We start from the raw sequence: 59,432 nt of genomic DNA on the forward strand, positions 1-59,432 counted from the left end.
AAATATAAATAGGCAAAACTGGCATTGCCCATGGTCCTTCCATTTGTTTGGGTCTCCCATGGTTGAATTAGCTGTCCTTAAAGGGACCACCTTTCATCACTCCAACAATGGGCCCCAAAACATGGTGAAAGTTATATTTTAATGGAAAAAGTATGAGCGGTTAATCTGACGGCACACGAATATTACAGCAGCTGTCCTTACAGACTTGTCACCCCCCCCCCACTACACCTTCAACCACCCTCCAGCTGACCATAACCAACTCCACCATTGTCCTCACTCGACCCAAAATATTTACTCTGATTTCTCTCCACATATGCTACCTGACCTGCTGAGCTTTTCCAGCATATTTTGTATTTTTTTCTTCGATTCTTTTGGTTTCCACGCTTGTCCTTCTTTCTCCTCAGAGCTTCCCAGAATTCCTAAAGTCCCAGGGTGGAAAGTTGCATTGGCTTTGCCAGGATTGTACACACAGCTCAAAACTGATTCAAAACAGCATAAGAAATGGGAACTGGAATTGACCACATGACACCTAACTCTTGCTTGATCTCATTGCTCTCTCTCCACATCCTGTCCCTATATTCTTCAATTTCCTCAGTCTCCAAAAATCTAGCACTCTGTCTTAAATGTACTAATTCAAGTCAAAAAGAAACTACAGATACTGGAATGCACGGTAGACAAGGAGGAGGCTGGAAGAAAACAGCAAACCAGGCAGCATCAGGAGGTGGAGAAGTCAACGTTTCAGATGTAACTCTTCTTCAGGACTGGGGGATGGGTGTAAGGGGAGCTGCAGATAAAGGGGGGGGCTACCTCACCACCCTACCCACCCCCGCACACCCCCCTTTATCTGCAGCTCCCCTTACACCCACCCCCAGTTCCTGAAGAATAGGTATATCTGAAATGTCGACTTCTCCACCTCCTGATGTTACCTGGCTTAAACGTACTAATTAGCAGAGTATACAACCCTTTAGGGTACAGAATTTCAACTATTCACACCTTAAATCAAGAAACTTCTTCATTTTTCTTTAAGAATCTACATAGTGCAGAAACGGGCCATTTGCCCCAACAAGTTCACACCAATCCTCCAAAGAGCATCCCACCCAGACAGATCCTCTACCCCTTTAATCCTGCATTTCCCATGGCTAACGCACCTAACCTACACATCCCTGAACACAATGGATAATTTAGCATGGCCAATCCACCGAACTTGCATATTTTTGGACTGTCAGAGGAAACCGGAGCTCCCAGAGGAAATTCACACAGACACGGGGAGAATGTGCAAACTCCATACAGACAGTTGCCTGAGACTGGAATTGAACCCAGAACCAAACCCAGTTCTTTGGCGCTGTGAGGCAGCATTGCTAACCACTGTGCCAATGATCTCAAGTTTAGATGGCCAAGCTTTTACATTAAGAACCAACTCCTTCATTCTAGACACACCAGCCTGAGGAAATAGTGTCTACTCTGTCTTTAAATGAGAATCATAGAATCCCTATAGTGTGGGAGCAGACCCACCCCATGCCTGTGACTCTGCATTTCCTATGGTTAATCCATCTAGTCTGCACTTCCCTGGACACTTTGGGTAATTTAGCATGGACAATCCACCAAACTTGAGCATCTTTGGACTGCAGGAGGATATTGGAACACCCAGAATAAACCCATACAGACACGGGGAGAATGTGAAAATTCGCCTGACGGTGGAATTAAACCGAGGTCCCTTGTATTGTGAGGTAGCAGTGCTAATTACTGAGCCAATGTGCCAACCCAATGGACCAAGCCCACAAATAGCTGTACAGTCATTGGTCCTGAATTGCATGCCATGCTGGCCAGCTACCCAAAAGAAGAAATCTAATTAATGCACTTTGCTAGCTAAATAAATCAGGAACAAAGAAACACTAGTTTTACCCTCTTTAACCAATGTCACTGACACCAGATGGAACACTTACAAATTGATGCTGAAACTGGGAAGAGACTGTTCTCTAAGGCTTCAGGCCTACATCATGCTACAGCTGCCCACAGGTCATTTTTCAGCATGTTACTTCTTGTAAAATGAACTCCACATGAAGCACCAAAATGTAACGCATACTCAATCTCTTTTTCTCAAACTAAATGCAATATAATTTGTTTTAGGGTGGGTGCTGATCCATTCTGCACTCTCTGAAACCAGTCATTCTGCAGATAAAATGGTTAAGCCACATTCCAGAGTTGGAAAAGTTAGTTCCCAGTTTAAATTGTTCCTCTTGAAGGGAGCTTGGAAAATGGAGATGCTAAACCTTTGACAAGGGTGTTGTCAGGTAAAGAGGAAGGTGACAATGGTGGGGTATTTTTCTGGAAGTAACAGTAAGCAATCCTGGTCATAGTCATGATGAATGTTTGAGCAGAGATTATGAATGAACAGTCGGGTAGGTTTTAGAGTCCTTGAAATTGATGTTCTGCAGCCTTTGTCTTCATATATTAAATTGTAGAGCACTTAAAAACACAACTTAATTCTAATAGCATACAAAATGTAACGCTATGACATGAACTGTGTAGTATTTGGCACACACGCCGTCTTCATCTGGCATGTCTGAATGGAAACATTGTTGAGGAAGTGACAAATAGTGCACTTGGCTCATTTGAATTGTTAGAACTCACCCACAAAAAGAAGAAATATAATCTAATCATTTAAGTTCAAAACGTTGACAAAATATAAAGCTGCTGGATTAGAGACAGTGATTCACCAGTTGAACATCTTCAAAGGCTTCTCTTCCGTTCATAACCATGATGTCTCCCAAGATACTATGCTTGGTAACCTGCGATATTCTTATTTACATATTGATCCTCAGCAACGTCATACCAAAAAAAGTATTGGTTTCCATAAGAATGTTGATGACACCCAGCTTTACTATCACTCTCTCAACACCACCATCACCAATCTCTCTACTATTGTCACACTACTTGCCTGACGTCCAGTACTGTTCAATTTTCACCCCCAACTAAATATTTGAAAAGCTGAATTGTGTAATTATCTCCAGCATTAACCTACTCACATACCACTGATGTCATTCCTCACCCCCATACCTGCCTGAGGCTGGAGCAGAACATTTGAAAACTTGGTTTGACCCTGAGATAAGATCATATGTCTGTACTATCTTTAGAACATAGAACAATACAGCACAGAACAGGCCCTTTGGCCCACGATGTTGTGCCGAACATTTGTCCTAGCTTAAGCACCCATCCATGTACCTATCCAATTGCCGCTTAAAGGTCACCAATGATTCTGACTCTACCACTCCCACAGGCAGAGCATTCCATGCCCCCACCACTCTCTGGGTAAAGAACCCACCCCTGACATCTCCCCTATACCTTCCACCCTTCACCTTAAATTTAATGTCCCCTTGTAACACTCTGTTGTACCCGGGGAAAAAGTTTCTGACGGTCTACTCTATCTATTCCTCTGATCATCTTATAAACCTCTATCAAGTCACCCCTCATCCTTCGCCGTTCAAACAAGAAAAGGCCTAGCACTCTCAACCTATCCTCGTACGACCTATTCTCCATTCCAGGCAACATCCTGGTAAATCTTCTCTGCACCCTCTCCAAAGCTTCCACATCTTTCCTAAAGTGAGGCGACCAGAACTGCACACAGTACTCCAAATGTGGCCTAACCAAAGTCCTGTACAGCTGCAACATCACTTCACGACTCTTGAATTCAATCCCTATGCTAATGAACGCTAATACACCATAGGCCTTCTTACAAGCTCTATCCACCTGAGTGGCAACTTTCAAAGATCTATGAACATAGACCCCAAGATCCCTCTGTTCTTCCACCTTACTAAGAACCCTACCATTAACCCTGTATTCCGCATTCTTATTTGTCTTTCCAAAATGGACAACCTCACACTTGGCAGGGTTGAACTCCATCTGCCACTCCTCAGCCCAGCTCTGCATCATATCTAAAGACAGCATATTTCCATCTCTTTACACTGTGTCAGCTGATCTGCTGCTCAAACTCTCATCCACGACTTTGTTATCTTCTGATTTGAATATTCTAGCTAGCTGGCCTCCTGACTTCCACTGCTCTTTCTTCCTAAACTTCATCAAGATCTCAGCTATCTGTAAGAATAATAGGGTAGTTATGGTCAGGGATTTTAACTTTCCAAACATTGACTGGGACTGCCATATTGTTAAAGGTTTAGATGGAGAGGAATTTCTTAAGTGTGTACAAGAAAATTTTCTGATTCAGTATGTGGATGTACCTACTAGAGAAGGTGCAAAACTTGACCTACTCTTGGGAAATAAGGCAGGGCACGTGACTGAGGTGTCAGTGGGGGAGTACTTTGGGGCCAGCGACCATTATTCTATTCGTTTTAAAATAGTGATGGAAAAGGATAGACCAGATCTAAAAGTTGAAGTTCTAAATTGGAGAAAGGCCAATTTTGACGGTATTAGGCAAAAACTTTTGAAAGCTGATTGGAGGCGGATGTTCACAGGTAAAGGGACAGCTGGAAAATGGGAGGCCTTCAGAAATGAGATAACAAGAATCCAACAAAGTATATTCCTGTCAGGGTGAAAGGGAAGGCTGGTAGATATAGGGAATGCTGGATGACTAAAGAAATTGAGGGTTTGGATAAGAGAAAGAAGGAAGCATATGTCAGGTACAGACAGGATAGATCGAGTGAATCCTTAGAAGAGTATAAAGAAAGTAGGAGTATACTTAAGAGGGAAATCAGGAAGGCAAAACGGGGACATGAGATAGTTTTGGCAAATAGAATTAAGGAGAATCGAAAGGGTTTTTACAAATATATTAAGGACAAAAGAGTAACTAGGGAGAGAATAGGGCCCCTCAAAGATCAGCAAGGCGGCCTTTGTGTGGAGCCACAGAAAATGGGGGAGATACTAAATGAATATTTTGCATCAGTATTTACTGTGGAAAAGGATATGGAAGATATAGACTGTCGGGAAATAGATGGTGACATCTTGCAAAATGTCCAGATTACAAAGGAGGAAGTGCTGGATGTCTTGAAATGGTAAAAGGAGGATAAATCCCCAGGACCTGATCAGGTGTACCCGAGAACTCTGTGGGAAGCTAGAGAAGTGATTGCTGGGCCTCTTACTGAGATATTTGTATCATCGATAGTCACAGGTGAGGTGCCGGAAGACTGGAGGTTGGCAAATGTGGTGCCACTGTTTAAGAAGGGCGGTAAAGACAAGCCTGGGAACTATGAGCCTGAGTTCGGTGATGGGCAAGTTATTGGAGGGAATCCTAAGGGACAGAATGTACATGTATTTGGAAAGGCAAGGACTGATTTGGGATAGTCAACATGGCTTTGTGCTTGGGAAATCATGTCTCACAAACTTGATTGAGTTTTTGAAGAAGTAACAAAGAGAATTGATGAGGGCAGAGCAGTAGATGTGATCTATATGGACTTCAGTAAGGCATTCGACAAGGTTCCCCATGGGAGACTGATTAGCAAGGTTAGATCTCATGGAATAAAGGGAGAACTAGCCATTTGGATACAGAACTGGCTCAAAGGTAGAAGACAGTGGGTAGTGGTGGAGGGTTGTTTTTCAGGCTGGAGGCCTGTGACCAGTGGAGTGCCACAAGGATCGGTGCTGGGTCCTCTACTTTTTGTCATTTACATAAATGATTTGGATGCGAGCATAAGAGGTACAGTTAGTAAGTTTGCAGATGACACCAAAATTGGAGGTGTAGTCGACAGCGAAGAGGGTTACCTCAGATTACAACAGGATCTTGACTAGATGAGTCAATGGGCTGGGAAGTGGCAGATTGAGTTTAATTCAGATAAATGTGAGGTGCTGCATTTTGGGAAAGCAAATCTTAGCAGGACTTATACACTTAATGGTAAGGTCCTAGGAAGTGTTGCTGAACAAAGAGACCTTGGAGTGCAGGTTCATAGCTCCTTGAAAGTGGAGTCGCAGGTAGATAGAATAGTGAAGAAGGCATTTGGTATGCTTTCCTTTATTGGTCAGAGTATTGAGTACAGGAGTTGGGAGGTCATGTTGCGGCTGTACAGGACATTGGTTAGGCAACTGTTGGAATATTGCGTGCAATTCTGGTCTCCTTCCCATTGGAAAGATGTTGTGAAACTTGAAAGGGTTCAGAAAAGATTGACATGGATGTTGCCAGGGTTGGAGGATCTGAGCGACAGGGAGAGGCTGAACAGGCTGGGGCTGTTTTCCCTGGAGCGTTGGAGGCTGAGGGATGACCTTATAGAGATTTACAAAATTATGAGGGGCATGGATAGGATAAATAGACAAAGTCTTTTCCCTGGGGTCGAGGAGTCCAGAACTAGAGGGCATAGTTTTAGGGTGAGAGGGGAAAGATATAAAAGAGACCTAAGGGGCAACATTTTCACGCAGAGGGTGGTACGTGTATGGAATGAGCTGCCAGAGGATGTGGTGGAGGCTGGTACAATTGCAACATTTAAGAGGCATTTGGATGGGTATATGAATAGGAAGGGTTTGGAGGGATATGGGCTAGGTGCTGGCAGGTGGGACTAGATTGGGTTGGGATATATGGTCGGCATGGACAGGTTGGACCGAAGGGTCTGTTTCCATGCTGTACATCTCTATGACTCTATGACTCTATGACCTCTCTTTTGTCCTCTGTCCAAACACTTTTTCAGTGCCCGAGATCATAGTGTGACTCTGTATTGAATTATGTTTCAGGATACTCCTGTGAAGGGCCTTAACATGTCTCACTGCATAAGGGATGCTGTTTGAATGTAGAGTTTTGTCTCTGTTATTGAAATAAATGACATATTCAGATAAGGCCTGTGTTCACTCCAGGCACAGCTTGTTTACAATGACCAACTGACTCAGTGGCAGCAAACCTCAGGTGCATCCTCGTGTTGAGCACATGAGGGAAAAGGACATTGATCATGGTCATGCAAACGACAGGGTTCTGAAACAGCCTCAGAGGACAGAATGGGATATGCAGTACACTAGAGGCTAGAATGTTTTCTTTTGCTTTGTATAACCAGAGAGCCTTTCCATGCTCCTCTGAAGCTGCTGACCTGCTGTAGCCCAATAGAAGTGGATTTGCAATTTCCTCACTTAGACCCTCATTAAAGTTCATGGGTATCCGATTGATTCCTGAACCATTTTGCTCTTAAAGAAGCACCTGCCATTTTATTTAGGAACTTGGATATGTTTACTTCACTGAAATAATTAATACCATCTTTTGACTATTTTAACATTTTGAGCTGAAGCTTGGAAGACATCAACAGGCAGAAAACTTCAAGAAACTTTGTCACTTGTTAACCACTCATTTTCAAAAACAAACTGATAAGGATGAAACAAATTGTCCAATAAACTCTAATAAATGAGCAAAATACAGTTAAAAAATACTGCCTCGAGGTGTCAACACCTCATAAAGATAGGGCTTACATGTTCAATTGTAAAGAGGAGATATTTTTTTTTTAGATTACTTACAGTGTGGAAACAGGCCCTTCAGCCCAACAAGTCCACACCAACCCACCCCCCTGTTTCTAACACTACAGGCAATTTAGCACTGCCAATTCACCTAACCTGCACATTTTTGGACTGTGGGAGGAAACCTGGGGAGAATGCGTAAACTCCACACAGTTAGTCACCTGAGGTGGGAACTAACCCAGGTCTCTGGCACTGTAAGGCAGCAATGCTAACCACTGTGCCACCGTGCCACTCATACATCAGAGGAGCTGAATGCAAATTGACAGCTGATGTAGTCAATAACTCTTCATGAGCTATCTAACTAAAACTGGGTCTAGTGATTAAACAAAATGGAATTCTTCACTAAATTTTAGATATTCAGATGTGTTATAACACAGGTTAGAAACATCCTTGTTTCAGTTAGACATTTTGTAATCTTTTAGATGGAAGATTGAGTTCAATGACATCAGACCATAGCCACTAATAGCTGCAAACAGAAAGGTCCTGCTGTTAACAGTTACAGCTCCTCGAGATCCAATTCTTCTTTCTTTGCTTGTCCCATTCCCTTTTGCTCTGTACCATCAGCCCTTTTGTCAGTTAATCAGCTTTACCGTCCACCTTGTCACAGGCTCTCCCTTTGTTATTTTCTACCTTCCTGCAGCTTACTCTGTCCCTGCCTGTGCACTGGCTTAAAAACTGTGACATCACCAAACTTCATCCAGTTTTGATGAAAGGTCATTGGCCTGACCTGGAATTTCACTCCCAGAATGGGAGCACAGATTCGGGATATTTCCCAGCTCCACAAATCCAACCTCGGAAAATGTGTCACAGAATGTTCCCTGGAGTGATCTCTCAATACACTGCATAGTAAGCTTCCACTGGCATTACGTTAAAAGTTTATTTTAAAGTAAGAACCAAGCTGGAAACATTCTTATAGCCCTCATGTCTTATCTCCCCACATGTCCATGCACAGCCCATACCATCACATGCCACTTCATGCTCCTTACACCGGCCCATCATGCCACCCCCAAACCCTTTGCTCCCCAACAATCCCAACAACCCCTCATTCCCTCTCTTTTTTTTGAGCAGTTCTTACATTTGCTGCTTTCCACCATTTTACTTTTGCATCTACTCAGTTTGCTGATTGCACATTTAGTGCTCAGACCCATTCATTTTCAGATTTCTTTCAGCCTCACTCACAAGTAATTTAATATCACTTCTCGAACTGAGGTAGGCCTCACTGAACTTGATTTTCTGACCATTCGTTCGATGATCAAATAATCAAATCTCTGAAATCCCATGAGGAACCTCACCTGGAGCCCAAATTGCCCTCTTCAGTGTTGAACAAAGAACAAAGAAAATTTACAGCCCAGGAACAGGCCCTTCAGCCCTCCAAGCCTGAGTCGATCCAAATCCACTGTCTAAACCTATCGCCCAATTCCTAAGCATCTGTATCCCTCTGTTCCCCATCTACTCATGCATCTGTCCAGATGCACATTAAATGAATCTACCGTGCCTGCCTCTACTACCTCTGCTGGCAATGCGTTCCAGGCACCTACCACCCTCTGTGTAAAGTACTTTCTGCATGAAACCCCTTTAAACTTTTCACCTCTCACCCTGAACGTGTGACTCTCATTACTGAATCTCGTTATTGTTGCCTGGGAAAAAGTTTTAAAAGAAATTTTTAAATTGATATCTCAACACAAGAGGGCACCAAGAACAAACTGTGTGGTACCTTACAGGAAACATTGTATTTCATACAAAATTTACATAAAATTCCCAGCACATTGGGCCCAACAGCTTTGTGTTAGCATTTATGTTTCGTGTGAGCTATCTTCGATCTAACTTTTCATAACCTTGACAGAGAGAAGTAACGTGTCTTTTTTCAAGAATCTAAAAAGCTAGGGAATTTATCAAAAGAATAAACTTACAAAGTCAGAAGTCTCATGACACCAAGTTATAGTTCAACAGATTTATTTGAAATCACAAGCTTTTGGAACACTGTCCCGTTATCAGGTGAAGTGATTTTGTCTACTCCAGTCCAACACTGGCACCTCCACATCAGAACTTACAAGAGTTTGAGACTTAAGTCAAGGGTTTTATCACACAAAAATCAAAGGGCATGAGTTTTTTTTATTCATTTGTGGGATTTGGGCCTCACTGGCTGTGCCAGCATTTATTGCCTGCTCCTTGTTGCCCTTGTGAAGGTAGTGGTGAGCTGCCTTCTTAAACCGCTGAAGTCCATCTGCTGTGTATTGACCCACAATGCCCTTAGGGAGGGAATTTGACCAGGATTTTGACCCAACAGTGAAGGAATGGCTGTGTATTTCCAAGGAGAAAGTGAAGACTGCAGATGCTGAAGATCAGAGTCAAGAGTGTGTTGCTGGAAAAGCACAGCAAGTCAGGTACCATCCAAGGAGCAGGAGAATCAATGTTTCCAGCAAATGCCCTTCATCAGGTATATTTCCAAGTCAAGATGGTGAGTGGCTTGGAGGAGAATTTGAACGTGATGGTTTCCCAATGTATCTGCTGCCTTGTCCTTCTAGTTGGAAGTGATTGTGGCATTGGAAGGTGCTGTTTGAGGATCTTTGGTGAATTTCTATAGTGCATCTTGCAGACTGCTGCTACTGAGCATCGGTGGCAGAGAGAGTGGATGCTTGTGGATGTAGTCCCAATCAAGTGGGCTGCTTTGTCCTTGATGGTGTCAAGCTTCTTGAGTTGGCAGGGCTACACTCATCCAGGCAAGTGGGGAATACTCCTGACTTGAGCCTTGCAGATGATGGACAGGCTTTGGGGAGTCAGGAGGTGAGTTGCAGTATTCCTAGACTCTGACCTGTTCTTGTAGCAACTGTGTTTAGTTGAGTTTCTGACTTCACTAGTTTCCAAATCTGTCCTCCTCCCACCTCATCCCAGTTCCAACTTCCAACTCGGCACTGCCCTCTCGACCTGTCCCACCTGTCCATCTTCCTACCCACCTATCTGCTCCACCTTCCCCACCGACCTATCCCATTATCCACCCCCACCCTCATCTACCTATCACCTTCCTAGCTACCTTGCCCCCCACTACCCCACTCCACCTCCACCCTCCTATTTATCTCTCAGTCCCCTTCCCCCCGCACCCCCGTCACATTTCTGATGAAGGGCTTATGCCCAAAACATGGATTTTCCTGATCCTCGGATGCTCCCTGACCTGCTGTGCTTTCCCAGCATTAGACTTTTTGATTCTGAATCTCCAGCATCTGCAGTCCTCACTTCCTCATGAAATGTTGCAAGTGTTGGAATATTTATTTCCAAATCTTGGTCTCTGTGGTGGCAATTCAATCTAAACCATTTATCTCTAAAACTTGTTCCGATAAAGTGAGTACAATTTTGTGCCTTTGCTACTATTCCCTAGATGGACCATAATCCCTAGTGCATTATCACATTCTGGTTACTATTACTATTGCTTTGTCTTTTCTCTTTAACTTCTCAAGCAAATGAAGCCCTCACCCACCCCAAACCACCACCACCATTGCGAGGACTGTGACACCTCCAATGCTAGCTTCTGGAGCCCCATGCCTCACTCACAGTCACATCCTTACGCCCCTAACTTTGGACCAGATCAGAAGTACCTAGCCTGAGGAATGTGACTGACTCCTGGACAAAGCTTCCAGGAACCTCCTATCATCCTGAGTCATCATAGTGTCTGAAGCGCAGAGTTTATGAACCTTGAAAAACATACCTGGCTGCTATACATCACAAAGGAAACCACTATAGTCAATACACACGCACAGACACAAAATCTCTGTAAGCTAATGCATTATTTAATAATGCTTGTACTAATCACTAAATCATGTGACTGCTTATACTTCTTTCTTATTGATAAATGTAAGCCAGTAATGGCAAAGTTCTTTGTGCTAAATTTGTCTCATGGTGCAACTCATGGACGGGCATCAAAGAAGAAATTGGTATCATGCATCATGGATATGAGAACTGGAAAGCAGGATGAGAAAGTATATATATTGCTAAAAGTCTGTAAAGTAAGAAATACTGTTTTGGAGAACTGCATCCCATTGTTTCTGTGATCATTAAACATAAGCCAGTTGGAGATAACACCCTACACAGCCTGTCTTCATTCAAACATAACCCTGAAGAGAAGCCAGAGAGAATGCATCTGGGAATTGCTTTGAATAGGATAGTAATCTAAATGAAAACCAATTCAATGAGCCGAAAGCAGATATTACCCTATAAGGCAATAACAAAACAAGGACATTGTAAATAACTTGCCTAAAATAAAACCCAACAAATCCAGTAGCATCTGTGAAGAGATTAACTAAATAAAAGTTTCAAGACTGGAATGACTCTTCTTCAGAACAATCTTAAAAATCACCCATCTATTTCATTCCGGCTCACCTAATGAATGCTCTTGAGCATACACCAGTTACTGGAGACTGAAACACGTATAAAAAGAAGCTCATCTTTCCCAATTAGCACTCATTTCTTGTCCTTTGGGTTACTTTTGAGTGCAGAATTCTGGTGAGGTTGTTTATTTCCGATAGCAATTTTTATCTTATTATAGTTGGTAGGTGCATTTTCCTCTGCAAATAAATGCAAACTAAATGTAGGTGGTTGTTCTGTCCCAGGACCCTTTAAATAATAAATCCTGTTTCAGGAATATTAAGTGAAATAAAACATCCGTAAAAAATGTGTTCTTAAGGAGAGTTACTATAAATTAGTATGTACAAAACCGTTTGGGTAACAGTTTTACTTAATTACTGGTTGGAGGTAAACTCTCTGTTTCTTCTCTCCTGCAGAAAGATACATGGGTTACTTTTGCTACCGTTATTAAATTTAAGTATCTCTAAACTTATAGGAAATTGTGTGTAAGATAACCCACGTCTGAGATTTTTGGCTGCTATGAGAAATGTATAGATATTTGTTAACTCAAATGTTTGTTAGTTGATTATGTTTTATTGCGTTGAACTTCAACACAGCTCATGCTTGTCAAACTTTGCCCTAATAACTAGGAAGCTCAAGTGACAATGGTAGAATTCGAATCTATGCTGCTTTTGAGATGGGAACCTGAACCTAGCACCTTAAATGTCTCGACCACGCCACCCAACGCTGTTTGTTATTTGATGATCATAAGGTCAACTCAATGAAAATACTTCAGAGCCAATTAAAGGCTGTTAAGTACAATTACCTGATTATACTTCCCTGAGTTCCACATTAAGAATATGAATATGAATGATTTTATTATCACATGCATTTTACAGTGTGAGTAACAGTAAAATACAGTAAAAAGCCTTTTCGCTGACACCCTGTTCTGGCGCCATTTTGATCAGTTTAAGAATAAGAAAAAAAAGTGGAAAAGTAGTAAATGCAAAAACACCACAATTCCCATAGGGCCCTGCAAAAATCATACTGTGCAAAACAAGTACTGCATAGAAATAGTCTTCACATGGAAAATGTAGATTGTTTTGGAAGCATCAGCGTGGACTTGCTAAGTGAAATTCCTGTCTAACTCCCTTGTTGGAGTTTTTATGAAGAGATAATTGAGAGAATTGATGTGGGAAGACTTTTGATGTGGTGTACATGACTTCTAAAAGGAGTTTGATATGACTCAATAGATGTCAGGAAAGGAATTGTCATAGTGTAAAAGGGATAGTAGCACTGTGAATACAAAGTTGGCTGGTTATTGGGAATCATCGATTAATAGTAAATAAGTATTTTTTCAGAATGAAAACAGATTTGTAGGGGAGTTTCCATCATGACACAACTGGGGGGGTCAGGACTGGGACCCTTGCTTTTCCTGATACAAAGGAGATTTGATATTAGTTTTCCAAATTTTGAGGGGTCCAGAATGGAAAGATTGGGGAGGGAAAAATCATTCCCACTTGTAAATGGATCAAGAACCAGAAGATACAGATTTAGAGTATTTTTGCAAAAGAAGCAAATATGAGTTGATAAAAATATTTTTCACAGTGAGTAGTTGAGCTCCGGAACCTGTAAGTGTGGTAGAGACAGGTTCAATTGAGGAGAAAGTGAGAGCTGCAGATGCCGGAGATCAGAGCCGAAACGTGCTGCTGGAAAAGCGCAGCAGGCCAGGCAGCATTGGATGCCGCCTGGCCTGCTGCGCTTTTCCAGCAGCACGTTTTCGGCACAGGTTCAATTGAGGCATTCAATTATTTAAGCAGAAACAATGTTTAGGGTTACTGAGAAAAAGCAGGAGATTGAAATCAAGTTAAGATATGCAGGGCACCCAGTATAGACATAATGGGCCAAATAGCCTCCTTCTGCACTGAAATAATTGTGACCTTCCAACAAAACTGTTGTTTCTTGGTTACATCCTCCCTAAACAGATATGTGATTCTGCAAATTCAAAGATTCGGTTTCAGGTCCCTCCCACAGAACCCAGAACCTCAACACTGACTTAATTACATTTTTAAAAGGTTTACAATAACATTGATGCAGTCTCTGCAAGAAATACAACCCAAACCTGAAGTGACCTGAAGAGGCCTTTCCCACAAGGTGATTGTCAGTGAACAGAAAGTGTCAGTGTCAGGGTTGAGCTTCAATAGCAGAAATCAACTTTGATTTAAAATAAAACCTCTCAATCCTTCCAAAAAATTAGTTTGAAAGCTGCAAATGCTCAATATCAGTGGAGAAACAATCAAGACTTTTCGTCAGTGTAGAAACATGGCTGTGTTTTTGACAGTGATTTGGATGGTTGGGGAAGATTATATCAGACCCACAGGAGAGGGCAGGATGTTAAGCGGAACTTTTACGCTGGGTCCGGCTCCGGCTCCGGCTCCGGAAGGGGAAAGAAGGAGATTTGGAAAGTCCCAGCGTTCTTCGCGGCTGGCCTTTCTCTTCCGGTGGCGGTTGGTGGTGCTGGTGGAATCTGAGACGGTAAGGATTTGGAATCCAGAGCCATCCGTCTCAGGCAGTCACTGTACGGTGCAGAGGCGGCCGCTTCGGGCTGGCGGCAGTGAGAGGAGGGGGGGCAAAGAGTTATATTTACACCGAAAGGGGCATTGGATTGTGTTTAATCGCCGAGTTAGGGAGAGTCACCCTGGTGCTGGGGGGGGGAATGGGGGTAAGGCTCAAGGCTCAACTTCCTTTAGTGTCTGTTAGGTTATACAGCCTTCAATCCAGTGTGTTAGAGATTGCTGTAGATTGATGCTGCAAACCAGCAGTGTACCTCTGATGGCAGGATGGGGGAGATAGTGGTTGTAGTGTCTGTGAGAGCAGGAATGGGATATGGGGGAAGGGAGTAAATGTCAATGTCTGTGAGGGCAGGGATGGGTGAAGTGGTTACAATGTGTGAATGTAAATTTGCCATTTCATTTCTTTCAGTTCAGTCAAGAGTCATGGCCAAGTCGAAGAACCACACCAACCATAACCAATGTAAGACCCAGGCACCACTATTCAATCAGTTTGTATTTCTTTCTTTCACTTACAAGCTTATAAAAACATGTTTGTGTCTTACAGCCAGCAAGTGGCACAGAACAGGGATCAAAAAGCCCAAGTCTTATCGATTTGAACCCCTGAAAGGAGTAAGTGTGTTAGTTGACTTTTGTGCTGACTGTGAATTCTGATGTGCAATATATATATATTAAAACTGTAACTGCCTCAACTGTAACTGTGTCAACTGAATCTCAGATTTGCAAGTGAATGCAGGTAAACTATTCAGTTGATTTGAATCTCACTTACAACCAAGTACGTGTAATACTGCCTGACCTAATGAGAATTTTCAACTGACAGTCATAGAGATGTACAACACGGAAACAGACCCTTCAGTCCTACCCGTCCATGCCGATCAGATATCCCAACCTCTAGTCCTGTCTGCCAGCATCAGTAGCACTTTCGTGCAAATGTTTTGTTTTGGATTGTTCTGACCTCTCTTTCTGTTAGAAGAGAAAGTGTAGTTGATTCTTTACTGTTAGAAATCTGCCCATCTGTCTGAATGTGCTGTGGAGCTAGCAACACTTTTAAAGACTTAAGCTGACCAATCACATGCTGCTCACAAATGACATCTTGTAGATAAAGGGTAGTATGATTTGTTAAATTTGAAACCTGTCTTTGTCAGTTCTTGCACCTTTAGTAGCAGTGTTGCCTCTAGCCTGGAAGGTTATGAAATCAGCTCCCACTCCAGAGGCTTGAGAACAGAATGTTTTGGCTGATAATCGAGCACCAAGACTGCCGCAGTTTTGAAGATGTTGTCTTTTCAAATGAGATGTTAAAGTTACATTCCCTCTGCCTCCAGTTGACCAGAAGACTCCATGGCACAATCTTATTAAAGAGCTTGATATGGAGATGCTGATGTTGGACTGGGGTGGATAAAGTTAAAAATCACACAACACCAGCTTATAGTCCAACAGGTTTAATTGGAAGCACTAGCTTTCGGAGCACTGCTTCTTCATCAGGTGGTTGTGGAGTACCTTATGAAGGAGCAGTGCTCTGAACGCTAGTGCTTCCAATTAAACCTGTTGGACTATAACCTCGTGTTGGGAGTTTTAACTTATTAAGGAGCTCTGGAGTTACCTCAGGTTGCCTGGTCAAATTTTGTTCTTGTACCACATCGGGCCATTATCACAATAACGTTGTGGGAATTTGCTGTGTATTTAGCTGTGGTTTTTCCCAAATAGTGTTGGTAACTGCACTTCGAATGTATTCAGTTGTTAAATACTTCGGGACATCCTTACGTTATATAAATGTATGCAAATGAAATATCTTTCTAATTCATCGTAACGTAAATTTACTTTCAGATCATAACATACCTTGTGATCAACTAATTGTTTTTTGAAGTTCGGTTATTGGTTATTCAGCTATTGGTTAATGAATATAATAGTTGGTTTTCTCACTGTGTCAAATGATCCTTTAAGGTTGATGGACAGGAGCATGGACTTAGACACTAGAAAAGTCCTTGCTATTTTTTCAGTGCAATAGAATTTTTACTATTCACGTAATCTGGCAGGTAGGGTCTTCATTTAATGTTTCACTTCAGAAATGGTGCTGCTAACAAGCACTGTATCCCGAGTGCACATCTGTAGTGTTATGTTGCTGACCATGCTGCTTATACCCATTCTGTACTTTCCAGTCCTAGGTGCGTTTCAAGGGTTCCAATAATTATAAGGATTTAATTTATTCACCTGCATTCGAAAGTGATTGTGGTATTAACCATTGCCAGATCATTGATACTGCAGGAAGATTAAATCAAAAGACTTCCCCGTGTTTATTGGAGCATCGATTTCCATTAAACCTCATAGCGTTTGGACATTGTTAACTTTTTATTAGTTCTCTTTCACAGTTATATTCTGAGATTCTGTTTTCTGGAACAGTACTGCTGATGTCCCTCTGTTCCATTTGACTTTAGGACACTGAGTTTATAAAATGAGTTTGGGATTACTGTTATATATATCATTCCAAAATTGCATTTATTTTGCTAGTTCCGTGCTGTGTATATGTAGTTATACATGCAGACTAGCTCCGACATCTTACAATGGTGCACTGGGATATCTAGCTCTCTTGTGCAGCTCCAAGATGTCTGGTATGATTTCCCTCTTAAACACTTTACCTAAGTCCAATTTGTATGTTGAAACTCTGTGTGATGTATATGTTGCAGTTGTATTAGTCTCCACGACTTCCTCTGGCAACTCATTCCATACACGTACCACCCTCTGAGTGAAAAAGTTGCCTCTTGGGTCTCTTTTATATCTTTCCCTTCTCACCCTAAACCTATGCCCTCTGGTTCTGGACTCCACCCACCCCAGGGAAAAGACTTTATCTATTTATCATATCCATGCCCCTCATGATTTTATAAACCTCTATAAAGTCATCCCTCAGCTTCTGACGCTCCAGGGAAAACAGCTCTAGCCTATTCAACCTTTCCCGATAGCTCAAATCCTCCAACCCTGGCAACATCCTTGTAAATTTTTTCTGAACCCTTTCAAGTTTCACAACATCTTTCCGATAGGAAGGAGACCAGAATTGCACACAATATTGGCCTAACCAATGTCCTGTGACGTGACCTCCCAACTCCTGTGCTCAGTACTCTGACCAATAAAGGAAAGCATACGAAACGCCCTCTTCACTATCCTATCTATCTGTAACTCCACTTTCAAGGAGCTATGAACCTGCACTTTAAGGTCTCTTTGTTCAGCAACACTCCCTAGGACCTTACCATTAAGTGTATAAGTCCTGCTAAGACTTGCTTTCCCAAAAAGCAGCGCATCGCATTTATCTGGATTAAACTCCATCTGCCACTTTTCAGCCCATTGGCCCATCTGATCAAGATCCTGTTGTAATCTAAGGTGACCTTCTTCACTGTCAACAACACCTCCAACTTTGGTGTCATCAGCAAACTTACTAACCATGCCTTTCATGCTCACATCCAAATCATTTGCATAAATGGGGAAAAGTAGTGAACCCAGCACCGATCCTTGTGGCGCTCCACTGGTCACAGGCCTCCACTCTGAAAAACAACCCTCCACCACCACCCTCTGTCTTCTACCTTTGAGCCAGTTCTGTATCCAAATGGCTAGTTCTCTCTGTATTCTGTGAGATCTAACCTTGCTCACCAGTCTCCCATGGGGGACCTTGTTGAACGCCTTACTGAAGTCCATATAGATCACATCTACTGCTCTGCCCTCATCAATCTTCTTTGTTACTTCTTCCAAATCGAGTTTGTGAGACATGATTTCCCATGCACAAAGCCATGTTAACTGTCCCTAATCAGTCCTTGCCTTCCATTTATTTTCAGAAATAAATGTCATCTATGAGTGGGGAAAGGATACTAAATGCTGATTTATAATGGACTTCATGGGAACCACTTTAGAACATAAGAACAGTACAGCACAGTATAAGCTCTTCAGCCCTCGATGTTGTGTCAGCCTTATACTCTAAGATCAGATTAGCCTACTTACTCTTCGTTGTACTAACTTCCATGTGCCTCTCTAAGAATCCCTTAAATATCCCTGATGTATCCTGACTCTACTACCACTGCTGGCAGCGCTTTTCACACATCCACTGCAGTACCTACCTCTGACATCTCCCCAAAACCTTCCTCCAATTACCTTATAGTTATACCCCCTCATGATAGCTACTTCAGCCATGGGAAAAAGTCTCTGGTTGTCCACTCTATCTATGCCTCTCAACATCTTGTACACCTCTATCAAGTCCCCTCTCATCCTTTTTCACTCCAATGAGAAATGCCCTAGCCCTGTTAACCTTTCTTCATAAGAAATGCCATCCAATCAACAGCATCCTGGTAAAGTTCCTTAGCATCCTCTCTAAAGCTTCCACATCTTTCCTATAATGAGGCAACTAGAACTGTACACAATATTCCAAGTGTGGTCTAACCAGGGCTCTAGTTGAGCTGCAGCATAACCTTGTGGCTCTTAAACTCAATCTCCCTGCTAATGAAAGCCAACACACCATACACCTTCTTAACAACCCTATCAACCTGGGTGGCAACTTTGAGGGATCTATGGACATCAACCCCAAGATTCTTCTGTTCCTCCACACTGCCAAGAATCCTGCTTTTAACACTGTATTCTGCATTCAATTTCGATCTTCCAAAGTGAATGACTTCACACTTTTCCAGGCTGAGCTGTGACTTACCAGCCTAAATCAGCGTCCTGTCAATGTCTCATAGCAACCTATTCACAACTCTACCAACCCTCCTGTCATCTGCAAACTTACTAACCCACCCTTCCACTTCCTCAGCCAAGTCATTTATAAAAATCGCAAAGAGCAGAGGTCCCAGAATCAATCTCTTCAGAACACCACTGGTCACCGAGCTCCAGGCTGAATATTTTCCATCTACCAGCAACCTCGGTCTTCTATGGGCCAGTCAACTCTGTATCCAGACAGACAGGTTTTCTTGTATCCCATGCCACCTTACTTTCTGAGTGAGCCGACATTGGGGAACCTTATCAAGCATCTTGCTAAAATCCATGTATGCCAAAACCACCTTCATCAATGTGTTTTGTCACATCCTCTAAGAATTCAGTAAGGTTTGAGAGACATGATGTGCCCCCCTCAAAGGCATGCTGACTATCACTAATCAAGCCATGGATTTCCAAGTAAGCATAAATCCTGTCTCTCCAATACTTTGCACGCCACAGGCGTATGGTGACTGGTCTGTAACTACCAGGATTATACCTATTCCCTTTCTTTTAACAAGGTAGTGACATTTGCCACCCTCCAATCATCTGGCACTACTCCAGTTGTCAGTGAGGACATAAAGATCATCGCCAAAGACTTGGCAATCTCTTCCCTTGCTTTCTGTAATAACTTAAGTTATTCCCCATCTGGCCCAAAGGATTTACCTATCCTTGTTTTTCAAACTTTCAGCATAACCTCCTTCCTAACATCAATCTGTTCTAGCATATCAGTCTGTTTCACACTCTCCTCAGAAACGTCAAGGTCCCTCTCAGTGAATGCTGAAGCAAAGTTTTCATTAAGGACTTCCCCTACTTCCTCCGACTAACTCTAAAGCTCTGTCTGATCCTTGCCTCCTCAACCTTAAGGAGAAAGTGAGGACTGCAGATGCTGGAGATCAGAGCTGAAAATGTGTTGCTGGAAAAGTGCAGCAGGTCAGGCAGCATCCACGGAGCAGGAGAATCGACGTTTCAGGCATGAGCCCTTCTTCAGGAATGAGGAAACTGTGTCCACACCTGCTGCCTGACCTGCTGTGCTTTTCCAGCAACACATTTTCAGCTCCTCAACCTTAAGTAAGCTTCCTTCTTCCTCTTGACTAGATGTTCCACATCCCTTGTCACCCAAGGTTCTTTGACTCTACCATCCCTTGCTTGCTTCAGTCCAGCACGACCAGCAACTGCTTCCTAAATAACCTCCACGTTTCTGTTGTGCATTTCCCTGAGAACATCTGTTCCCAATTCAGGTGCCCCAGTTCCTGCCTAATAGCATGGTAATTCTCCCCTCCCCCAATTAAATACTTTCCCATACTGTTTACTGTTATTCCTCTCAGTGAGTATAGTAAAGGTTGTGATCAATATCACCAAAATGTTCTCCCACCAAGAGATCTGACACCTGGCACGGTTTGTTACCAAGCACCGAATCCCACAGCGGGAAAGGAAGGCCCAAAAAGAACTTTGGGACAGTGTCATGGGTGAAATGTTATTAGGTTAAAGCATGGCCTGGCCTCTGAAAATTCTACTACACGGACATCTACTACAAACCAACCGACTCCCACAGCTACCTGGACTACACCTCCTCCCATCCTGCCCCCTGTAAAAACGCCATCCCATTCTCCCAATTCCTTCGTCTCCGCCGCATCTGCTCCCAGGAGGACCAGTTCAAAATACGTACAACACAGATGGCCTCCTTCTTCAAGGACCGCAATTTCCCCCTTAACGTGGTCGACGGTGCCCTCCACCGCATCTCCTCCATTTCCCGCTCCTCCGCCCTTGAGCCCCGCCCCCCCCAACCGCCACCAGGACAGAACCCCACTGGTCCTCACCTACCACCCCACCAATCTCCATGTACAGCGCATCATCCGCCGTCACTTCCGCCACCTCCAAACAGACCCCAGCACCAAGGATATATTTCCCTCCCCTCCCCTATCAGCTTTCCGTAGAGACCACTCCCTCCGCGACTCCCTTGTCAGATCCACACCCCCCACCGACCCAACCTCCACTCCAGGCACCTTCCCTTGCAACCGCAGGAGGTGCAACACTTGCGCCCACACCTCCCCCCTCACTTCTCTCCAAGGCCCCAAAGGAAACTTCCATATCCGCCACAGATTCACCTGCACCTCCACCCACATCATCTACTGCATCCGCTGCAGCCAGTGTGGCCTCCTCTATATTGGGGAGACAGGCCGCCTACTTGCGGAGCGATTCAGAGAGCACCTCTGGGCCACCCGGACGAACCAACCCAACCACCCTGTAGCACAGCATTTCAACTCCCCCTCCCACTCCACCAAGGATATGCAGGTCATTGGACTCATCCACCGCCAAACCACAACAACGCGACGGTAAGAGGAGGAGCGTCTTATCTTCCGACTGGGAACCCTCCAACCACAGGGGATGAACTTGGACTTCACCAGTTTCTTCATCCCCCCTCCCCCCACCTTGTCTCAGCCGAATCCCTCCAGCCCGGCACCGCCTTCATGACCTGCAGTCTTCTTCTTGACCTCTCCGCCTCCATCCTACTCTGACCTATCACCCTCACCTTGACCTCTTTCCACCTATCACATTTCCAACGCCCCTCCTCCAAGTCCCCCCTCCCTACCTTTTATCTTCTCCTGCTGAACACTCTCTGCTCATTCCTGAAGAAGGGCCTGTGCCCGAAACGTCGAATCTCCTGTTCCCTGGATGCTGCCTGACCTGCTGCGCTGTTCCAGCAATAAAGTTTCAACTCTGAAAATTCTTAACAAAATGACAACTAGATGAACCAGGGGAGCTGAGTGTTTGTTGCTATAGCAGTGATGAATGAAACGGGTACTGTCAAGTCTCATGGTCAATTATTGTTCCGTGAGGGCAGGCCAAGGCAAATTACTAACACTATCTGGGTATCTGATGGTGCATTCATTTGTTTTTCTCTCCAGGTTGATCCTAAGTTCCTGAGGAATATGCGGTTTGCTAAGAAACACAACAAGAAAGGAGCCAGCAAGGGTGTAAGCAAAAAATAAAGTAGCGACCTCTGCTTAGACCAACAGTCTCAATTATTTAACATCCCCTGTTCTTGAGGATGCCATCCATATGCTTTATTGTATTTCAAATAGTTTATTTTGAATAAACTTTAGATGGGACTTCAGTTTCCAATGCTTTCATTTTTGACTTGAAATGGAGACCCTGGTTGAATCTGCAGGTGTATCTTAATTTTTTCTACAAGCTCTACTCAGTACATTGGCTGTACACCAGCAAACATTCAGCTTCATCTTTGTTGATGGTAATGCCCAATGTCAGCATTTCATATTGGTGCTCACAAACACTTCTCTCAAACGTTGCAGTGAAATGTAATGCCCAGCAAGGTTTGTACTATCTTCTTACTTTTTAAAGTTGACTCTTGCTTTGCAATTCTTTAGCATACTATGTCAAGCCATGTGCGTTATGTTATGGTATGTAGTGACAGTGCAGCAATATTTGGAAATGAGAAATGTGAAGACCCTTTTTGCTTTGGGAGAAACCTGTATTTTTATTGTAGTTTCTTTTAAGACCAAAATGAAACTTGGGGAGTATTCTGAAAGGTGGTAACTGGTTTCCTGGTTATGATATCATTAGAATCCAGAAAATGCCCATGTGTTGAAGCTGCTATGGGATGAATGTTGGAGCAAATAGTAAGCAAAAGGCTAATTGCAATGATGAGTGTGTCAAGTCTGAGTTCAGATGACACAGTTTGTCTAAAGAGAGCAAGCCAAGGTCTCCATGCAGTATGAGACTTTGTTGTTTGTCAGTATGAAGAAAGTATAGCTCCAGCCACTTTTGATGTGACGTGAACATGTTGTATCGAAAACAATGGGGGGGGGGGGGTACTAGTACTGAACTCTGGGTAGCTATCTGTTCAGGATTGGTGTGTCCAAGTGTGAGAGGTTCCATCGACCTGCGTTGGAACCTCTGAATACAGTTGTTAGTGAGTTTGACTCTGGTGGAAGGGTTTGAATAGAAAGTGAGATAAAAGGTCAAGTTAAAAACCCTGAGATTGCATATGGTACCACTTTTGTGATGAAAATAATGAGAGTACCGGTAACTGAAGTGTATCTCTGGGGTATTTGAAAGCTATTATTAATTTGAAATACATGTGCCTGATTAAAGGCTTGGTCTTATTAATTTTGATTTATTGCACTTGTATTATACAGTGAATAATAGTTGAAACATCTTGCTGTATTTTATTCTATCTCCACCATCTGGCAGTATTCTGAACAGTTTAAGAGTGAAAAGCTATAACTGAAAGAGAGTATCCTTGTTCTGCTGCATCCATGATGCAGCATGGTGGCTCAGTGGTTAGCACTGCAGCCTCACAGAACTAGGGACCTGGGTTCAATTCTACCCTTGGGCGACTCTGAAGACTCCACACAGACGTTCTCTCTGTGTACATTTCCTCCCACAGTACAAAAATGTGCAGGTAAGGTGGATTGGCCATGCTAAATTGTCCAAAGTGTTGAGGGTAATGCAGGCTAGGTGGATGGTTGGGATGCTGTTTGGGGGTTTGTGGATTCCATGAACCATATGGCCTGCTTTCATATGAGACGTTCTATGATTCTTGAGTCATTTTAGTTGGTTTGATGCAATAAAAGTTTTAAAAATATAAAATTTGTCCTTTTTTTTTTATCTTGTGGAGTTTCTTTTACTGGTCTCTCGGGATCATAACCAGCTATTTCTAAATTAATCTTTAAGAAATGAATTTAGTGAAATAATTACAGTGATTGAGTTGAAATAAATGAGAAACCAGGAATAGGCAAAAAATGCTAGCCTTGCCAGTGACGCCCATAACCCATATCATTATAAATATGCCACAATTCTAACAAAAGTCAGTCCCACTTTCCTGGTGATTGTAATTTTCTTGAGATCCACTCCTTTCCAGTTCCAGATTTATCATTATGTCTTGAATTTTACTTGTATCCTCTATAGTGAAAACCAATGAAAGTACCTGTTAAATTAATCTGCTCTCCTTATTTTCCATTATTAATTCCCCAGATTCAATTTCTTGAGGAACAATGCTCAATATCTGCCAATATATCTATAGTGACCTATTTCTTAGTCTAATTTGCTAGTTCACTTTAGCTATTTCTGCTTTCATGCCCTCATAATTACCCTTAATTCGAAAAAAAACTAATCGTCTGCATTTTCTCTCCCTTAAACTGAATGTACAAATCAATTGTATAGTGATCACTGCTACCTCAGGGCACCTTCATTATGAAGTCATTAATCAATATAATTTAATTAAATCTCATGACAGGTCTTGTATAGTCTATTCTCCAGTTTGCTCCACAACACACTGTTCTAAGAAACTGTCCCAAAACTATTCAATGAACTTGTCTACCTTTTACAATCTATGCTTCAGTGTCTGCCCTATAGTAGGCCCTTCATTTGTCTTTCCCACTATAAGGGAAGGCCTCCACACACTTGATATATCCCCTGGGTTTCTCAACAAATAGTTCACTTCAGAATTCCACATCATGACTTGACCCCACTTAAGAAAGTGAGGACTGCAGATGCTGGAGATCAGAGTCAAAAAGGGTAGTGCTGGAAAAGCACAGCCGATCAAGCAGCATCCAAGGAGCAAAAGAGTCAACACTTGAAGCATAAGCCTGACGAAGTGCTTACGATCGAAACGTGTGACCCTCCTGCTCCTTGGTTGCTTCCTAACCAGCTGTGTTTTGCCAACACCACACTTTTTGATGCCACTTGAGCCAGCATACAGCAACACTGAGTTCCACACAACACCAAGTGAGCTATTTGCCTCCACATCATCTATCAAGTCTCTGGCATCAAGTAATTCCTCTGAGCCGTAGATCTCAATGAAGATCATAAAGACAACTTGCTACAGGGTAAAGAGGAAACCCTTAAAGAAGAAAGAAAATTTTAAAAGCTCCAGTGTTTTCACTGTAATAAAGTAGGCCACATGAAATCAGTGTTGGTGGGTTAGGAAAAGCACTGGAAAGCCAGATGTAGGAAAACAGGTTGAGTGAATTTTGTTGGAGTGGCAACAGAAAACACAGTGGAAGCTAGAAAGCTGCATCAGAATGTATAACTTGGCTGGAGGTTGGTTAAGGAGGAAGTACCACATCGTTTTAAGCCATATACCTGCGAAGGTAACATCTACTCGCATAAGCCTGGAGCAGCAGTAAAAACGTTACATTAAGGGATATAGGATCCTTGCAATCTTTGATGTTGAAAGATGAGGAAATATGTACCTCTGAAGGATTATTGCCGGAAAATATCCTAGCAATGGGAATTCACAGTGCGACAAGAGGTGCTCAGTTATGTAGAGTGAGATTAGTGTGTCCAGTGGAGAAGTCGTGGTAGGAGTACTAGACAAACTCTCAGCTCCAGGAATATAATTTGTCCTTGCTAACAATGTCGCTGGTTCACAAGTAGGAGTGCTACCTACTGTGATTGCAAAGCCAGTGGAAACTCAGGCAACTGAGCTATTGCAAGACACCTATCCTGGGATTTTTCCTGCCTGTGTAAGGTCACAGTTGAAACAGGAACGATCAAAGAGTACAGGTAAGGAAGTAGAATTAACAGAGACCCTGTTTGATCAGATGGTTGAGACAAACCAGAAGCAGATAGGTGACAAAGCAGATATCTTTAGCTTAGTTATTAACTCTGTTACAGTAGAAAGATGAAAATGTAAAGCAATTTTATCAAACGGTATACACAGAAAAAGAATCTGAATGAATCCTTGAATGCTACTACAGTATCTTAAAACTGATGTTTTAATGAGGAAATGGAGACCATCTCTCATTCAGGCAGATAAGAAATGGGCAGAAGTTCATCAAGTCGTATTGTCAGTGGGTTATAGAAAGGAAGTATTGTGGGTGGCACATGAAGTACAGGGAGAGGGTCATTCAGGAGTGAGGAAGACTCGAGCTAACATGTAAAAAAGCATTTTTACTAGCCTGGGCTGCACAAAGGTGTAGTTGAATTTTTCCAGTTAAGTTATACATGTCAGGTAATTCAAAAACCAAAGCCCAAGTCACCCTCCTGGGCCATGTCATTGGACACGGACAAATGGCTCTATGGAATGCAAAAACAAAGTTACTTGGGGAGATTCCCGTACCATCGACAGTATGATTCCTGGGATTGAGTAAATTTTATTGAAACTTCATACCAAATTTATGCAGTGTGGTTGATCCAGTCACTGAATTGCTAAAGGAAGGCAAGAAGTTTCAGTGGACAGCAGACTCTCGAAGGCTTTTGACACCCAGAAAGCTGTGTTAACCACTGTCCCAGTATTAGCCGCACCAAATTACGCAATGCAGTTCAAGGTGACTATCGATGCAAGTGGTGCGAGTGTCAGTGCTGTGCTCTTACAGTAAGGCAACGAGAAGATAAAAAGACCAATCTCGTATTTCTCCAGGAAATTGAACATTCATCAGAACTATTCAACAGTTCAGAAGAGGACTTTGAGCTTGGTGTTGGCGTTACAACATTTTAATATTTGTTACCAGTAATGTAATTTGGGGAGTGGGGTTGGGGCAGGAGGTGGGGTTGGGGGGCACAGAAGGGGGTGGGGTTGGACAGGGGGCAGACGGAGGCTCACACGGTGTGCTGCTGCCTCACCTCCTGAGCGGGGAGCAGACTTAAAGAAAACTCTGAGCCCTGGAGGAAAGGCATTGAATCAATTAACCAACTAATCAATTATAGAGTCATGGAGATGTACAGCACGGAAACAGACCCTTCAGTCCAAAACGTCCATGTCAACCAGATATCCCAATCCAATCTAGTCCCACCTGCCAGCACCCAGCCCCTATCCCTCCAAACCCTTCCTATTCATATACCCATCCAGATGCCTTTTAAATGTTGCAATTGTACTAGTCTCCACCACATAATCAAGCAGCTCATACCATACACGTTACGACCCTCTGTGTGAAAACATTACCCCTTGGGTCTCTTTTATATCTTTTCCCTCTCACCCTAAACCTATGCCTTCTAGTTCTGGACTCCCCCACCTCAGGGAACAGACTTTGTCTATTTATCCTATCCATGCCCTTCATGATTTTACAAACCTCTTTAAGGTAACCCCTCAGCCTCTGAGGCTCCAGGGAAAACGGCCCCAGCTTATTCAACCTCTCCCTGTAACTCAAATCCTCCAGCCCTGGCAACAGCCTGAAAGCTGTGTTAACCACTGCCCCAGTATTAGACACACCAAATTACGCAATGCAGTTCAAGGTGACTATCGATGCGAGTGTCAGTGCTGTGCTCTTACAGTAAGGCGACGAGAAGTTAAAAAGACCGATCCAGTATTTCTCCAGGAAATTGAAGTCATCAGAACTATTCAACAGTTCAGAAGAGGACTTTGAGCTTGGTGTTGGCGTTACAACATTTTAATATTTGTTACCAGTAATGTAATTTGGGGAAGGGGGTGGGGTTGGGGTGTAAATCTTTTCTGAACCCTTTTAAATTTCACAACATCTTTCTGATAGGAATGAGACCAGAATTGCATGCAATATTGCAATAGTGGCCAATTCAATGTCCTGTACAGCTGCAACATTACCTCCCAACTCCTTTACTCAGTACGCTGACCAATAAAGGAAAGCATACCAAACACCTTCTTCACTATCCTATCTACCTGTGACTCCACTTTCCAGGAGCTATGAACCTGCACTCCAAGGTCTCTGTGTTCAGCAACACTCCCTAGGACCTTACCATTAACTGTATAATTCCTACTAAGATTTGCTTTCCCAAAATGCAGCACCTCACATTTATCTAATTTAAACTCCATATTCCACATCTTAGTCCATTAGTCCATCTGATCAAGATCATGTTGCAATCTGAAGTAACCTTCTTCACTGTCCACTACACCTCCAATTTTGGTGTCATCTGCAAACTAACTAACTATATCTCTTACGCTCAAATCCAAATCACTTATATAACTGATGAAAACTAGTGGGCCCAGCACCAATCCTTGTGGTACTCCACTGGTCACAGGCCTCCAGTCTGAAAAACAACCCATAACCACCACCCTCTGTCTTCTACCTTCGTGCCAGTTCTGTATCCAAATGGCTAGTTCTCCCTGTATTCCATGAGATCTAATCTTGCTAATCAGTCTCCCATGGGGAACCTTGTCGAACACCTTACTGAAGTCCATTTAGATCACATCTACTGCTCTGCCCTCATCAATGTTCTTTGTTACTTCCTCAAAAAACTCAATCAAGTTGGTGAGACATGATTTCCCACACACAAAGCCATGTTGACTACCCCTAATCAGTCCTTGCCTTTCCAAATACATGTACATCGACATCAGGCTTGCTGGTCTATAGTTCCCTGGCTTGTCCTTACCATCCTTCTTAAACAGTGGCACTACGTTAGCCAACCTCCAGTCTTTCAGCACCTCACCTGTGACTATCGATGATACAAATATCCCTGTAAGAGGCCCAGCAATCACTTCCGTAGCTTCCCACAGAGTTCTAGGGTACACCTGATCAGGTCCTGGGGATTTATCCACTTTTATGTATTTCAAGACATCCAGCACTTCCTCCTTTTTAATATGGACATTTTTCAAGATGTCACCATCTATTTCCCTACATTCTATACCCTCCATGTCCTTTTCCACAGTAAATACTGATGCAAAATACTTGTTTAGTAACTCTCCCATCTCCTGCGGCTCCACACAAAGGCCACCTTGCTGATCTTTGAGGGGCCCTATTCTCTCTAGTTACCCTTTTGTCCTTAATATATTTGTAAAAACCCTTTGGATTCTCCTTAACTCTATTTGCCAAAGCTATCTCATGTCCCCTTTTTGCCCTTCTGATTTCCTTCTTAAGTACACTCCTACTGACTTTATACTCTTCTAAGGATTAACTCGATCTATCCTGTCTATACCTTACATATGCTTCCTTCTTTTTCTCAACCAAACCCTCAGGTTCTTCAGTCATCCAGCATTCTCTGTACCTACCAGCCTTTTCTTTCACCCTAACAGGAATATACTTTCTCTAGACTCTCGTGATCTCATTTCAGAAGGCTTCCCATTTTCCAACCGTCCCTTTACCTGCAAACATCTGCCCCCAATTAAAAGCTTTTAAAAGGTCTTGCCTAATACCATTAAAATTGGCCTTTCTCCAATTTAGAACTTCACCTTTTCGATCTGGTCTATCCTTTTCCATCATTATTTTAAATCTAACAGAATTATGGTTGCTGACCCCAAAGTACTCCCCCACTGATACCTCAGTCACCTGCCCTGCCTTATTTCCCAAGAGTAGGTCAAGTTTTGCACCTCCTCTGGTCGGTGCATTGAATGAGAAACTGAGGCAACTGCTGGCAGGAGTAAAACAGACCGAAATTAAGTAGTAGTGCATGTTTACATGATTATTGTCACTATAATGTATAAGGGTGTTATATAGTGCTAATTATTGTCACTATAATGTATATGGGTGTTATATAGTGCTAATTATTGTCACTATAATGTATATGGGTGTTATATAGTGCTAATTATTGTCACTATAATGTATATGGGTGTTATATAGTGCTAACAGTTCAAGAGGTTTTAAAATGAAGCCATCTTTGGATATTGATATTTTTAAGGGGGAAAATGTGATGATGCTGCTCCTTTAACAAGGTTATGTTGTCATTGCATTTTTTTTCAAAAGGTCACAAAAACCTTCCAAAAAGTCTGTGCTTCGATGGTTTTAGGGCCAATTTGATTATGGCTTTCAAGTTTAAAAAAAACACTTGTACAATAAAAGGGGAGTGGCCAGTTTCCCCACCTAGACTTAACCCTGGTTTGATTTTTATTTACCGGTCTGTCTATTCACTGAAAGCAGTCAGGCAGTTTTGACGCTGCTGATCTCTGTCTGACTTCTCTCCTGTAAGAACCTGTGTTTGATTTTACTTTTTGTGCCAAGAGTTGTTTATAGGGATTGTTGCAAGTATTGAGACCAGCATCATTAAGTCTTTTGTGTTTGTGGATAGGTTGAGTTACTCAGTATTCTGTTCTCTTTTGTTTGTGTTTCATTTGGTAATGTTGTAAATAAATTCTGTTTTGTTTAAAACTAAGTGGTTTGTCCAGCTGATTCTCTCCTGGAATATCCAGTTCACATCTGTTTAAAACAACTAGCAACGTTAGGGTCTGGGCTACCTTCTTGAAATGTTTTGAAGGGGTCTGGCCTGGTCCATAACAAACAGAGGCAGGTGAGAATGGGGTGAGGGGAATGAACTAAAGGAACATGTGTAACTGAATGCAAAGTGGGCATGATGAGGTTCATAGCAGAATCATCACCAGCAAATGCTGTCTGAAAATCATGGGCAGAGGTTATGGATTGAAATTGTTGAACTCCATGTTAGGTCCAGCAGATTTTAAAGTCTCTAAAAAAAGTGTGAGGTGCTGACGCTGGAGTTTCTATCCTTTTTCATTGTAACAGTGGAGATGATTGAACAGAAAGGCCAGACTGAGAGCTGAGTGGAGAATTAAAACAGCAAACAATCGGAAGCTCAGTGCCAACTGAATTGTGGGGCAAACTGAAACAAAATCAGAAATTGCTGGAGGCTCTGGCAACCTCCGTGAAGAGAAAGCAGAGTTAATATTTCAGGTCCAAGTGACTCCTCTTCAGTTAAAGACGGGGAAAAGAGGAATGCCTTTGTTTTTTCTGAGAGGGAGAGGAAAGAGTCAGGACAAAGTTTGGGAAATGTAATGGGGAATCCTTGGATAAGAATATAAACGTATTGGAATCACAGGTGTGGAAGGTTGCATTGTCAGAACAGATTTAACGAAAACAGAAACTAAGAGAATGAAATGGAGTCCTAACAGAAACAAAGGCAGGAGGATGTGTAGTCAGGGTAGACTTTAGCTCTTAATGGTGCCCTCAGGTGCCATGGTGGGGTTTTCCTGTAACACCCCCACACAGGTACAACACTCTAGCCCAATCTCTGCACTTGTCAAGATGAATTGGAAACAGTAGGACAAACATGCACAGAAAGAGGCCCTTCAGCCCTTCATGGCATACCTGTCATTTATGGGCAGCACGGTGGCACAGTGGTTAGCACTGCTGCCTCGCAGTGCCAGAGACCCGGGTTCAATTCCCGTCTGAGGCGACTCTCTGTGTGGAGTTTGCACATTCTCCCCGTGTCTGTGTGGGTTTCCTCCGGGTGCTCCGGTTTCCTCCCACAATCCAAAAATGTGCAGGTCCGGTGAATTGGCCATGCTAAATTTCCCGTAGTGTTAGGTGAAGGAGTAAATATAGGAGAATGGGTTTGGGTGGGTTACGCTTAGGCGGGTCGGTGTGGACTTGTTGGGCCGAAGGGCCTGTTTCCACACTGTAGGGAATCTAATCTAATCTAATCTAATCAAATACCTATGTGTTCTAATCCCATTTTCCAGCACTTGGACCACAGCTTTGTAACATTTCAAATGCTCATCTAAATAATTCTTAAATGTTTTGAGGGTTCCCACCTTTACCACCCTTTCAAACAGTTAGTTCCAGAGAAATTCCAGAAATTTCTCAAAATTTCTTTTCCTCAAACCCCCACCACATTCCCTGTACCTTATCTTAAAACCATGCCCCCTGTTAATGGCTCCTTTACTGAGGGGAAACATTTCTCCCTATCAGCCCTGACTATGCACTTCAAAACTTAAACACCTCAATCAGATCTCCCCTCAATGCTCTCTCCTGTTAGGAAAACCACCCCAGTTTATCGCGTCTTTTTGTGTGTACACATCTTTCATAAAGTGTGGGGCCCAGACTATACACATAGTCAGCTATCAATATATAAATATACCCAAATTATCAATTGAATTCAAACTCTGACTTCCTGTGCACATCCCCTCTTGCATCATTGCTAGCCACATATTCTGCAACCACCGTGGCCTTACTATTTGGACCCTCCCCTCTCTCAATTCCACCCTTCCCCCCACTGCCTTCCGCAACCAACCACACACACTGTCATTCTCTCTAAAAATCATTTCATTGACCGTGCTTTTAGTCATCTCTTGGTGCGGGTGTCCCTTTCCAAACAGAAGCAGGCAAACTGCATCCTAAATATGAAAGGTGGTGAGATCTGCTGTGATTTGTTAAACAGTAAATATTTCCTGAATTTCTGAAGTTCACATAATGCATTCAACTCAATTTAAAAATAGTGTTTTGCAGATAAGTGTGATATTTTGTTCTGATTAAATTAATTAAAGAAATTGAACACCTTCATTACATTAAGCATTTGATTCTCAGTCCTGCAGATCAGACCAATTGAGGGAATTTGCTGTCTACAAACTACAGGAGAAAGTGAAGACTGCAGATGCTGGAGATCAGAGCTGAAACTGTGTTGCTGGAAAAGCGCAGCAGGTCAGGCAGCATCCAAGGAGCGGGAGAATTGACGTTTCGGGCATGAGCTTCCTGAAGAACACATTTTCAGCTCTGTCTACAAACTGCAGTTGGGTAAAGCAAATACAATTGAACACTGACATTTGGTCTAATGTAAGTAACTGATTCCTGCTTTGACATTCCATCTCTACAATTTTGGAGAAAGCTTTGTCCATGTCCTCACTACAGTGTTTTTCAAGATTGTGAAGCGAGTGGCCACTGAGGGGCGCTCCCGGACGCGGTCTGCCCTGCAGCAGCCGCCCGCAACATCAGTGCAACGGGCGCAGTTTGCGACTCAAGAGAAAAGCAAAAAAAAAGTTTCGTTTCTGCGGAAAATAAAACCGACAGGTTCAGTTTCGATTTAGCTGCAAGGCAGTGGGCGATGGCGTCGCCTTGAAATGACTGGGGGCAAAAAGCCTGTAGCTGACTCATGGAACACATTAAGTAGCGAGATCCAGACTGGCAATGTCAATGTGCTCCTACTTTTCATGAGAAGAAACTGGAGGTTGACAAAAGTTTTGCAAAAACTGCTCACTGTCAAGCTGCTTGCTGTCTGTGTGCTCGGGTTGTCTGGGTCAATTCCTGCATTACAACAATGACTACAATTCCAAAAGTAAATAAATAATTCTATGAACTGTCAGGATTTAGAGATGCCGGTGTTGGACTGGGGTGTACAAAGTTAAAAATCACACAACACCAGGTTACAGTCCAACAGGTTTAATTGGAAGCACTAGCTTTCAAAGTGCTGCTCCTTCATCAGATGGTTGTGGTGTACACAATTGTAAGACACGGAATTTATAGAAAAAGTTTACAGTGTGATGTAACTGAAATTATATATTGAAAAATACCTTGATTGTTTGTTAAGTCCCTCTTGTTATGCCCGAGATGAACCCGGTCAAAATATATTCAGAAGGTAGCCCAGTCCTTAACCTTTTCTTATTTTATAGGTGTTGGTGCTCTCCATGAAAGAATAGCAAAAACTGGCTGACAACAGCTTCAACAACCTTTGCAGCACACGTTTAACAGAGTGAGAGAGTATGGGAAAGACCTCGGTTCTCAGCAGTTAAACCAATAGCCGTGTGTTTCAGTAAGATTGGATGTGCACCATTCTTTGCCTATCTTAAAGAGAAGACCATTTCACACCAATTAGCTGTTTCTCTTAAAACTCATTTTAAAACTCTGACTCACCAACTTCTCCTTAATTAATTTCAATGCTCCTCTCAGCTCATGCCCCAAAATGAATTCAAATGGACTGAATTTGGTAGATTCATTTGGTGCATTCCTAATTGCAAAAAAAAATCCCTTTATCCCAATCCACCAAGGTATTCTTGGCTATAAGCCCTCAACATAGTCTTTAAAGTTTAATGCCACCATTCTAATGCTCCTTGTGATTCTAGATGGTACACATTGGATTTGAATTGTTTTATTCCTAAGCTCTCCGTAACTTCCTTGAAATAACTGACATAAAATTTGATCCTTTCAATTTGACATTTCAATAGACATCTTGTCATATCTGTCTTATAACCTTTCTTTTAAAAAATCAGAACAAAATAACATCTTAAAACTATGGTATCATCATATTCTCTAATGTCACTTTTGGTCAACATATTCTAAATAGACTACTGCAGTTCAAGAAGGCAGCTCATCACCTTTTCAAGGGTAACTTAGGTTAGGCAATAAATGTTGTCCATCAAGCAACATCCACATCCCATCAATGAATAAAAATATACTTGCACTCTTAAGTTGTCTGCTGTAACTTCTTTTGGGACTTGGTAAAGTTGCACTCATTTGGAATATGAACAGGAAAAAATGGAATTGTAATGGGCACGTATTGTTCACATCTCTCAAGCAACTGCTTCCTTGACTGAAGAGATCATCAAGTATCAGGGAACCTTGAACTGAGATGTTGATAACCGCAGCCAAGACATTGCACTTTAATGTGGACAACACTGAACTACAAGCAGTGAGCAGGGATTGTGGTGAGGCCTAACCCACACATACCATTCAATCTTACTTTGTGAGTGTGTGCACAGATCAGCAATGATTCCACTAGTCTGAAAGTGACGAGGGAGTCACGGAGGGAGTGGTGACCTGACGAGGGAGTCACGGAGGGAGTGGTGCCCTGACGAGGGAGTCCGTGACTCCCTCGTCAGGTCCACACCCCCCACCAACCCAACCTCCACTCCCGGCACCTCCCCCTGCAACCGCAAGAAATGCAAAACTTGCGCCCACACCTCCCCCCTTACTTCCCTCCAAGGCCCCAAGGGACACTTCCATATCCGTCACAAATTCACCTGCACCTCCACACACATCATCTATTGTATCCTCTGCACCCGATGTGGCCTCCTCTATATTGGGGAGACAGGCTGCCTACTTGCGGAACGTTTCAGAGAACACCTCTGGGACACCCGGACCAACCAACCCAACCACCCCGTAGCCCAACATTTTAACTTCCCCTCCCACTCCACCAAGGACATGCAGGTCCTTGGACTCCTCCATCGCCAGACCATGGCAACACGATGGTTGGAGGAAGAGCGCCTCATCTTCTGCCTGGGAACCCTCCAACCACAAGGGATGAACTCAGATTTCTCCAGTTTCCTCATTTCCCCTCCTCCCACCTTGTCTCAGTCAAATCCCTCGAACTCAGCACCGCCTTCCTAACCTGCAATCTTCTTCCTGACCTCTCCGCCCCCACCCCACTCCGGCCTATCACCCTCACCTTGACCTCCCTCCACCTATCGCATTTCCAACGCCCCTGCCCCAAGTCCCTCCTCCCTACCTTTTATCTTAGCCTGCTGGACACACTTTCCTCATTCCTGAAGAAGGGCTTATGCCCGAAACGTCGATTCTCCTGTTCCTTGGATGCTGCCTGACCTGCTGCGCTTTTCCAGCAACACATTTTCAGCACTGATGGAGTGGAAGCCATTTTGTTTAATGAACTTTAGATTACATTAGATTACTTACAGTGTGGAAACATGCCCTTCGGCCCAACAAGTCCACACCGACCCGCCGAAGCACAACCCACCCAGACCCATTCCCCTACATTTACACTTTCACCTAACACTATGGGCAATTTACCATGGCCAATTCTCCTAATCTGTACATTTTTGGATTATGGGAGGAAACTGGAGCACCCGGAGGAAACCCAGGCAGACATGGAGAAAATGTGCAAACTCTGCACTGTTCATGTTTGTGGGAGGGCACTGTCAAAAGCAGCATGGGTGCAGTCTATAGTGTTGTTTAATTTTGAGTTTCCCACTCCACAGCTGTTTTGACTCTCCTTATCACAGGATGTGGATATAAACTGAGGTAATCTGAAGAAAATGCCATCCGTGACATCTGGCAACATTTTTCAGCTGAGGATTGTTGCTTCTTGCTGCTGATGTAAAAATTCTTGCAGAGGTACCTTGATGGGCATCCAGATGTCTGGCCACCCATTCCTTCCAAGCACATGCCCTGCTCCAGCAAACAACACAGTTCAATGCTGCTAGGTCATGAACTCCTCAGTCTCCACCTGCATTGTGTTTCCGACAACTATAGATAATGACAGTGAGGCCATTAGGTACAGCATCGTATAATTCCAACATTTTCCTCATTGGGGGATGGTCAGCTGTTGTTTCTCCCTCTGGGGGCTGTGTGGTACCTGCTGCAGGTAACTAATCTCACTGGACTTGCTGATAGCGTTGTAATTGATGGCTTCTTTGATGCTTGCATTGCATCCTAAACAAGGCTGCAAGCATTTTCCACCATGGTCCTATTTCAGGTGTGCGAGTCAACAATCTATGGGGAATGTTGGAACTAAACAGTATTTCAATAAAGTTCTCTTGAGCTCCTACACAAATCACAACAAAGCAAATGTTGTGCCCTACTCAGTGTCTGAATGCCTCAGTGTGGAGCTCTGAGCTACGTAACTGTATTCAGATGCATGTTGTAAACCGACTGACTCCCACAGCTACCTAGATTACACCTCCTACACCTCCTCCCACCCTGCCCCCTGTAAAAACGCCATCCCATATTCCCAATTTCTTCGCCTTCGCCGCATCTGCTCCCAGGAGGACCAGTTCCAATACCGAACAACCCAGATGGCCTCCTTCTTCAAAGACCACAATTTCCCCTCAGACGTGGTTGACGATGCTCTCCACCGCATCTCCTCCAGTTCCCGCTCCTCCGCCCTTGAACCCCGCTCCTCCAATCACCACCAGGATAGAACCCCACTGGTCCTCACCTACCACCCCACCAACCTCCAGATATATCGTATCATCCTTCGTCATTTCCGCCACCTCCAAACAGACCCCACCACCACGGATATATTTCCCTCCCCACCCCTATCAGCATTCCGGAAAGGCCACTCCCTCCACAACTCCCTCGTCAGATCCACACCCCCCACCAACACAACCTCCACTCCCGGCACCTTCCCCTGCAACCGCAAGAAATGAAAAATTGCGTCCACACCTCCCCCCTCACTTCCCTTCTGACGGATATCCTTCCATATCCGTCAGAAATACACCTGCACCTCCACACACACCTCATTTACTGCATCCACTGCACTCGATGTGGCCTCCTATACATTGGGGAGACAGGCCGCCTACTTGCGGAACATTTCAGAGAACACCTCTGGGACACTCGGACCAACTAACCCAACCGCCCCGTGGCTGAACACTTTAACTCCCCCTCCCACTCCACCAAGGACATGCAGGTCTTTGGCCTCCTCCATCGCCAGACCATAGCAACATGACACCTGGAGGAAGAGTGCCTCATCTTCCGCCTAGGAACCCTCAAACCACAAGAGATGAATGCAGATTTCTCCAGCTTCCTCATTTCCCCTCCCCCCACCTTATCTCAGTCCCAACCCTCAGACTCAGCACCGCTTTCTTGACCTGCAATCTTCTTCCCAACCTCTCCGCCCCACCCCCTCTCCGGCCTATCACCCTCACTTTAACCTCCTTCCACCTATCGCTTTCCAACGCCCCTCCCCCAAGTCCCTCCTCCCTACCTTTTACCTTAGCGTGCTTGGCACACCCTCCTCATTCCTGAAGAAGGGCTTATGCCCGAAACGTCGATTCTCCTGTTCCTTTGATGCTGCCTGACCTGCTGCGCTTTTCCAGCAACACATTTTTAAGCTCTGATCTCCAGCATCTGCAGTCCTCACTTTCTCCTGCATGTTGTAAAGCCAAGTGCTTCTGCTACATTGGGGGAGTTAATTTCAGACCCTTATCCCCTGTAATCCACCCTCTCCCAAAGAAAGCCACTTTGAACATCACAGTTAAAAATCACACAACATCAGGTTATAGTCCAACAGGTTTAATTGGAAACACACTAGCTTTTGGAGCATCGCTATCACCTGATGAAGGTGTGACGCTCCAAAAGCTAGTGCTTCCAATTAAACCTGTTGGACTATAACCTCGTGTTGTGTGATTTTTAACTTTGTACACCCCAGTCCAACACCGGCATCTCCAAATATTGAATATCACAGATCACGTTATTGAATACTTACAGTTAGATGTAAAAACATAGCAGCTTCAGCACTGTCATCCAATGTCAGGTAAGAAAAGTGTCGCAGAAATGTCAAATTCAGGTGAGACATCCAAGTTTGTGAATACATATATATTTGTGTATCTGACATGACAGAGAGCCAATTGATGCAAAATATACATCAGTCATGATTGCTTGAAGCCATAATCTTTAATGTTCATTCTTGCCAATTATTGTCAACTTTTAATCAAATCTAATTTGATGGCAGCTGAGTTGCATTACACAATCAATGGATGAATGATTCATATAATTGCTCCTTTCAAGCACTTATATGGAAAGAATTTGCTGTACTCCCAAAGAGCAAATCTGTAACATAAACTGGCACTCTGTGCTGTAAATGTGTTGCTGGAAAAGCACAGCAAGCCAGGCAGCATCCAAGGAACAGGAGAATCGACGTTTCGGGCATGAGCCCATCTTCTGTGCTGTGGCAATTGTTTTGACTTGTTATTACTGCAGAGTTTAGCACAAAGATGGCAAGATTTCAGCTTCACGTCCTCATCAGTGATATTGCAGACTCTGCCTGAGACAAAAGATGGACCTTCCCTTGCTTCATGTTCCCTTTTCTGTTGCTGTCTCTTTGTCCCCTATGACCTTTCAGCATTCCCCCCCATTTCAGTGCACCCCATTTATATAACTGGTTAATGCCACTAATTTATCCCAAGTCCATGTGTTATGTCACAGGCATAGCAAGCTAAACCAAATCAGCCTCGCTATCACTGGATTTGCAACATAGTAAAATCAAAACATCCAATAACCCTCAAAATTGCACAATTGTTCTGAATCAAACTTTATGAGTAGAAGATCTTGGGCACTAAGTTTATAACTTAAAGAAAAAATAGCTATTTATTATTAATAATGTAACTTGAGCAGAACACAGATGAACAACAAGGCAGCCTAATTAATTTTTGAAGTCTAAAACAATATCTCAATACCTCAATATGGAGCTCTGAGCTATGTAACCATATTTAGATGCATGTTGTAAAGCAAAGTGCTTTTGCTACATTGGATGAGTGAATTTCAGACCCTTATCCCCTATAATCCACCCTCTCCCAAAAAAAAGGTACCTTGAACATCACAGACCACGTCATTGCATCATGATGGTCATTTGATTATAACCCCTACTCACAGACAGCCAGTCTATCATAGTTACAGGATAAGCTAAAAAGAAAATGACAGAATTGTAATTTGCCACTTAAATTATCACTTTCAAATGCTGGAAAGCAGGGTGTTCAGAAATCTCTGGAAAATCGGTTCTTCACAGACAAGTAGAACTGCAAAGATTTGTCTACAATTCTATTAGACAATTTGTATTGGAGAAAAGAAATGTTTAATGAGCTGGCTCTGTGGGAGGAAGTGAAAGCCACATTTTGTTTCCTAACAGTAGTTGGCAGGTGCAAATGGTGTTTTGTAAGACAAGTCAATGCAACAATCATTTTTATCACAATTTTTCTGCTGACCTTCCTATCAGAAGGCAGCTGTTCACCATTCTGCTATTCACATTTCCTCTAGATATTTTATTGTCTCCTTACTTGTCCCATTACCAATTCCTTTGACTGTCCAGCACTAACTCTGACATTCAACCTCTTCTGTCTTCCATCTTACCACATACTTTCTGTACTTTTCCCACCATCCTCACTTTCCCTTATTTAAAACCAACTACGTTTCTGACTGTCCCAGCTCTGATGAAAAATCGTTGAATTGAAATTTTAACGCTGCTTCTTTTTTCACAGGTGCACATTTTATTGAGCCCTTCCAGCATTTTCTGTTTAATTTCATGAAATGAAATGACTTGGGATAGTATTTCCTTCTTCATTTATCCTCTGGATATGGGCTTTACTAGTCAGACCACCATTTGTTACTGATACCGAAGTAAAATATATCATAAGAGTAGAGAAAGCCAATCATCCCATTTGATCCTGCTCCACCAGTTCCATTATTAATAATAAATTGTTAATTTTTCTTTACGTTACAAACTTAGTGCCCAAATCATAAAGTTTGATTCAGAACAACTGCGCAATTTTGAGAGTCATTGAATGTTTTAATTTTACTGTGTTGCAAATCCAGTCATAGCAAGGCTGATTTGGTTTAGCTTGCTATGCCCATGACATTACACATGGACTCAGGGGATAAATTAGTGGCGTTAACAGTTATATAAATGGGCTGTACTGAAATGGGGGAATGCTGAAAGGTCATAGGGGACACAGAGACAGCAACAAAAAAGGGAACATGAAGCAAAGGAAGGTCCACTCAATGAGATAATGGCTAATCTAATAATCCTGAACTCAACTTTCTTGCCTTTCCCCCATAATGTTTGATTCCCTTACTGACTAAAAATCTGTCTACCTCAGTCTTAAATATACATAACAATCCAGCCTCTAGATCCCTCTGGTAAAATATATTCCACGGATTCACTAACTTCTGAAATAAGAAATTCCTCCTCATCTCTGTCTTAAACAGGTAACCCTTACTTTAAGGTTACACTCTCTGGTCTTAGACTTTCCCACAAGGGCAAATAATCTCTTTGTACCTGCCATGTTAGGTCCCCTTAGTATGTTTCAATAAGGTCACCTTTTAATCTGCTAAACTGTAATGAGTACAAGCCCAAACTACTCAACCTCTCTTCATAATACAATCCCTCATCTAGAATCAACTTAATTACCATTTTCTGTCCAATGCCAGTAGATTTTTCCTTAGATAAGGGATCAAACTGTTCACAATGTTCCGGGTATGATCTAACTTGCGCCATTGTACGGCTTTAGCAAAACTTCCTTATTTTTATACTCCATTCCCTTTGAAATAAGTGCCAACATTTCATTTGTCTTCTCTATTATCTGCTGGGCATATATACAAGCTTTTTTCTGACTTATGCATGAGAATTCCCAAATCCTTTGCTCCGTAGCTTTGAGAAAATAGTGTTAGCTACAAGAGCAGATCAGAGGCTGTGGCAATAAGCTCATCTCCTGATTTCCCAAAACCTGTCCACCATCTACAAGACACAAGTCCAGATTGTGGTGTGGTGTGTTTCCTACACGGTGCCAGGGTATGGGACATCTCTGACCGGCTTGAAAGGATATTGGAGCGGGAGGGGGAGGATCCAGTTGTTGTGGTCCACGTTGGGAATAACAAAATTGGCAAAGCTAGGGTGGAGGACCTGTTTGGGGATTATCGAGCACGAGGAAGGAAATTGAAGTACAGGTCCTCAAGGGTCATAATCTCCGGATTACTGCCCGAGTCATGTGCCAATTGGCATAGGGTTAAGAAAATTAGGGAAGTAAACACATGGCTAAGGGATTGGTGTGGGAAAGAGGGATTCCACTTCATGGGGCATTGGCATCAGTTTTGGAACCGGGGGGATCTGTACTGTTGGGACGGTCTCCACCTGAACCAATCAGGTGCCAATGTTCTAGCGAAGAGGATAAATAGGGTGGTCAGTAGGACTTTAAACTTCTGAGTTGGGGAGAAGGGAAAGTGAAAGCGACAGGGAGTATGGAGTTAGATGGAAAGATAAGCGGCAGGATGGCATATGTGCAGGCAGATTTAAACTTGAGACAGACTGGGAATTCAGCAAAAAGGAAGGATGACTTAGGACATCTTATGACTTCCAATATCTCTAATGATAAGAAATTAACATTAAGGCACTTTACCTGAATGCTCGTAGCATTCGTAACAAAGCAGATGAACTAATGGCACAGATCATCGTGAATGATTATGATGTGGTAGGCATCACAGAGACGTGGTTACAGAGGGGGGTCAGGACTGGCAGTTAAACATCCAAGGATTTTCAACTTATCGAAAAAAAACAGGGAGGTGGGCAGAGGGGGTGGGGTTGCCTTGTTAGTTAAGAACAAAATTAAATCTATGGCACTGAATGACATAGCGTCGGATGATGTGGAGTCTGTGTGGGTGGAATTGAGGAACCACAAAGGCAAAAAAACCATAGTGGGAGTTATGTACAGACCTCCTAACAGTGGTCAGGACCAGGGGCGCAACATGTACCGGGAAATAGAGAAGGCATGTCAGAAAGGCAAGGTCACGGTGATCATGGGAGACTTCAATATGCAGGTGGACTGGGTAAATAATGTTGCCAGTGGATCCAAAGAAAGGGAATTCATGGAATGCTTACAGGATGGCTTTTTGGAACAGCTTGTCATGGAGCCCACAAGGGAGCAGGCTATTCTGGACCTAGTGCTATGTAATGAACCAGACTTTATAAAAAATCTTAAAGTAGGGGAACACTTAGGAAGCAGCGATCATAATATGGTAGAGTTCAGTCTGCAGTTAGAAAGAGAGAAGGCAAAATCGGATGTAATGGTGTTACAGTTAAATAAAGGTAATTATGAGGGCATGAGAGAGGAACTGATGAAAATAGACTGGAAGCAGAGCCTAGCAGGGAAGACAGTAGAGCAAAAATGGCAGAAGTTTGTGGGTAAAATTGAGGACACTGTACAGAGGTTCATCCCCAAGAAGAGAAAGATTATCCGGGGAGGGATTAGACAGCCATGGCTGACAAAGGAAGTCAGGAAATGTATCAAAGAAAAAGAGAGATCCTATAAAGTGGCCAAGAGCACTGGGAAATCAGAAGATTTGGAAGGCTACAAGAACAAACAGAGGATAACAAAGAGAGAAATAAGGAATGAGAGGATCAAATATGAAGGTAGGCTAGCCAGTAATATTAGAAATGATAGTAAAAGTTTTTTTCAATATATAAGAAACAAAAGACAGGCAAGAGTAGACATTGGGCCATTTCAAACTGATGCTGGAAGCCTAGTGATAGGAGATAAGGAAATAGCAGGAGAACTTAATAAGTACTTTGCATCAGTCTTCACATTGGAAGACATGAGTAATATCCCAACAATTAAAGGGAGTCAGGAGGCTGAGTTGAGTATGGTTGCCATTATAAAAGAGAAAGTGCTAGAAAAGCTAAAAGGTCTTAAAATTGATAAATCTCTTGGCCCCGATGGGCTACATCCTAGAGTTCTGAGGGAGGTGGCTGAGGAAATAGTGGAGGCGTTGGTTGAGATCTTTCAAAAGTCACTGGAGTCAGGGAAAGTCCCGGATGATTGGAAGATCGCTGTTCTAACCCCCTTGTTCAAGAAAGGATCAAGACAAAAGATGGAAAATTATAGGCCAATTAGCCTAACCTCGGTTGTTGGTAAAATTCTAGAATCCATCATTAGGGATGAGGTTTCTAAATTCTTGGAAGAGCAGGGTCGGATTAGAACAAGTCAACATGTCGTGCCTGACAAACCTGTTGGAGTTCTTTGAAGAGGTGACAAGTAGGTTAGACCGGAGAAACCCAGTGGATGTGGTCTACCTAGACTTCCAAAAGTCCTTTGAAAAGGTGCCACACGGGAGGCTGCTGAGCAAGGTGAGGGCCCATGGTGTTCGAGGTGAGCTACTGGTATGGATTGAGGATTGGCTGTCTGACAGAAGGTAGAGAGTTGGGATAAAAGGTTCGTTTACGGAATGGCAGCCGGTGACAAGCGGTGTCCTGCAGGGTTCAGTGTTGGGGCTGCAGCTGTTCACATTATATATTAATGATCTGGATGAAGGGACTGGGGGCATTCTAGCGAGGTTTGCTAATGATAGGAAGTTAGGTGGACGGGCAGGTAGTACTGAGGAAGTGGGGAGGCTGCAGAAGGATCTAGTCAGTTTGGAAGAGTGGTCCAGGAAATGGCTGATGGAATTCAATGTGAGCAAATGCGAGATTTTGCACTTTGGAAAAAAGAATACAAGCATGGACTACTTTCTAAATGGTGAGAAAATTCGTAAAGCCAAAGTACAGAGGGATCTGGGAGTCCTAGTCGAGGATTCTCTAAAGGTAAACATGCAGGTTTAGTCTGTGATTAAGAAAGCGAATGCAATGTTGTCAATTATCTCAAGAGGGTTGGAATATAAAAACACCGTTGTGCTACTGAGACTTTATAAAGCTCTGGTTAGGCCCCATTTGGAGTACTATGTCCAGGTTTGGTCCCCACACCTCAGGAAGGACATACTGGCAATGGAGCGTGTCCAGCGGAGATTCACACGGATGATCCCTGGAATGTAGGCCTAACATATGAGGAACGGCTGAGGATCCTGGGATTGTATTCATTGGAGTTTAGAAGATTAAGGGGAGATCTAATAGAAACTTACAAGATAATACATGGCTTGGAGAGGGTGGACACTAGGAAATTGTTTCCATTAGGCGAGGAGACTAGGACCCGTGGACACAGCCTTAGAATTAGAAGGGGTAAATTCAGAACAGAAATGTGGAGACATTTCTTCAGCCAGAGAGTGGTGGGCCTGTGGAATTCATTGCCGCAGAGTGCAGTGGAGGCTGGGACGCTAAATGTCTTCAAGGCAGAAATTGATAAATTCTTGATGTCACAAGGAATTAAGGGCTACGGGGAGAATGCGGGTAAGTGGAGTTGAAATGCCCATCAGCCATGATTGAATGGCGGAGTGGACTCGATGGGCCGAATGGCCTTACTTCTGCTCCTATGTCTTATGGTCTTATGATCTTATGGTGGTGGAATACCCCCTAGTTTCCTGGATGGGTGTAGCTGAGTTTGACAGGTTTGTTAAATTTAGTTTTCATTCTATCAAGACATCACCCATTCGATGAATTCTACTATCATACTATTATTTCTGATAAGGTTGGATAGCACCTATAACATGCGACAATATACTTTATTTATTTGCTGGGGTTGGTCCACATGTTGTCATGTATCTGATCAACATAGTTACTTCAGTGTATTTAAAATTGTTATTGTTTTATCACCATGATTCATCTCGTCAGCAAGATAACTCAATTTTTCTTTGACGTTGGCATGTCCATGTGAGTCAACGAGTTAGGAAGCTAAACTGAAGATTTTCAGGACTCTTCAAAACATTTTAGAAGGTGCTACTTGAATCAATCAGAAGGAAGCAGATTTATTGACGGTTCACACTGAAGGCTGTTCCATCATCTCAAAGAGATGTTACTGTTTTCCCAGACTTGGTTGCAAATAAATGTGAGACATTTAAACTTTTAAGATGAACTGATGATTTATGAGTAGAAGTAAAACACAGTAGGTACCGGAAATCTGAAATAAAACCAAAGAGCTGGATAAATACTCAAGTGGTCTGCAATACCTGTAGCAAGGGAATAGACTGAGGATTCTAAGTCAAAGAAGGTTGTCATCACACATGCTCCATTTTGTGTTTGTTTACCCTCTCCACCCTTCAAATGTAGCAAAGGATATTAATTAAATTGAACACATTTCAAATGACCTTTCTTGAATTGACTGGCTGTTTGACTATTTTCCTTGAAACTATACGTAGCCACATCTTTCTGCTGTGATTGCATGAGAAGGTTTCATTTCAATGGTCTTATCACTTCACTCACAGTATTCGATGTAGTGATAGGGTTTAAATAATGTACCGATGCAGTCTTGACAATTATGACTGTGAATTTGTGGTTTGTGTTCTTGAAGAAATGAATCTATAATCTGCAATCATACCAATGAGTCCCTCATCCCTTCACCCTCGAATTTGTAACACAGTACATGGTAGAACTCTGACAATGTTGTTGTCATAGCTATTGCAATAAAATGGTGATACTCCACATGGGGCCACTTAACTCACTTTGGGAGATGGCTGGTTGGCCATACCAAGTGATGCCAACAGCATGGGTTCAATTCCCACTCTACCTTGAAGGACTTTCCTTCTCAAAGCTCTCTCCTTGCTTAGGGTTAAATGTCCTATTCTGATCAGAGAATAGGACTATAGTCATGCTATCTTTGGAGGCTGGTTCGCTGACTGGTAGCCAGTTTGTGATGCAAACCAATGACAATCAGAGTGGGTTCAATGCCTGCACTGGCTGAGGCTCCCCTGAAAGATTCTCCTTCTCAACCTCTCACCTTGCCTGAGGTGTAGTGACCCTCAGTATAACAACCAACAGTTGTCTTTCTCTAATGAGAGAGAAGCCCTACAGTCCAGGAAGACTAAGGCAAGTTTACTCCTCAGCTCTTTTTAATTGGTGCAATTTCTGTATTGTCAGGTCTTCTCCTCACTGGAAGGTATCATCAAAGTTTGGGAAAAGATTTGTCGCTCGGGTGCTCGTTGTTGTGGTTCTGTTCGCCGAGCTGGGAATTTGTGTTGCAGACGTTTTGTCCCCTGTCTAGGTGACATCCTCAGTGCTTGGGAGCCTCCTGTGAAGCGCTTCTGTGATCTTTCCTCCAGCATTTGTAGTGGTTTGAATCTGCCACTTCCGGTTGTCAGTTCCAGCTGTCCGCTGCAGTGGTCGGTATATTGGGTCCAGGTCGATGTGCTTATTGATTGAATCTGTAGATGAGTGCCATGCCTCTAGGAATTTCCTGGCTGTTCTCTGTTTGGCTTGTCCTATAAGAGTAGTGTTGTCCCAGTCGAATTCATGTTGCTTGTCATCTGCGTGTGTGGCTACTAAGGATAGCTGGTCGTGTCGTTTCGTGGCTAGTTGGTGTTCATGGATGCGGATTGTTAGCTGTCTTCCTGTTTGTCCTATGTAGTGTTTTGTGCAGTCCTTGCATGGGATTTTGTACACTACATTGGTTTTGCTCATGCTGGGTATTGGGTCCTTCGTTCTGGTGAGTTGTTGTCTGAGAGTGGCTGTTGGTTTGTGTGCTGTTATGAGTCCTAGTGGTTGCAGTAGTCTGGCTGTCAGTTCGGAAATGCTCTTGATGTATGGTAGTGTGGCTAGTCCTTAGGGTTGCGGCATGTCCTCATTCCGTTGTCTTTCCCTTAGGCATGTGTTGAAGAAATTGCGGAGGTATTCATTTTTGGCGAATATAGGTGTTCTTCTTCCTCTTTTTGCAGTTCTGGTGTACTGCAGTGTGTTGTGGCCCTTTTGAATAGTGTCTTGATGCAACTTCTTTTGTGTATGTTGGGGTGGTTGCTTTCATAGTTCAGGACTTGGTCTGTGTGTGTGGCTTTCCTGTATACCTTTGTGGTGAATTCTCCGTTAGGTGTTCTCTGTACCATCACGTCTAGTAATGGGAGTTGGTTGTCTTTTTCTTCCTCTCGAGTGAATCGGATTCCTGTGAGTGTGGCGTTGATGATCCGGTGTGTGTTCTCTATTTCTGTGTTTTTAATGATTATAAAGGTGTCATCCACATATCTGACCCAGAGTTTGGGTTGAATTTGCGGTAAGACCGTTTGTTCTAATCTTTGCATTACTGCTTCTGCTATGAGTCCAGAGATGGGTGAGCCGATGGGTGTGCCGTCGATTTGTTCATATATTTGGTTGTTGAATGTGAAGTGTGTTGTGAGGCACAGGTCCAGTACTCTGAGTATGCCGTCTTTGTTGATAGGTTCAATGTCCTGTTGTCTGTTCTGTATGTCCAGCAGGTTGGCTATTGTATCATCAAAATGATAAAAGTAGGTGGTGCCTAGTCAAGTGGAAGTGATATCATTTTCATGAGTATCTGCCTGACTTTATCCCAATGCCACTGCCCACTGGCTACCCATCCCTCAGGTGCTATGAGCTTCAGGATATTGTTACGGATCCTGATCTTTTCCTTTTCACTCCCGAGAGCATGGCTCCAGGTCAGTTGTCCTACCATTGCTGTCCTATGCCATTTTAAATCACTAGTTCAGGGAGAATTGTGAGTAGCCTGCATTACTCGAATCGTTGGGAAACAGACTTTAAAGGAAGATGGTAGAGTTGAAAAGAGGAATGCATTTAGTTAAATGTTAAAGTTACATTAAGATTCTAATCTTTACGGTTTTTTTTTCTGCTATGCATTATTATGATCTGTGACCTATTTGTGGGTAACTTGTAGTTCAAATTTGTAGCTTTCAAAGCTGCTTTCATTTTGTTTACACATTCATGATGCGATCCTTCTGAGGCATTATACTTACAACAGGACAAGAATTAGGCAAAATAAAAACCAAAGCCAAACAGGCAGTTGCAGAAGTCTTTGACTGGGAACAGATCCATCAGAGTGTTCAGTACAGAGCTCCCCAATGCCTCATCCTGCAATTTTGTAGATTAAAGTTCATTTTTAATCAGTTGCAATGTGAATTAATGTTTGTTTCCAAAAAACAAGATAATCCTTTTGCAGCGAAGTCAGGTCTACCAAAACTGCAAGTTGAGTTGAAGCCATTCCTGTCAGCAGAAGGTTAAATATCATTGAGCAATCGCCAGGTTAAAGCAAACCTTTGCACAGTTTACTCTTGATTAATCAACTTGACATGGGCAATGTCATTTGAACTGCCTTTTTAAACCATTTGTGATCGCTAGTTCGAAGGAAGTGCCAAAAGAGGGAAAGCTCAGACAGGTTTCAAGCTTAAAATAAAAAGGCAGAAAGATTTGGAACATTGCCCAATGATACTCTCAGACTTGCTTTTAAAAGTACGATCTATCCAGGTGGCAATTAGATTAGATTCCCTACAGTGAGGAAACAGGCCCTTCGGTCCAACAAGTCCACACCAACCCTCTGAAGAGTAACCCACCCAGACCCATTTCCCTCTGACTAATGGGCCTAACACTATGGGCAATTTAGCATGACCAATTCACCTGCACATCTTTGGGCTGTGGGAGGAAACCAGAGCATCCGGGGGAATCCACGCAGACACAGGAAGAATGTGCAAACTCCACACAGACAGTCACCCAAGGCTAGAATCGAACCTGGGATCCTGGTGCTGTGAGGCAGCAGTGCTAACCACTGAGCCACTGTGCTGCCATCTGGCTGTTTCAGTGGAGGAAGTGATTGAGAAATGTACAGTATTAGAGTTTCACTCAAAAATATTCTCAGTATTTCTGCATGATTCTTTTAAACTAACATCCTGCCCAAAAAACGCAGTTCAGAACATTTCCATTCACAAGACTGAAACAGTAAACCATCTGTGAGCTGCCATTGAAACCATCAAGCCTGCTCTGCCAATTAATGAAGTCATAATTTGATAATCCTCAACTCAACTTTCTTGCCTTTTCCCCATAGCCTTTGATTCCCTGACCGATTAAAAATTTGTCTACTCAGCCTTAAATATACTTATCAATCCAGCCTCTACAGTCTGCTGTCCTGCTTATTATGTGGCTTCACTTGACTCAAATTTCATGGGGAGTCCCATGCAATTCAACGTATTGAGATCTTACTTTATTAGAAAAACATTTTTACAGATGTTGCAGCTGGTGATAATGGCTGACAAATTCTTAATATGACTTGTAAGAGCTTCCATTATCTGCTATTTTCTGCAGGTGTTAACTATTCTGGTGTGGCTGGTAGAAGAGACATGCTGTTGAAGCTTTTGTTTTGCATTTATGGATATATGCAAGAATGCAATATTCAAAGATAACAACAATTTCTACTGCATGAGAAAATGTTTGGCAAGTGGATTCTAATTATGAGTCATCATGAAGTTATCCCAAGCTTTGGTTTACAAGAAAGGCAATTGCCTTTAAAAGATTGAAGTATTGCCATCAAGGATACACCAGGAAACAATTCCTCCCTACAGTTTGTGTCTGCATGCAGAAAGATCTGTCCAGGCATTACCACCTGTATGTTCAGGCTGAGGCAGGAGATACTGGCAGACGAGCACTTGTTATGTCCTTCCACAATGAAACAAATAGAAAGGGCACACTGGGTAAGAAAATGGCCATCCTTACACTCAAAATGGACAGGGTTAGTGAATCAGTGTGTGAGGGAGAGTGCAATCTATCAGTCATGGTCATTGTCATTAGACTTTTCCAAGAGGAGAGCAATGGCTGAGACCTCTGCATGGGTCACAATGCTGGCATGCAGACTGCCTACTCCTTAGTCATCCTACAGCATTAACCCACCATTTCTGTTTCCCCTCCCTGACACATTCACTGCTGGGGGACACCCTGGGTATACACAGCCAGCTGATCAGTAGGAAATATTGGATAGAGGCTGCCTACAATGTCGGACATTGCCATGTTCATGCATTGCTATCTCTGCTAGTTCTGCTCCAATTTGATGTGTTAGGCACTCAAAGGACATCCCCATCTTTTGTACCTGAAGAGAGGGTGCCATGAAGCACATGGAGCATACACAAAGACACAAACAACCACTTGAACAGTGTAAACCAAACATTTACAATACATTTCTCAAGTCTTTGGAGAGCAACATCAGCCATGTCACAGATATGCCTCAGTAGGTGTTCCTTTTCCTCTTGTTGTGTCAGTGTGAGCTCCCCAGTTTCACAGCTGGGATGGAGGAACCTTGTTCCACAATGAAGACTATCAGCCCTGGAGATTTGCTGGGGTGACCCCTGGGGCATGTCTGCCTGGATGGCTCAGACATGCCGAGAATCTTCTTGGCAGAGATACACAGCCCAAGGTCTGACCTTCCAAGGGTCGGAGAGATCTGCCAGAGTGAAAGTGGAAAGCCTGGCTAACTCTACAGTCTCCGGAGTGGAAAGGGTTGAGGGGCCAGTTTGTGACTCATGTCTAGACTGGGGTCCATGGTTTCCTGCCCCCTGTCATCCTGGTACCAATGGCTGGGTGATGGTTTAGACACCTTTTATATACCCTGAGGATGCTGGGCCTGGATTTCCATGACAACCATCAATCTGTCCATTCAGGCAGCTAGACTGTCATATGATTCACTACACTGCGACCACTTCTGGGCTGAGAAGGTCCTCTTTTTATATTCATTCACAGGCTATGGGCATTTCTGGATCAGACAGCACTTATTGCCTATCCCTAATTGCCCAGAGGGCAGTTAAGGGTCAATCACATTGCTGTGGGTCTGGAGTCACATGTAGGCCAGACCAGGTGAGTATGGCAGATTTCCTTCCCTAAAGGACATTTGTAAATCGGATAGGTTTTTCCAATGATCAAAAATGGTTTCACGATCATCATTAGACTCTCAATTCCAGATTTTTACTGAATTCAATTTGCACCATCTGCCACGGCAGGATATGAACCCAGAGGGTCGGTGTGGACTTGGTGGGCCAAAGGGCCTGTTTCCACACTGTAGGGAAGCTAATCTAATATAAACTAATCTAAAAACATTACCTGAGTCTCTGGATTAATAATTGCGCGATAGCACCATTTGGCCATCACCTCCCCAACCACCTAGGAGCCGCTCGAGTACCAGTGACCTGAGGCGTTTCTACCCCATCCATCTATGGATGTGCTCACCAGTTTCTGATCCAATACTGACTGCGTAGTAACCCCACTGAGCTCTTAGTATCTGAGTGGCTGGAAGGTTCAGTAACAAGTCTTGTCGAAGTTTCAACACAGTCATCTGGAGAAGCTGAGGACATGTCTTCTGATGAGATAGGCTGGTTTCTGCAGACTCCATGGGATATTTGGAATACCCTGCAGGACACAATAGACAGCAGGTGGTGCAGCCACTCATTATTTATCATACTTGATGCATTACACTGAGCATTGCAGTGGGATGAGGAATGGTCTGTACTTGGTTGGACCATTCACAGGAGTGGTCCAGTCCTCTCCTAAAAGCCCATGGATTCTGTCTTTGTAGTGGGTAAAGACATGGAAATCAGGCATAGCCTCAGTGTTTCGCTGTCCTGTTATGGGACGTCGTCTCCTGTAAAGACAGCAAGGGAATGAATGAGTAAGACACAAACGGGTGGAACGGCTGTTAGGGCTGGTGCATGTGGGGCAAAGGTGCAGAGAAATATGGATGGGTTGAAAAGCCACTATGGTGCGCTTGGAGGGTTATTGGTTTGTAAGGAATGGAGAAGGGGGTGGGCGGGCACAATGATAGCGAGTGAAGGAAGATATTGCATGCAACAGATGCTTATCAGAACATGAGTCTTGATGGGAATTGGCGCAGTGTCAGGGCTAAAGTGAGTGTTAGGTAGCAGAGAGCAGAATGTGGCACTTACCTGGGCAAAGCAGGGATGGTCACTGATGTTCTTTCTGACCTGAGAATGATCCTCCGTACCAGTGAGATGACATTGACCTGAGTGGTGATCTCTAGCTGGGCTCACATTGTCTGGTGGCACGGCCTGCCCTGCCAGCGTTCTCGGAAGAGGACTCTTCTTTGTTGCACCAGCCCATCAACCAGGTCCCTGTCAGAGAAATGCGGTGCCATCTCTCCTCACAGCCTCCAAAACCCAAGCAGGACAGCTGCCTGAAGCCAGCAATCTCCAGGTGAACGGCTGGCTTTCAAAGATGGCATGGACTCAAGGGGTGCTGGTCTTTGAATGGATATCCACTGAGCTGTGAGTTCTCACAGAAATGGTATGTGGTAAGATGGGGAATAAATTGGACATAAGAGGCTCTAAACTAGTAGGGCTCAGAATTAATGCAACAGGTTTGGTAAGCTCTGGCAAGAAAACTCATTGGATGTCATAGCAAGATTCCTTTTATAAAAACTTGGCATAACTTAGTCAAAAAAATGTAAGATTCAGACTCTCATGAATATTTTACTGAGAGGTGAGAGGGAGGTGTGGAGGACTGCTGGGAAGATGAGTAAAAAACAAAACTTTTTGAACAGAGCATGGAGGAGAGAAGGCAGAGAGAAATGAGGGCTGCCGGAAGTTTTTAAGTGGGTGAGAGACACTACACATGTCTCTGCCGACCACATCTGTGGGAAGTGCACCCAACTCCAGCTCCTTGAAAACCGAGTTAGGGAACTAGAGCTGGAGCTGGATGAACTATGGATCATCCGGGAGGTTGATGAAGAAGTTGAGATGATGTACAGGGAGGTGGTCACTCCCCAGACACAGGGTAAGGACAGCTGGGTTACTGTCAGGGGGAGGAAAGGGAACCGCCGGTCAGAGCAGGGATCCCCTGTGGCTGTTCCCGTCAGAAATACGTACATCATTTTGGATACAGTTGGTGGGGACGGACTACCGGGGGAAGCCATAGTTGTCAGGTCTCTGGCACTGAGGCTCAGAAGGGAAGCGGGGGAGAATAGAAAAGTGCTAGTGGTAGGGGACTCAATAGTTAGACGGATTGACAGGAGACTTTGTGGTCAGGAACGGGACTCCCGGAAGGTACCAGGGTCAGGGATGTCACCGATCGGGTTTACAGGATTCTGAAAGGGAAGGGTGAGCAGCCAGAAATCGTAGTACATATTGGCACCAATGATATAGCCAGGAAAGGGATTGAGGATCTGAAAAGTGACTACAGAGAGCTAGGTTAGAAGCTAAAGAGCAGGACAAGTAGAGTAATGAACTTGGGTTTCCTACCGGTGCCACGAGATAGTGAGGTAAGGAACAGTCATCGAATGAAGCTTAACACGTGGCTGTGAGGCTGGGACCTAGACCATTTGTGTTGCCTTCTGGGGAAGTTGGGACTTGTACATGAAGGACAGGTTGCACCTTAACTGGAGGGGCACAAATGTCCTGGATGGAAGATTTGCTCGTATGGTTCAGGATGGTTTAAACTAGTTTGGCAAGGGGGCAGGAATCCAAGCTACATATCTGAGAGGGGAGCGGTTGCAGGTGGGACAGTGACAAGGTGTAGTGAATCTATCAGGAAGGTTCCTCACGTGATGAAACAGAGGGATCAGTTAAAGTGTGTCTGCTTTAGTGCAAGGAGTGTCAGAAATAAGAGTGATGAACTTAGAGCATGGATCAGTACTTGGGATTATGATGTTGTGGCCATAATGGAGACATGGGTTCCACAGGGGCAGGAATGGTTGCTAGATGTTCCAGGGTTTAGAATGTTTAAAAAGAACAGGGTGGGTGGAAAAAAAGAGGAGGGGGTATAGCATTGCTAATCAAAGAGTGCATCACAGCTACAGAAATGAAGGTAGTTCAGGAAGGTTTGCCTACTGAGTCAGTATGGGTGGAAGTTAGGAACAGCCACTTCACTGGGGGTTTTCTACACTCCCCCCCACCACCCCGCTCCAATACCAGTAGAGAGATTGAAGAACTCATAGGTGGGCAGATTTTGAAAAAATGCAGATGTAGCAGGGTTGTTGTTATTATTGATTCCCAATATCGACAGAAATGTCTTTAGTGCAGATGGTTTGGATGGAACCGTTTTTGGCTTTTGCCCGAAACGTCGATTTCGAAGCTCCTTGGATGCTGCCTGAACTGCTATGCTCTTCCAGCACCACTGATCCAGAATCTGGAGCCGTTTTTGTCAGGTGTGTTCAGGAGGGTTTCCTTACTCAGTATGTAGACAGGCTGATGAGGGGAGAGGCCATTTTGGATTTGGTGCTCAGCAATGAACCAGGACAGGTGTCAGATCTCGCAGTGGGAGAACACTTTGGTGATAGAAACTAAAACTGTCTCACATTTACCATAGCCTTGGAGAGGGAAAGGAGCAGTTACCGAGGGAAGGTATTTAATTGGGGAAAAATAAATTATGACGCTATCAGACAGGAGTTGGGAAGTACAGACTGGATTCTGGATTAGTGGTGCTGGAAGAGCACAGCAGTTCAGGCTGCACTGCTCCTCGGATGCTGCCTGAACTGCTGTGCTCTTCCTGTACCACTAATCCAGAATCTGGTTTCCAGCATCTGCAGTCATTGTTTTTACCAAGTACAGACTGGGAGCAATTGTACCACAGAAAGGGCACAGCAGACATGTGGAGACTGTTTGCGGAGCAGTTGTTGTGAGTGATGCAGGAATTTGTTCCTCTGAGACAGGTAAGAAGGGGTAAGATTAAGGAGCCTTGGACGAGAAGAACAGAAAAGCTTCTCATCAAAGAGAAGAAGGCAACTTACATAAGTTGGAGGAAGCAAGGATCTAGCACTGCTTTAAAGGATTACAGGCTTTCTAGAAAGGACTGAGGAGAGTCAGGAGGGGGCGCGAAAAAGGCTTGGCAAGAAGGATTAGGGAGAACCCAAAGGCATTTTACTTATACGTGAGGAATAAGAGAATGATCAGGCAAAAGGTAGGGTCAGTTAGGGATAGTGTAGGGAACTTGTGTGTGGAGTCTGAGCACTTAGGGGAAGCCCTAAATGAATTTTTTGCTTCGTTTTCACTAAGGAAAGGGACCTGGTTGTGGATGCGTACTTTGAGAAGATGGAATACAGGCTTTAACAGCGCAACTTTGATGAAGTTGATGTGCTGGAAATGTTGGCAAACATTACGATGATATGTCCCAAGGGCAATGAGAGGCATGGATAGAGTCAATAGCCAGAGACCTTTTCCCAGGGCAGGATTGATTGGCACGAGGGGTCATAGTTTGAAGATATTAGGAGAAAGGTATAGAGGAGACATCAGAGGAAGGTTCTTTACACAGAGAGTTGTGAATGCATGGAATGCGTTGCCAGCTGTGGTGGTGGAAGCAGAGTCATTAGGGATATTTAAGCGACTGCTGGACATGCACATGGATAGCAGTGAATCGAGGGGTGCATTGGTTAGGTTTTTTTATTTTACACTACAACACAGCACAATATCGTGGGCTGAAGGGCCTGTTCTGTGCTGTACTTTTCTATATTCTATATTCTATGTTCTATGTTCTAATATTCACATCCCAAATAATTAATTCACCCATGCACTCTTAAATGCAATATTCCTTTGTTGGTTAATGTAGGGTGTGGGTACAAGCTATGTGTAATGATACAGTACTTAACTCTCGAACTATATTTGGTCGACATGGTTTGTGATTCATACATCAGGGTATTGGTCCTATGTCAAAGGTCCATGTGGAGTCATTTGAAGACCTTCCTTGTTGGAGTCCTTCAATTTCCTACAATATGGAGGAATATACTAAACTGCAGTTGTGTGGGTTTGAATGCTGACTGCTGACAATACAAAGAATGGACAGGCTTTGCCAACATATCCGGCAGACCCCAGGTGTGAAGCATGGTAGAATATACACATTTTGTGTTGAGATTGTCATATCATAATGTGGCTGAGTTCTTATGATAAAAGCATTCAATTCCATCAGGAGGGGGCGCGAAAAAGGCTTGGCAAGAAGGATTAGGGAGAACCCAAAGGCATTTTACTTATACATGAGGAATAAGAAAATGATCAGGCAAAAGGTAGGGTCAGTTAGGGATAGTGTAGGGAACTTGTGTGTGGAGTCTGAGCACTTAGGGAAAGCCCTAAATGAATTTTTTGCTTCGTTTTCACTAAGGAAAGGGACCTGGTTGTGGATGCGTACTTTGAGAAGATGGAATACAGGCTTTAACAGCGCAAGATTGATGAAGTTGATGTGCTGGAAATGTTGGCAAACATTACGATGATATGTCCCAAGGGCAATGAGAGGCATGGATAGAGTCAATAGCCAGAGACTTTTTCCCAGGGCAGGATTGATTGGCACGAGGGGTCATAGTTTGAAGATATTAGGAGAAAGGTATAGAGGAGACATCAGAGGAAGGTTCTTTACACAGAGAGTTGTGAATGCATGGAATGCGTTGCCAGCTGTGGTGCTAGTCATCAGGTTCTTGGTACCACATCATAGGGCTCTGAGCCATGAAAGCATTTGCATATTCAAATGGACAGGAGCATTTTCTATTTTAGCTAAAGCTGTTTCACAGTTTAACTTAATGCCGTGCTTTGATAACAACTGACTCAGCATCCATGTACTAAGTGCCAATTCTTTCCTGTAGAACTTCACCTACTTGATAGTCAGTGGAACTTTATGTTCTTCTGTTTTTTCTACAGGTAATTCAAGAAGGAGTGGTTTATCTTGAGTGTTTTCACAAACATTACCTGCAATGAACCAACTCAGCTGTGTGAAACAGTGAAGCTTTTAGTTAATTAATGCGAAGGTTGAACATGGTCAGATTATTTAGCATCATTCTAGCTGTTGTGGCATTTGTCCTTCCTTCTGGTTTTCTACAAATTAAATAAATACTTTGCAAATTAATTTACCCTTTTGGTTGCACCGACCCTGAAGTTACCACATCTTTCTAGGCTCTGTCAGTGTTTAAAGCAGTTCCACATCTGGAGAAAAGACCTTTACCTACGTACCTCCCACTGTTGTGGATCTGGAATCATACATAGTCCAAGTAAGAATGGAAGATTTCCTACAAGGACCTGAGAGAGGAAAGGGAGATTAAAGTATGGGCAGTCTATAGCATGGCTGGATTGAGGAGGTGAGTGATAGTGGGCTAGGAAGGAGAAATCCTCAGTCAATGATTCCTAAACAAAGAAACAAAGAACTGCTGAAGCTGGAAAATAGAAGCAACATCAGAAATTTCTGGAAAATCTCAGCAGGTCTGGCAATGTATGGAGAAAAAGCAGAGTTAATGTTTTGAGTTCAGTGAAACTTCTTCAGAACTCAACTTATCGAGTCATTGAGTCATACAGCGTGGAAACAGACCATTCAGTCCAACCCGTCCATGTCGACCAAGTTTCCCAAACTACTCTAGTCCCATTTGCCTACATTTGGCCCATATCCCTCTAAACCTCTCCTATTTATGTAACTGTCCAAATATCTTTTCAATGTAGTAATGGTACCTGCATCTATCACTTCCTCTGGCAATTTGTTCTACACACGAACCGCCCTCTTCAGTTCTGAAGAAGGGTCACTGGACCCAAAATGTTAACTCTGCTTTGTCTTCACAAATGCTGCCAAACCGGCTGAGTTTTTCCAGCAATTTCTAATATTGTATCAATAATTCCTCATGTTTTCTATCCAGTGACTTCTGCTGACCAATATTGATTCAATCCCCAATTAGATCACCAACTTTACAGTATGATTTTGTTAGAGACTCTTTTCCAGTGATCCTGAGTAACCTATCGCAAACCTTGCAATGCCCCCTTTCATGGGACAGAACTGAATACTGTAAATCAGCAACATTTAGAACTGCCTGCTCCCAATAATGTTACACTCCCAATTCTGGAAGTGGATTTTGTTGGGGAGTGCATGTGTTGATGACAGGATTATCCTTAGTGAATAACTCATGGGGCAATTGGAGAAGTTCCTTAGAATGTTTGAGACCAAGTTTAAAATGAACAGAGAAACAAAATCTCCCAATGTGAAGAGTGCAAGGAATTAATCTTTCTTAAGTTTCAAAATTTGGTTTGAAACATTTTCAATCCATTCAGCCACACAACTTGTCCATTTATTACAAGTGCTGAGACAGTGGTGCAGATCCAACAGTAGTCCATTTTGTAATAGTAAAGAAACTGTTCATAAATCTCATTTCTCAGTCTTTGTACTGCTGCCAAGAACTATTGCAGAACTAGGATAGGGAGATCACAGAACACCAAACAATGTTGCACTTTAAAGCATTAAAGCTGTACCAAATAAATAATTGACGAAGGTCAAATTGACCCCAACTCAAGTTTAATTTTTCAGTACTTTAATGTTATTCTTCATTTTAAATTGAATGTTACATACTCTCTGCAGTGAGATTACTTTTGATAATCATCCCTGGCACCATTATACTAAATCTCTTCTGCACTCTCAATAAAGCCTTGACATCATTCTGAGAGTGCTGTGCCCCAGAATTGAATATTCCAGCTGTGGTTGAACCAGTATTTTAGAAAGGTTTAGAGTCCAACTCGTTCATGCTGGCCAGACATCTCAATCTGACCTAGTCCCATTTGCCAGCATTTGGCCCATATCCCTCCAAATCCTTCCTATTTATGTACCATTCAGATGCCTTCTAAATGTTGTAATTGTGCATGCCTCCACCACTTCCTCTTGCAGTTTGCTCCATATAGGCACCACCCTCTGCATGAAAAGTTACCCCTCAGGTCCTTTTTAAATCTTTCCTCTCTCAATTAAACCTATGCCCTCAAGGTTTGGAGAGCATAAGTTTCCCAACCTAGGGAAAAGACCTTGGCCATTCACCTCATCTATGCCCCTCATGATTTTATAAACCTCAAAAGATCACCAACAAATCTTCCAGCTCAGCGAGCAGACTTACAACTTAAACCTCTAAAAGGTCACCCCTCACTCTCTGATACTCCAGGGAAAAATCCCAAGGGCCCGACCATTAATTTTATAAGTTCTGCCCTGGTTTGCCTTACTGAAATACAACACCTCATATTTTTCTAAATTAAATTCCATCTACCATTCCTCAGCCCATTGGTCCATTTGATCATGATCCTGTTGTCCAATACAACACCTATTTTGATGACATCTGCAAACGTATTAACCATATCTCCTATATTCATACCCAAATCATTTATATAAGCAATGAAAAGCAGTGGACCCAGCAATGATCCTTATGGAATACTGCTGGTCACAAGCCTCCTGTCTGAAAAGCAACCCTCTACCACCACTCTCTGTCTCCTGTCCTCCAACCAATTTTGTATCCAATTGGCTAGCTTGCTCTGAATCCCATGTTGATCTAACCTTATTAACCATCTGGAATCTTGTTGAATGCTTTGCTGAAGTCCATATAGACATTGTCTAATGCCATGCCTTCATCAATCTTCTTTGTCAGCATGCTGACTATCGATAATCAGTCCTTGCCTCTCCAAATGCATGTAAATCTTGTTCCTCAGAATCCCCTCCAACGACTTATCCACTGCTGGCATCAGACTCACTGGTCTGTCGGCTAAATGTATTGGTCATGACAATCCTCTAGTCTGAATGTCAGTGTGTGATAAACATGTTGTGACCAGGTGTTACTGGAGCACAGGCAGGCAGTTACTGTCTGTTCCCGGGATCCCAGATCAAGGTTAAGATTAGGTCTACAGTGGCTGCTGGCAGTGT

The 59,432-nt window shown here is 43.3% G+C and overlaps 1 protein-coding gene and 1 non-coding gene across 2 annotated transcripts; both read left to right on the forward strand.

Annotated features, from left to right (window-relative positions):
* Positions 1 to 14,280: 14,280 nt before the first annotated feature.
* On the forward strand, positions 14,281 to 23,231 carry rpl29 (ribosomal protein L29). Its single transcript, XM_087994248.1, has 4 exons — positions 14,281 to 14,304; positions 14,752 to 14,802; positions 14,887 to 14,951; positions 21,971 to 23,231. The coding sequence occupies exons 2-4, from the start codon at positions 14,766 to 14,768 to the stop codon at positions 22,052 to 22,054; spliced, it is 186 nt and encodes a 61-aa protein (XP_087850374.1). The 5' UTR covers positions 14,281 to 14,304; positions 14,752 to 14,765; the 3' UTR covers positions 22,055 to 23,231.
* On the forward strand, positions 16,546 to 16,674 carry LOC122559288 (small nucleolar RNA SNORA71). The gene has a single exon (XR_006314388.1). It is a non-coding gene; the product is annotated as a small nucleolar RNA SNORA71 (small nucleolar RNA).
* Positions 23,232 to 59,432: the final 36,201 nt, after the last annotated feature.

Source organism: Chiloscyllium plagiosum, unplaced genomic scaffold (assembly GCF_037043375.1).
Source record: "Chiloscyllium plagiosum isolate Xiang-an unplaced genomic scaffold, Cpla_swu_hap1 HiC_scaffold_14, whole genome shotgun sequence".
Classification (NCBI taxonomy): domain Eukaryota; kingdom Metazoa; phylum Chordata; class Chondrichthyes; order Orectolobiformes; family Hemiscylliidae; genus Chiloscyllium; species Chiloscyllium plagiosum.

Excerpts from the sequence above, each read along its gene's own strand:
- rpl29 (XM_087994248.1), top strand. The coding sequence starts at position 14,766 with ATGGCCAAGTCGAAGAACCACACCAACCATAACCAAT. Across the intron at positions 14,803-14,886 it reads CCACACCAACCATAACCAAT|CCAGCAAGTGGCACAGAACA; the intron begins GTAAGACCCAGG and ends TGTGTCTTACAG. Across the intron at positions 14,952-21,970 it reads GATTTGAACCCCTGAAAGGA|GTTGATCCTAAGTTCCTGAG; the intron begins GTAAGTGTGTTA and ends TTTTCTCTCCAG.